This window comes from Cheilinus undulatus, linkage group 14 (assembly GCF_018320785.1).
Source record: "Cheilinus undulatus linkage group 14, ASM1832078v1, whole genome shotgun sequence".
In the NCBI taxonomy this organism is placed as follows: Eukaryota; Metazoa; Chordata; class Actinopteri; order Labriformes; family Labridae; genus Cheilinus; species Cheilinus undulatus.
Window position 1 is genome coordinate 25,398,424 of NC_054878.1, and position 67,417 is coordinate 25,465,840.

Sequence of the window (67,417 nt, forward strand, 5' to 3'; positions counted from 1 at the left end):
TTTGTTTATTCATGTGAAACCCTCAGGTTAATTTCGATGTCTTCCCACAGTGCATGAAAATCTTACTGATGGATTTTTGTTCAATAAAAACGGAAATATTTCTCACTGCATGTACGAGACATCAAAAGCATAGATTTTTTTTACCATCAGGTAAAGGTGGGCAAAGGCCTGTGGCCTCAAGATATCCTTATTATAGATGTGCATAAAGTATCACTATGGGTCTTGTATTATTTTTGATAATTAAGACCTGACTTTCAATATAAATAATGGTCCATGAGTGAATAAATTATCAAAATAGATTTGGATCATACAAAAAAAAAATCCTGGCTATGACTCCTGGCCCCAACAGCAAGGTCCATGTCCTTTAAGAAGCCGTAAATATCTTAATAACAAGGAAATTATATATAGGTAAAACCATATAAACATGTTTAGTCACTGCACTGGTGGATAACAGTGGTAAAATAGCAGGGATGGAAAGTACCTTATTATATTCACTCAAATTACTGTAACTGAGTAGCTTTTGTGTATACTTGTACCTTTTTGAGTAATTTGGGGGTAAGTATTGTACTTCACAAAATTGTAAAAAGCAACAAATACTGAGTATAATCAACAGATATTAAAAGCATTAAACAGTAGACAGGCCATTTCCTTTTTAATCCATAACAAGTTCCTTTTTCGAGGTTAGGTTCATGTTAATCTTTGATCTACCTATAAAAGCAGGCCAGTGTCCAATCAGAAAGTCAATTACCCTTAGTTTGAGAACAGAAAAATCCAAAATGACACAAAAACAGTTTCAAAGCAATAAAAAGGATGATGATTCACAACTAATGACAAAAGTTCTGAAATTTACCTATGAAACCTTTGACAGCCCTGATGAAAATACTGTTTCTGTTTTTTGGCAGAAGAACTGATTTTGCACCCATACTGAGTGTTAGTTTTGTTCTCTTTAGTTACACCTGACCTGGAGATGAGACATGTTTAAATATAAAGATTAGTTGAGTTTGAGTTATGATGCTCTTTGAGAGCTCATGAGCTAAACTGTTGGGCATTATGGTATTATATAAAGGTGTGGGTATTAGTGGTGGGCGATACTGCAAAATTTAATATCTATCCGATACCAAGTAAATACAGGACCAGTATCAGCGATACCGATACTTTTTACTTATAAAAGCAGCAGTATAGATAATTATTTAATTGACATGAATAAGGCCAATAAAAACTCAAACCTTTATATAATACCATAACAGTGCAGCAGAGGACCTTTGGCACAACAAACAGACGAGAGCGACTGCAAACAAACAGATGGGGTGCATGGTTAGACGATACCCAAAAGTAGTGGGCGTATCGATCCTAAAGTATCGATATATCGATATTTACAGAGTACTCATTTGGTATCGAGTACTTTTTAAAAGTATCGATGTTAAATGGGTGCTTTAAAAAAAAACGTCTAACCATGCACCCCATCTGTTTGTTTGCAGTCGCTCTTCTCTGTTTGTTTTGCCAAAGGTCCTCTGCTGCACTGTTTCCCGTGTCACGTGACTTTGGCGACCAATCAGATAGAGCAAACGCGCACACGCGGCTATTCAGAGGCCTCATGTCTGTATCAAACTGGAGAGAATGGCAGAAATAAACTGCTGTAGCTTTGTGAAATAACTTTCCAAAAAAATGCAAAGGTGAGTTACTGGTGAGTTAAAACTGATGCATGAAGAGTATATTGGATTCATGACAAATCTGCACCGCTCACTCTCCGACCAAAGACATTGATGGTGTTTTTCATTGAGCCTAAGCCACAGCTAGCGCCGTTAGTCATAAAAACCAGGAAAGAAAGTTCTGTAGCTGACTCTGATGCACTTGCGATTCATTTTAATTGAATTTGAGAGTGTACTTCTAAATGTGTTCCTCTTTATTAGTTTATTAGTTTTTCTCCTATAGTTTGACTGCGTTTTCCAAAATTTAGAACGTTTTTGCAGCATTTTCTCAAACCACACATTGAATAGTCCACGGATTAATTAATTTAAACAGTCTAACCATTAGGTACAGTGGGAAAACAAAAAAGATAAAATCAAGTCCCATATTACAAAAAATATATAAGTTAAAATCCTGCTTTGAAATATGTTTTACCCCAAATACTTAGTTGATAGTTAAAGATAACTCGGAAAAGAATTAGTTCTATATATCAAGACTGATAAATAAATGATAGATTATGTTTTTTGAGTTTTTATTGGCCTTATTCAGGTCAATTTAATAATTATGTATACTTCTGCTTTTATAAGTAAAAAGTATCATATTGAGTATTGGTATCAGTGATACTGGTCCTGTATTTACTTGGTATCGGATCGATATTAAATTTTGCAGTATCGCCCACCACTAGTATCCCATGTCTTGCATTTCTTAGGCTCTGTTACCTAAAAATAGATATATCAAAATATTGAATTTGCTGACTGGGGTTTTAATTAAATGGGTAAGGGCCTGATCCTGGTCTTTGCCTGGAGCCTTTAAAGTACTAAAACTGTCCCTGTTCATTGGCTTGACATTTCTGAGAGCTCACTGTTGTATGAAATGATTTATCTAACTCCTGTTAATCAGTTAAAGTAAGAGTGTCTCATGTGAAGAAGCTCTCTATTTGCTAATGATAGTGTACTGACTGAATTCGTATTTTGTCTTTTTTTTGTGATAAATGCAATAGTATCAAACAGCTGTTTTGTGGCTGCTATATTAAAAAAAAAATTTTTTTTTGCTTCCAGCAAATAAAACCAAGAGTAAAACCTAAAGAACACTTTTGGGGAATATCTTTTTTGACTTCATAGTTTCATGTTATTGTGTCAAACAGATCATTCTTTAAAAACAGAATAAGAAAAAAGTAGAACTAATTTAATAGATATGAATCCCACTTAGAGAAGGAAATCATAATAGGATTTGTCTCCTAGTTTAGTAGACTAGTTGTGATTGGTGTTGAAGTGACGTCACATCACTCAAGACTCTGAGAAGCAGTGTAGAATCAGCCTTCATCTCCGCAGCTGCAGTTTGTTCTCCTCCCGCTAGATGCCGCAAAAGTATTCGCCTTCTGCAGTGACGTAATTCCAGTTCAACTCAAAAGTCCTATGAGCGCTTCAGTCTGTCGCCGGGTGCGGTGGCGCGCGCCTGTAATCCAAGCTACCGGGAGGCTTAGGCAGGCGGATCGTTTGAGCTCAGGAGCTCTGAGCTGCAGCGGACTATGTCGATCGGGTGTCCGCACTAAGTTCGGTATCGATATGGTGCTCCTGGGGGAGCCTGGGACCACCAGGTCGTCTAAGGAGGGGTGCACCGGCCCAGGTCGGAAACGGAGCAGGTCAAAGCCCCCGTGCCGCTCAGTAGTGGGATCGCGCCTGTGAATAGACGCTGTAGTGCAGCCTGAGTAATACAGCGAGACCCAGTCTTTTTACACACAATACTAACAACTCACTCACTACACACAAGAAACACATCACACACTAACATCAAACTCCAGCTTTACTTCTTTTTTTTCATCTTCACCTCAACATCAACTACTCCAGAACACCCTCGACTCTGCTGTCCTACACCGCCTCCACCTGGACCAAACATCACACTACAACAACCACATCACGACCTGAAAATGGAGGTAAACTTAAACCGCAAACATAAAACAGCACTCTGCATTCTTCCATTTTTTCATTGTTTATTTGTTTTTTAATCTTTTTCTCCACTTAAAGTGCAGCACATTCATTATGATAACAGTCTCTACCTACAATTTAGTAATGTAAAAACACACATCACATGCTCCTTTTGTAATTAATATACACCCTCTGGAGTGCTGCTTTTCTCTGCAGATCTGAAATGTTGGGGAATGCCATTTCTATCTCCTCTCCTTATGCCAAAACATCTGATTGCTGTCAGTTTGTGAGGGTAACTTCAGATCATTTGCTGTAATTGAATGCTGTGTGCCATTAAACTGCACTGTTGCATTGTAACAAGCTCAATAACTATTCCTCCATGCCTTAAAGATACAATTACACCTTAGTATATCTTTTGTTTGTTTGTTTGTAGGTGATTCCATAGGTCATACGTTAACATGAACAGTGCTACAGCTGCCTGGGAGCAAAGCCAAGTGATTACAGCTACCATGTGGATTGGATGCAGTAGGTGAGTAGCTTAATTTTGATTAGTTATTAGTTAAAAAAAAAAGGATGTGATGCAATGACTGGAGGTTCTATTGTCAAATGCGGCTTTTTGCAGCAATTTTAAATAAATTGAGATAGTTGAAGAGAAAATGCCATAAAACATATGATCTAATTAAGTCTGTCAAATTAAAATATTCAATTATCCAATTAAATAAAATTAATGTGTCAAAATTTTAATGCCAATCACTGAGGACTGAAGAGGACCAGCTTGAACAAATAAGAAAATATAGTGAATTCACGCGCAAAACATGGAAACAGAGTAAACTGCAATGGAAGTTACATATAAACAACACCATGCATTACATAGTCCTTCTCATTTAAGCAATAGATCATGATTAATTGTTTAAAAAGCCTTTTATGAGTTATTTAGAGTTTCTTAATCAATTGACAACACTAAAATAATATCACAGGACGGCCACATAACAATTTGCAGTTTCCATAATTGCAAACCTGTGCTTTAAAGTGCAGAATGTCAGCCAGTTGTGGGGATATTTTGGCTTCAATCCTGCACAACAGATGGAGATGGAAAACTGCTGTCCATTACATTATACACTCTCTGAGGCAACTCGGTTATACTGGAAAACAGACCACTAGCAAATCATGGCTTTTACATGAGTCACACCACCTGGCACAGAAATCAGTCAAGCATATTCTATTCTTTTATCATACTCCATTTAGTGCTATACAACTTTGCTGATATAAATTTGCAGGCATGTCCCCTTCAGTAATGGTAACTTGTGCACCTTACAGTGGGCAAAAGTTTTTACAAATACAAACAAAGACCACCCACGAAGAGGGGGAGATCTGATTTATAATTTTACTTTCATTTGAAAATATCCTCTCATTGCAGGGGTGTCCAAACTTTTTTCTGCTGAGGGCCACATACAGAAAATGTTAAGGATGGTGGGGCCACTTTCATATACCTTCTGTTTATGATACCAACATTAGTTAATCCAGTCCGATTAAAGGAAAGATATACTAAGTGATCCCATATGCTTTAAAGTTTTAGTCACAAAGAAGGTACATCAATGAATTGTTGTCAAAATGTTTGTTTACAGAATGATCACAGTAGCATTGCCTAGTGCTAAAACTAAAACACACGCTAACCCAAATAGATTCATTCTGTCTTCACAAACTATTATTGTTTCTGTTTTATAGTTTTGTTCCTCCTGGATAAGCCCTCAAGGTCACACAAAACTATGCTCATCTGTCAGAAAACACTGCGCTACAGTAAAGCACGAGTTTCATCAAAAACATCTCCTACAATAAACTGTCTGAATAAAAGAAACCCAAGTAGAGTATGAGTTTCATGTTCTAATGTGGGCCATTTTCTATTTCTGTTTTAGAATTTGCTGCAGGCCAATTAAAAATGGGCCAAGGGCCGCATTTGGCCCCCAGGCCATATTTTGGACACCCCTGTCTCATTGAATGACACTGCCTTGGCCCTCTGACATTTTGGGCCCAACTATCACAGAGCTGGAAGTAAAGCAATATCCTGCCCAGCAACAACAGTATAAGAATTCGAATAGGATGACAATTCAAATATTATTTCTTTTAAAACACTTAGGCCCTCCTAGAGGTCCTGGAGGGCCCCTTAGGTTCCCCACTGAGACAAACTCATTCTTCATCAGGATAACTGAATTCTATTTTGACTCCCAGAAGCCTTTGCAGTCATAGAGTGAATCTACTGTTTATTGATTCAGCCTATTAAATGTGTCAATGGGAAATACTGGTCTGTAGATCTATTTGCAGCAAACAAAAAGACAATATTCACACAACTTTGGTGACTTGCATGGAGCTGAATGTACAACATAAGGGTGGGAATTTACCACCAAGTTGTTTCCTGGATCAACAGATTGCCTTTCTTCTGTTTTGACATTTTGTGTTAGACGGTTGGCCTCTGTGGATTACCACAAACCATGCCAGAGGCAGCTACAGAGCTATTATTTCAGTTATAGGAAAGTCAAGTTCTGGTAGCATAATCAAACACTGACAAGGGGTCAAAGTTACTGAACATAATAGACAGAGGAGCGTACACTTTACTACAGTGACTCATATTTGGCCTTTTTTTTGAGGAGAATATCTATTGTGTTCAGTAAAAATTGCTTCTTGATTTATTCGTGGTCATACGTGGTCTATGTGAGTCTCATTAGAATCCTCCCACGGTCATTTCCAGAGAAAGAGGCCACAAATGAGGGCATCTCAGCTTTCTATCTACAAAAATGGCCATGCAGGGGTTTTTCCAAGTGTGAGTGAGATGTCAAGCAGAGGAGGGAGAAGTTGACAGCCCTCATCATATTTTAGAGAAAAGATTAAGGAGAAACTATAAGGAGTAGTTTATAGAATTCACACTCTGAAATATCTACATTGATATTCATTTTCAGTTGAGTTCTGATATTACCTCAGACAATATCTAACAGTTTTCAAAGCCAGAGAAATTCTTAACTTTCATAATTATCACTTACCGTGTCTCGTCACGCCTGCAGTGACATTAATGCTGTTCACAGTTGCCTTGGAAATGTTGAATGTTATGTGAAAGACTGCTACATAAGGAAGCATGGGACTGCTGTTCTGTTGCTGTGTCACATTTATGTTTTGTGCTGATAACTGTTTATAGACCATAAATATTCTCTACCATTGACTGTGAGTTCTGTCCAGCATCTTCCTTCCTACCTCCCACCACTTTTTTCACATAGTGGCCCCAGTAGACATAGAGACCAGGTGTGCTGCCCTACTCCATCCACTTACATCACCTACTTCTCGTTTTGAATTAAAGACTTTGTTTGAAAAAAAAAAAAAAAAAGCAGTGCTCCATCAGGTGTATTTACTCAACACTTACCCACCATATTTATCAGAAAAAGCTCAACACTTGAAAGATCATGTGAGTTTTGACTGATCTCAAATTTGCATTACACACAGCATAACTTTGCTGGATTAAAAGGCACAGTGCTGCTGGTCCCTGACTTTTCCTATAGTTTTTTTTACTGTACTTTGATTTCAATTGTTATTTTGACTACTGTGTATAATACTTCACTAAAGGCAAAGAAAATGTTACCACTTCACCTAAAACTACTACTATTACTATTAGAAAATATTAGTATATATCATTCTATATCTTTCATTATGTATATCATAAAGAATAATAAAAAATCTAAATACAATTTTATATATATTTGAATAAAGTATTCTGTTATTATTGTTGTTGATGTTATTATTATCATCATCATTATTATTAATGATAACATTTGATTTAAATTAATTTTTTTTCTATTTCTATTGTTTCTATCATCAACACATTACCACATGGTATGGTTCATCAAATTTACCTCATAATTGAAAAATTAAAGTTCATTATTTTAGTACAGAACATTTCAAAATACATCAAACTGGTTTAATACAAAAATATGTGTACACCAGAGATAATTATAACAATGATAAATAAAAACACACTTTGATATATCAAGTCTCTTTTGCTATGTTGCTGTAGTTTAGCCTGGCTAGCTTAGGTGTAGCTTTGGTATGGAAAAGCTTTATTTTTTCTAGTCTTATAGTAAAAAAAAACAAAAACATCTTATTCACAGAAAATAGAGCCTATAGCTCCATGCAGTTGAGGTGAAAATATTAGTACAGTTGATGTGAGTAGGTGGTAAGTGCGCGGCTGTATTTATCAGAAAAGTCCCCCCAAACTCTTCAGTGATCAGCACAATTTCAGCTCAGGTTACTTTGTTTGTACCCGTAGGTAGATTCGATTTACAGTCAATGAGAGTGTAAAATCCATTATGACACCTAGGTCACAGGACAGCAGTAATATAAAACAAATGACAGGAACGTACTAAAACATAAACCCCCACCCCTAAAAGTGATGCAACATGCTAAAAACAATAAAAACTAGAAAAGCACTCGGAGAGCGCAGACCTCCGCCATTAGCCCTATCTCCCAATAGTACAGAATCCATAACAAATTCCTGAAACCAGACGGTGATCTGGACCACTCCCAAAATCTAATCAGTTCTTACTTATGCCATTTCTGACATTTCCTAAAAATTTCAAAATCTGTCCATAACTTTTTGAGATATGTTGCTGACAAACTAACAAACCCTCCCGATCACATAACCTCCTTTGCGGAGGTAATGAATCAAAGATGAAAGTGCTCAAGGTTCCAGCAGTCAGGGCAAAGTACCAACCAATAAAACTGATACAAATTCACAAATAAGTCGATCTCAATTAAGCCAGAGTAAAACAAGTTTAAGACTCAGATATTTATAAATTTATTTCCAATTCCACTCCAAAGATACATCATCTATAAATAGTCTGTTTATGAAATAATTTCCAGGGGATTAAAGTTAATGTTCAATATGAAATCAGTTACAAACATCTGTCTCTTCTTGTTCTAAGTTATGTTAGATGAATTGTCTTCTGAAAGTAGCGCTGTCAAAATTTTCAATTAATTAATTGAAGGTGGAAATGCAATTGAAAATGTGCACTGATTAATCGCACTCTGATGCTGTCTCACAACTTTCCAAAGTAGCTACGCGACTTATATTGCAACACATGGAAAGATTGTCTGTGCTTTTAATTTTAATAATTTCATGTATAAATATTTCAGATTAGCATCATCCTAGATTGAAAAACACAAAAAACTGGAGATGTCAGAGTTTCTAGCAGTCAAAAATGGTTTGGAATTCTGACCTTATATCTGATATTCAACGTTGAAACAAAAACAGCTGTCTTCTGTTTAGTAAATACACCTTAAGGTGTGTTTTTTTAATAAATAGAGTCATCAATTTAAAATGATAAGTATGCATATAGGTGGGCTCTGCTGACATCTTTTGTTTTTGTTTGATTGGGGATGGATTTTATTTACTTTTTGTTTACATTTTTATGCGGTAAAAAGCCATACACGTTTTCACAATCTCTCAGTTTAATCATAAAGCACTGACTTAAAATGACAAACATATAGAAACATATGCATCTTTACATGTTTTTAAATGACCACATTACATTTGACTTAACTGAGGCTAGTAAGATGCCAAAATGCAGATCCTGTGGAGCGTGAGATTTAGTCTTTTAAAGGTTTAATCAAAATGTACACATTTAAGTGTATTAAATCCAAGCCATAGACTTGTTTTGTTTTCTATATTTGTACTGTATTATGTTTTTTGACTAATCAGCTTTCCTCTCTGTTCTCTCTTTTTCTTTTTACAGTCTCAACACTCTTGGATGGCGTTAAATGCCAAGCTTTAGAGATGTCTGCCCTTGCCCAAGCTCTTCAAAATTCCTGTGATGGTGGAACATGTTTTTGTGTGGGAGGGCTGTTCTGCCAAGCAAAGCTGTTTTGGTCCTGAATCTTTTTTTTTTTTCTTCTTCTTCTTCTTCTTCTCACAAGAAAAAAAAATCTTGTTCTTGCATCACCAAATGCTACCTCGTGATGGGGGCAAACACAAAACGATACACGAGTTGATGCATATGTAGCTTTGCAAAGTCAACCCTGACTTTAGTGTTGATTTTGTTAGGCGTAAAAGCTATGGTATGAGTCAAATGCTAAAATATTTCTCCTAAAAGTCACAAGGTGTAAACACAAACATTTTACATAGAAACTTCCCAGCATACATCTTCCCCAAAGCGCTCACTTCAGTTAATCCAGCCTCCACAAACTGTGCATTTTCTTGAAGATTCCCTCATGCTTCAGCAACTCAAGCAAGTCATTTATTGTTAAAAGCAATCAGGAAATTCTTGGAGGGGTTATGGGGAGCCCCTTGGGCTTTTTCTTGATGCCAAGCCCCTCCACAGTGCTTCACCTTGAAGCAGCTGGTGTGTGAGAGTACTAGGAAACATGGAAATCACCATGAAGCATGAGATAGTATTGTCATCTCAGCCATCCATGTGGACTCTAGGATGTCCCTTGAGGATTTGGTCGAAACATGTCATTATGTATGGCGGCTGAAGAAAGAGGAAGAGGGAATACCCATAATTCAGATTTACACCTACACAAACTCCCATACACAAAAATTTTAACAAATAGTGAGAAATTAGTTTGTAGAGAGGTGAATATTTTGTCTTTTAGGGGAAATTTTGCTTTAATTTTTATAAATTAGCCACCTTCAAACATTATTTTCAATAAAAATATGTATTTTTACATGGAGTTTTGTTGGTAAGTATGTGAAACTTTTTTTCTGATGCTGACACCTCTGTCTGTTTTTGATAAAGCTGCTATTTAACCCTTTCCTATGTTATTTTTCTGGACTTTACAAGATTACCTTATAGGCTTAACTTTCCACCACACATGTGACTTCCAGTCTAATGCAACTTACCCAGATTCTTACCAGAAACCACATCAGATGCAGCTAATGAGGCAGACAGCTAGTCTCGCATGGTGTGTGCGTGTGTCAGAGAGTGAGAGCAAGAGAAAGAGAGAGAGAGCGAACAAGAAGGAGGAGTAACAGAGAGGGAAAGAAAAGAGGGAAGAAAGAGACTCATTAAGACAAGTTGTTCTCGGCGCTTGTTCTGCCACACAGACTCTCTCTTTCTCTCATACATAAATACACACATACACCCAACACACACACTCCACTACACAAAGCAGAAGTGGACAAAGACGCACAGTTTCAGGCGCGGCAGTCGGCTATGGCTCAGGGCTCTGACAGCAATGACACAAGCTACAAGTCCCCATCACCTGGAAGCAGGCCGGTAAGTGTGCTCTAATGTGTACTTTTACAATAAAATAACCACTTTATTAGTACGTTTTGTCATGAGGATCTTCATGCTTACAAAATGACATTTTAAATTAAAAAACATACACATTAAATGCCACACAATTCTGCTAAAACTTTCTATTTTGTGCAACTATAGTGGGCAGAGACTCACCCATGCCAGCAAAGACTGTTGACTCTTTCACAGTTTCTCAGTGTTTCAGTTGCACACATGGGCTGCAGGCATGACTCGCCTCCAAGTGTAGGCTTTTGTGAATTACAAAATGTATCACCAAGTGGTGGGAATCCTTTGTTTTTGCACATTCTTAAACTGTGAATGATTTGAGAGCTGTCAGGGACACACAGTTTGGTAAAGACGGTTTGTTTCTGTGCATGTGACTGGTTTCACGTGTGGCTGTCTACACCACATTTTTACTACCTGCCTTCTTAGCAGCACTGCAAACACCCAATGCTTTTACAAGAGTCAAGCCAGAGTCATTAATTAATATGGACAAGCTCATTTCAGAAGCATCAGTTGTTTAAGGTTTTTCAGTGACAGTTGAGAACGTTGACGTTTTTAATATCTTTGATGAGCAACTGACTCAGCATTTTTGACATGAGATTAGTTATTATGATACCAAGAAAACTGAGTGTTCAGGACATGAAACAAGGCGTGTGTTTTACCTAACTGATGACTCAGCCACACCCCAGCCTCGCCCTTAACACTGAGTGCGAATTATACCAATCATCTGCTAATCAAACAGACATTTACACTTGAAACCACCACCAACCATCACTCTGAATTTGATCGACTAAAGTATTTCAAGTACAGGACAGTGTCCTCTCACCTTGACACTTACTGCCACTCTAACTGGGATTCCTGTGCTTCTTTAGAGCTCTTCAGATGACGTAAAAAAGGTGATGCGGAGGGAGAAGAACAGGATCGCTGCTCAGAAGAGCAGGATGAGACAGACCCAGAAAGCTGACAGTCTACACTTGGTAAGTACCCTTCTCCATGCAACATCCACCGAAGTTATGCAACCAAAAAAAAAAAACAATTAAACTCAGATCATTTTTTTAAAAAGGCAAGCAAAATGAGAGAAGGTAAAGCAAGGCATTAAAGGTGAAGGCCGGAACCTTCTTAAAGCTCCTGTGTGGATTTTTAAGTGGTTATTAAACAGGCTGAAAATGATACAGATGTCTCTCTGTGGCCTACAAAATCAAACAAGACCATCAGTGTTGTATAAATAATTTCCACAATGTTATTAGAAATGCCTGAAACCAATCTGACGGGGGGTAGGTGGCAGACAATGGGGTGATGCTTTTTTTCACATTTTCCTTTGCACAGATTGAGACATTTCACAGTTAAAAGAAAGCAGAATTAGTTATTTGTTGTTGGAGGTGCCACTTTGTACACAGGGGGCGCCAAAATCCACACAAATGAAAAGTTCCCTACAGCAGCTTTAAAGAACGGCACGGTTGTTTGTAGGACAGCCAAAGATGGAAAATTAAAGAGTTATATCTGCATGCAAACCAAAGAAAAATACCTAAAACACTGTGGTTTACAGAACGCACCGCCATGCTCAGTGCTGCTTATAAACAGAAGGTTCAAGCGCATAAATATGTTTAAAGCATTCATGAGGGCATCCTTGCAAATACCGCATAGAAATGTATCCAAGTTGTAACAGGCTGTGTTGCTTTATCCGTGCCAATGCAGCGTCTTCAAGCCTCCAAGATACAGTTTGTACTATATTTACGAAATGCTACCTGACCATGTGGCGATGTGTCATGGCTTCTGTTGGGTTGCACACTTGGACGGCGCTTTGTGTGTGTTTGCAGAAGCTTCAGGAATAAATTAGCACGTGTGGGCAATCACTCCCTTTGCAGCAGAATCCAGAGCCAGAGACTGCAGCGCTGAATTTCATAACACAAGTGTGCGAGCTTGTTTATTATTCCACAATTATTCTTTTTGTGCTGCTCAAAGGATCACCGAATAATTTCTGCTTTTATGATTTGGCAGGAGATTGTGCTTTTATTTTTATATGACAAACAGCTAAAACGCTACTTCTGTTTTACCTGAAAGCACCTTGATTTGCATGCTCAGAAATATGTTGGAGGAAGGCAGTGCATGAACTTTTTCTTCTCCAACCTGTCTGTGAGCAGGAAGTTTTATGTAATGATTTCAGGAATCCTGCATTGTCTACGTGCTGCCACCTCTTACTTTGTCACCATGCCTTTCTCAGAGCTTCTGATTCTGTGAACTTTATCTGATGAACAGATGAGATTCTGACCTACACAAAAGCCACAGTGTGGGCAGTAGTAGATCCATAGATTTGAACGCTTCCAGTGAAGTGTGTGTTGTGTATCATTAATCTCTTTAAAAATTGTGTCACACTCACAGAGAACACCAGGGGACCACAGAGCAGTGTGGTTTTGCTTTCATCGTCTCACTAGATAAACAGGAAGGTGAATTTTTCCTCTGTGTGACGCTGCGTCTTATTTCCTGTTTCTTCAGTAGTATTTTTTCTTCTGTGTAAATGTGCTTGAAATTGTACGTCGTGGGCAGCAGGGGAGAAAAAGGCAGTCACTTCTTGTAAAGTGTCGATAGCAGTGGGCCGTATTTGGCTAAGTGACGCATGTGCAGGGGTTTGCCCAAAGGTTCTGTGACAGTAAGACCCACAGATCAGTGTTATTATGATCTTTAGGCCATGATGAGATGACCTTTTCATTACCTAAGTGGAAGATTTCTCGCCTGCTTTTCCCACAATGAATTAAAAAAAGGTGCAGTTTGCTTCTTTCACCTCAAGAAAGATGTGCAAAGCTGTTTTGGAAATGTCAAACTGCCACCTTTCTATATTGTAGTGCATCTGAGCTGCAGGCTCAAGTGTGAAACCTAATGAAACCTAATCTTATGAATCTGAGTTTGGCTTTTAACGGTCTTTATATTGTGCTCCTAATCCTATTTTATTTTGAATTATAAGACCAAACATGTTGAAACTGATTACGTCAAAGTTTTTAAGTAGCAGATATATTTTTTTAGTAGACTCAAGTTAAATATATAATTTATATTGTAATCCCTAATCAGTTTATAAAACTCAAAATGTTAGAGGCAACTGATTACATACAAATTTTAAGTAATGCTCACAAAAAAATAAGTACTAGCTAAGCAGCAGATCCTTAGCCATTTTAAGTTATATCAAATCAGTTTTACTCATATATTCATGTTGGGTTAACTTAACTTTGGTAGGTTAAACTACGCAGTGGAAACATCCCTACACTTAAAATTCTGTATAAATCTGACTCAAAACTTCATGTTTAAGTACTTTTCTTCAAGCCTCGTGTTCCTAAACCACTGCATTTCTCCCTAACTCTTTCTCATACTTTTATCTTGAACCTTCAACTGCTCAAGGTTTAAGTGACAATAACCGAAAGATGCACACTGAGCCAGGAAGTCCTTTTCCATCGTGTCAGGTATGCCATCCATTGTGTATTATGGTTGCTTGCCACATACTGGATTTGTCTAAATGAGTCAGTTACTTCACTCAGAGTCAGTAACTGTGCCCATTCCTCTTCTTTACCATCATATTTTACACAGTAAACCCTAATAAGTTGACAGAACTAAAAACAATTGTAGACAACTGTCTACCTAAAATATTTAAGTGATAGTCACTGAAAAAAATAGTATTTCTTAAGCACAAGGTACTTAGCCATTTTAATTTATATTTACTCAATTTTACTTGTACCTTTGTGTCATAACTTCATGTTCTTTATTGCAACTTAAAGCTATATGATTCTAGAATTTTCCCTTATGTTTTTCTTTCATTTTCATTTTAAACTGTCATTTATCTAAATCAGATGGTAGTCTCCCATGGAGTTCAATAAACCATCTGAATTATGTAAAGGTTGTTCCCCGCCAACGGGAGTTCCCTAACTGAGAGAGTAACTTCACTCTTGGTGCAAAAGTGTCTAATGCCCAAAGGGACAACTATGCAGATTCAGAGATGATTGTCAAGTAATTTGAGTAAAATGACAGGAAATACTCAAAGTGACTGAGTACTGTGTACTCAAAACTAAAACTGTGTTCTATTAACACAGATAGAGCTGAAAATGCTATTTTGGGTTTTTAAGTTAACACAGCTGATTTTTTTAACAAACAACTCATAGTGTTTCTCATCTCATCATGAAAAATTCCTACATAGATATGACACAAATGCCAAAGTTTATCAAAAGGCAGCTTTTCTTTTAATTGCATCTGCTCAGTAATAATAAAATGCCTAACCTGAAGGTATTTTTAAAAAAGTAGTACAAGGAAGCTCATAATAAGAGGATAGCACAATCAGTGTCATAAAGGATGCATCCTTGAACAAGTTTCCAACATTTGTAATAGTTTTTGCATAAAATAATTCTGTGATGTTGTCCCTAAGAACAAGGCAGAGCTGGGTTCAGATGAAAAGGATTTCTTTAATAAATAGATCCAATGCAGCCTGTCTTTTTTCCTAAACTGTTGCCAGATCTTATAAGTAGGGGTTATAATCAGGTTTGTAGTTACAGTAATAAAGATATTCAAGGAGCTAAGGTATGGTACAGACTCTAATTTCAACTCTTTTAGGTGATATTGCTTAATGTGTTTCCAAATGGGTGGTTGAGTTAACTCTGCTCGCCACATTCAGATAGTGTGAGAATTTCAGTCTATCTTTTTAAGGAAAATCTAATAAAATATCATCTGCATACAGAGATAGGGTATGGATACTGTCTTCTGTTTGTACAGCGTGAAGGGTTTGTTTGTGTTATTGTCAATAGTTCCATAGCTTCAGTAAACAAAAGCAGAGACAGCAGCCTGGTCTTGTACTTCACATTGAAAAAAAATTTGTCCAAAATGTCATTATTAGTTTGTATTTGTGCTGTAGGGATTGCAACACATGGATTGTGTTTTGAGAAATTTGTCTGACAAAGTTAAAGGATTTGTTTGAAATGTTGGACGAACTTGCTGAAAATTTTCAGTACTTTTTATTGGACATTTTGGTAATTGTGAGTGGATACTTTGGGGGAATTTGCTGGGAAATTTTCAAGTATATTCATTAAAAGTTGGGGTGAAGATTTGTATTTTCAGATCAGATTTCTTTTGCCATTTTTATTAGAATATTGTAAATTTTTTTGGATGTTTGGGGGAATTTCCAAGCATTTCCAGGTAAACTGAGGACATGTATTGTAATTTAAGAGATGTTTACCTAAACATTCTTAGCTAATTTGCCTTTTTTTCCCCTTTGGTATTTACATTGCATTTTTGCATATTTGCAAATTCTGGGGAATTGAATTGAACTGGGGATGGGGATGTCCTCTTAGATTTTCAAGAATTTTCATGTAAATTCCAGAGATTTTGGATTTTCAGGGGAATTTTTGTCATTATCGTGAAATTTTCTAATGGATGTAAATTTTGGTGGATTTTTGGTGAAGAAAATTTTTGAAAAGTTTGCTTGAAAACTTTCAAACACTTGCATATAATTTCCAGGGAATTTCTTATTGAAATGTTCAGGCTTTATTAAACAGTTTCACTGAAACATTTGAGAATAATCTGAAGAAATTACTTTTTATGATGTACTTTTAAAAAATATGGTTAAGCGTCTTCACAGAAATTTCAGGTGATTTCTTTGAAAATTTAGTGAATTTGGGTGGATTTTGGAAATGGGATGTCCAAGACATTTAGAACTTTTATAGGAAATTTGGTTAATGCTTGGGTTTAACATGTCCTTGTGGTCCATCTGCAGACTTTTGTGGACATAATTTTTGGTCACAACTTCCTGTTCATAGACAAGACTGAGCTTTTAGACTTATCAGGTCCTTCTAATCCCAAATAAGTGGGAAAAACTAAAAAAGCATCCCAAACTAAAGCTCTGGTGTTTGGAGTTTATTCTTCTTTTCCAGAAGTTGTATTTTGTTTTGTACCCACCATGTTTCCCTCATTTATAAGCTACAGTTTGACCCCTGATAGCTGCCTTCATTACATCCCATATTGTCATAACATTTTCCTGTAAATCATGTTAATGTATTCTGAATCATTGAGTAATGGGGAGCACGTCTCCATCTTTTACGTTTGTGACTTATGTAGAAGCAGATGCTGTGGCTAACAAGGCAGCATGGTCTGATAAGGTCCTCGCTGAATATTAGAGAGCTGTAACAACAAGAGCTCTATCTATACTAGTAGAACTATCATGAACAGAAGTATAAAATGAATATCCTCTGAAATGTTTTATGTGTGACCATTTCATGCATCTGCTCCTTAAAAAGTACAGTAACATGACTTTTCTTTGTGCAGACTTGTCAATAATTGGGTTAAAGTCAAAGTTAAATCCTCTACAATATAGCCTTCAGAGTTAGATCAGCTAGGCCAAAAAACAGCGTCTCAGAAAACTGGGGGTTATCTGGGTCCATAGGTAATGATTGTTGTAGGTTCTGAATCTAATAACCCTGTGTTTCTTGCAACAATGTTATGGCATTTTAACTTAGAGGACACACCCCCTTTTCATCTGATTATTACATTCCAAACCAGAAATCCATATCCCATAGGCCAACTATAAATCTTTAAAAGATCTGCAACAAATATGGCATACTTAATGATCAACAAATTGACTTTCACGTTTACTTTAAATTACTCAGGCGCAGGCATTTGCTGTTTCCACTAAAAAACAATAAATCTCTGTCGGACTCTGAATCCTGATCTCTTTGTGCCCGAGTTGTCACCCCGAGTGAACTGAAATCTGTACTGTTGTGATGGTGCTTTTTAACACAGGAAGTGTTAATACAGCTGCTCTCAGCAATATTAAGCTTATCTTAATTTGAAGTCTATGTTTACCGGCTATTAACTTGTTGAAGTAAAGGTTGAACCTTCCGATTGTTGGTTGTTTGGCTTGGCAAATGGATGAGAATCAGAGGATTAACAGTTCATCTGGTTTATTTTAAGTTGTTAGATGTGAGTGTGTTGTGGTTACAGGAAGGAAAAAAATAAATATAAACATAAGTGACATAAATGTACATCACAAAATACAATATTAAGTATAATGCCCTTGTTAGTACTCGTTACACATCTGTCAAACTGATCTTAATGAATTAGCTGTAGTTTGAAACACCACCACATTCTACATATGCACTATACAACAATAAACAGAAGAACATGTAAAATAACACTTTTCTTCATAAATGTACAATGTGGTTTAAAACTGCTCCAATCCACTCCTGTGGTTGTCCAAAGGCCCTTTTCATAGCTGTGCTGCTTTTGTGCTCTGCAGCACAGACTCTGGATCCTTCTATGCTAACAAGCTCAGTGGTGTACTAAAGTTTCTCTGAGCAGGCTCTTTTACACTTGTATTTCATTTTAACATTATTTATCTATCTGACTGCAGCTTCATGACCATTATATGGCAATATTATCAGAAACCAGGCCCCCTGTCTCAAATTTGGAAGTTAAGAAGTCTGTCCAGATGGGACGTGTGGATCGTATAATTCTTAGATGGTTCTAAAGTGCACCAGGAGTACGCTGCATTTTCTCACTTTTCTCTATGTACATGCAGATTGCACACTTATGCACTTCTAATCTGAAATAGTAACAAAATTATGTGATTTTAAATACACGGTCTATTTGCAGACCGTAGATCTCCAACTGTCCCTCTCCCAGACCGCTAAGCTGAGACACCGCACACATGCTAAAACTTTAAAAATAAAATAAAATTCAGCTTTTGTATTAAGCTAGTGTTAGGGTTAAGGATGAGGGTTAGGATATCAAAAGTTTAAAAAACTGATTACAAAAGGATTAATAAAGCTGAAGAAGCAGTCTGCTTACAGGAAAAAACTGTTCCTCCATTCTAACCCAGCAAAAGTAGCTTACGTAGCTCTGTGAGCTGTGTAACGTAGATACATAGATAAAACAGCTATGTAGCTAACATAGCTAAAACTAAAGCTCTCAAAGCTCATGGATGTCTATACTAATGAAGCTATGTTATCTACATAGCTTACACAGCTACATTAGCTTTAGCTACATTTGCTAAAGTACAACATTATCGTAGTAATGTTACTATGCAACTAGCAGCTACTTATTAGCTTTAGCTAATGTTAACACAGCTAAAGGGAGCCACCATTAGCGTAACTAATGGGTCTACACATAATTTACCCCCTGATTAGACCTGATCTTTTTTCTGTTAGTTATGAAATGTTGCTTTGTCTGTATTTTTTTGCAATGTAGTTTAATTAACATAACTGCCAGACTTTGCTATGGATAAAGTTTGATTAAAAGAAAAGAATCTAAAACTGGAAATATGTTGTACCTGAGAATTACGGCACTTCAGTCCAGACAGAGACAGCACCTTACACTAATGGTCTGCGAAAGGGGCCATCAGAGATCTGAAGCCTGCAGCCAGACCCCTCTCAAGTGCTGACATGCGAACAACAGCAGTGGTAACATGCTAACCCTAATTTAGTTTACAAAGTCAGATTGGGGTTTTGATAATAAGCTTTCAACACAAAATACAGCTAAAGCTGATGGGTAAGCCAGTAGTTTCTGCTGGGATTGGATCATTCAGAAATAAAATTAGAGCTGCTTTAAGGACCTCTCAGTGTGACTTGATTTTGGAAAACCCATGTGAACAAAGCATTGCTTATTTTTTTTCTATATGCCTTTTTTATTCAAACCATCTATCCCTACTTTCTATTAAAAATAAAAAATGTCACTGTTCGAAAAACCTTGCCATGGTTAAAGTAAAAATAAACATCTGTTTTTGCAGCGTCATTGGCTTCATCTGACACCTACCCCACAGAATTCTTTCAAGGCATCGAATAGTCTTATTAAAAAGGTGAATACTTTGATGGTCTTGTTTGTTTTGTCATAAAAAACATAATTGGGTTTTTTTCAGTTTCATAACCAGCAAGAAGGAAAAACTGTTACCCAGTTTAATTGTGTAAAAAAGAATGTGAGATCCAAATTTCCTGTTAAACGACCTTATAGATGCAGCACTGAAACCACAAATGTCAGCCTTAGAGTGTGCTAGATTAAAAGACGGGGATTACCAAAGGAAGATCCAGGCGTGATGATTATGTACAGATAGACCGTTTATTTTAATAGAATTCATACAGGAATGCATTTTTTTGGATGATTCAATGGAAAACAGATAATGCTTACTATAAAGCAATTGATATGAATGGAAAGATTATGCTTTGGGCTAGAATAAACTTTATCTTTTGGTTAAAGCCCTCAAGAATATGCCTAAATACCAGTATGACAACCGGATGACATACCAAAGACGTGATCACCATTTAGAAATAGGGGAATGAATCATCTGTTTGTAAGACCCTTAAAGCTCCTGTGAGGAATATTAAGTTGCTTTGATTCTGGCACCCCCTGTGGACAAAATTATAGTCTACTATGTATCTTAACTGATTTTATCCTGTACATATTTAAGAGGGTTTTAAAAACAAAATCTCATCCTAATTTATTTTTGAAAAATACGTAAGGCTGTTTATGCTGTGCTGATAATCTCCTCATCAGACACCTACCCCCTAGCAGAGGTTTAAGGTGTTAAAAATAGCCACATAATAACTTTGATTTGGTTGGATGATCTACTTTGCTTCTTATGGGTACATAAAGGCATTCATATTAATTTCAGACTGTTTTATAAATACCTTAGAATCTCTAACATGAGCTTTAAACTGCATATCTTTAATCCTCTCCCTCCTTTTTTCGTTTCAAGGAGAGTGAGAACCTTGAGAAGGAGAACGCTGCCCTGAGGAAAGAGGTGAAACAGCTGACAGAGGAGGCCAAGTATCTTTCCTCTGTCCTGAGCAGTCACGAGCCTCTGTGCACGGGCCTGGCTCCTCAGACACCCGACCTCCTGTATCCACCACACCACAGCAACTACCACCCTCAGCACATCACCGTACCACACTACCAGCACTGATCTGACCCAAGACCTGCTGCGAACAGACGACTGACCTCAATGGAGAGAGACTTAGTGGAGATGTGTCTATAAATGTATCATTCAATAGCCCGTGTCTGCCATTCAGTGAGAGTATGGAGCCCAAGCAGTCTTCAGAACTATTTATTTTGCTTCTGCTCATCCCTTTACTTTTAACTGATTAATATGTGAACTTAGTAGAGTTATCTACCAGTCTATGTTTACATTCAAAGACACAAAAACCTATGGTATGTTCAGGGGATTGATGATATTTTTGTAAATTGCTTGTTTTCCGCTTCACTGAGAGCACTGTTTTCTGTCATGTGTGAATTTCATGTGTTTTCAGTGTATTTCAGTGTGTAAATGTAGATGGTTAATGCTCAGGAGCTTTTGACAGATCTGATTGTGGACAAAGAGAATGTATTGCCCTTTTTAAAAAAGGCTTAAATGTACCAAAATGGAGGAGCAATGGGCATTGAAGGGGTCTTGATTTGTGTATTAGAGATTAAGCTGGCATTTGAGAAGAACCAGCAGATATATTTATTAAATGTGATACCTTTTATGTGGTTTGTCTCATGTACTCGCATATGTAAAAAGTGTTTTCTTGTGCTGAAGAGAAGGGGCCGCCAGGTGGCGCTTTACACCAGTACAACAGATGAGGTTACAGTAAACTTTTAGAAAAAAAATGGCATTCACGCATTCCATCTGCGTAAAAAATAATTTTCTCCTTAAAGAAAGGCGAAGCTTTTGTTTCGTTTGTCTTTGTGAATTACCCGTTAGGCTACTTTACAAAATAAAAGCCCTTTTCATTTGAGATATAAGATTTCAGGAAGTAAAGTTATTAAAAGCAGGCATAATTAAACGTAGATAAATCAACCACCAGACACAGTATGTCTGAGACAAAACCGCAGACTTTCAGATCGTTAAAAACTAAAAATTGTCGATATCTTTGCGTTACAGGCCGTACAGATAATACAAAGAACAGTCAATGAAACTCCGCCCTTGAGCCTCAGTTGACCGACTTGTTTCAAGATCTCAAAGCGGTTTTTTAGGTCCGGGTGGAGGGTCACAGCAGGCGCTACTACACGTGTTAACAGTCGGAATCCTACTAAAGGGGAAATGAAACTATCTGCTGCTTCTATTTGTTTGACTAGTACATAGTTTAGGCGCAAGTTCGACTCTGAAGTTCCTTCAACTCCTCGGGGAGGAAATCAATCAACGGACCCTGGTTTGACTGATTTGGATTAAAAAGACATGAGCTGTAAACATGCTATAGTCGAACCTCTGTAGCTGGACACATGAAGCCGCAGGAAGATCTGTCGCTTTAACTTTCTACAATAAGCTACTGTTAGCGCATGAAACAGAGCGACTTTCAACTCCTTAAAGGGTGCTTTATAGAACCCATGCGTTTACTGAGGACACTTTAAATATGAATGAGAAACAATCGCTAGAGGACACTAAAATAAACGGAGAAAATACTAAAGCGGAATCTGACAACCATGCGAAGCTGGAGGCGGGTGACGCCGAGAAGCAATCCGGCGATCAGTGCGAGGTGGACGGACACGGAGCACCGCTGCCGACCCGCCTTTACAAGCGACGCTGGATGATAGTTCTCCTGTTCAGCTCCTATTCACTGTGTAACTCCTTCCAATGGATCCAGTACGGCATCATCAACAACATCTTCATGAAGTTCTACGACGTGGACGCCTTCACCATAGACTGGATGTCCATGATCTACATGCTCACATACATTCCCTTCATCTTCCCGGTGACCTGGCTACTCGACAAAAAGGGACTCCGGGTCATCGCGCTCGTGGCCACCGCGCTGAACTGCGCGGGGACGTGGATCAAGGTGGCCAGCGTCAGACCAAATCTGTTCGCTGTCACCTTCCTGGGACAGTTTTCCTGCTCGTTCGCACAGGTCTTCATCCTCGGGATGCCGTCCAGGATCGCGTCTGTGTGGTTTGGTTCGGAGGAAGTGTCCACCGCCTGCTCCATAGGAGTCTTTGGGAATCAGGTAAGTTGTGAGCACAGACTGTCTTCACTCAGTAATGAGGTCAAGTAAGGTCGTCACCTACTCGATCAACCATTTAAACTATGAGTTACAGCTGTCCACTGATCATTTGGACATACCCTCTTACATTTGGCACGTTCGCGTAATTACGCACGTCCAGGCGACCACCGCACACATGTGCGTTTTCAGAGAATGATTGACAGCGTTTGCAGATGTTATTCCAATTAATCTGACAGGACAGAGACTGTAGCATGTAGCTCGTAATCAACACTCAGATGTAAGCTAAACCCATCAAAGTAACCTTTTCACTTCCTTTATCATAAACTTTTTGGAGGCAGAATGACCTCAGGTAAGATATGAGAACCATTAATGAAAGATAAGCAGCAAAGAGAGAAAAGGGAAGTGTATGGCTTTAATCAGAAGTTAAGTAATGGCCTGTTGTCATAGATTAATATGTCAGCATGACATTTAAATATGTTAGAAGCTGTAAGCAGACTCTGATCCTCCGTAAATTACAGGGATTTATGTCCTATACCACTGTTCACTGAAATAATAGATGGAAAATATGATGCAGAAGTGGCATGAATGATTTAAAACAAGCATTGATGTTATCACAGAGCTGATTTTCTACAGGGATAAAACCATTCATGAACTGTAGCTCTGTCAAAGAACACAAACTTGATCAAACAAAGAAGACAAAGATGCAGTGATTGTGCAATAAGTCCTGATACTGATGTTTGAAAAAACAGTTTTGCCCATTCTGATACCTTTGTTTTCCTCACTGCTTTTTTAAGTGCAAGTCTCTCACCGTGCCAACATTTGCACTTGTGCTTTACCTTGAAAACAAACCAAAGTTTGTCAAACAGATGACTTCTGCTGCCTAAGACAAAAAACCTCCTCATTGATTCAGCAGTTAGGTGAACTAGATGTAATTATTACATTGATTGGACAAAACAGATAAACATTGGCTACTGATATTTAATTTTTTTCAGACATCCAATGTGACAATCAGAGGTGGAAAGTAATTATGTTTACTCAGATTACTGTGATGGACTACGTTTTTTTTTGGTACTTGTACTGTTTTAAGTACATTTTGAAATCAATACTTGTAGTAAGTACTAGCAGTAAAGTAAGTTTTAACCAGAGTAACTGTACTTTTACTTGAGTATAATATTCTTGTACTATTTCCATCTGTGTTGACTACACATTGGCACATGGTGAGGGGATGATTCCACATCTTAAAACAGCTGCTGCACAGCAAAACTGGAGTGTTGCTATCTCAGGGTTTAACATTTAAATGTTGATTTTAACTGTCAAACTGTAATTTTAACTGTCAAACTGTAATTTTAACTGTCAAACTGTAATTTTAACGTCATTCTTCAGTGTTGGAGTTATTTGACAGTAGTGACCAGTGTTAGTTAAACTCTGTCAAGAGTCAAATGATCCACAGCCATGGCAAATCTGGAGGAGTGTGTGGCTGGAATTTCCCATCATGCCCTTGGTCAGACTGTTTAGATGTAGTATATGTGTTCAGTTGTGTTTGGATGTTGCCTGTTGTACAGTGATCAATGTTGGGGTTATTTAGCTATTTTCTCTGGTGGATTGTTGTTTTTGATTTGAGACACATGACCATCATGAGTGAAGTTATCCTCTTAGTTAGAGTTTCCATCAGTGACTTTAGGTGCTCCTGTTAGACGCACAGTGCATATTCTTCAGTATGCATTGCCCTGCAATGAGGTTGACTCTGCTCTGTTTGTGCCAGAGGAGACCCACCATGCCACAGATTGTCAAGGGTTACTGCAGCTCTTTAGTTGAACTATATGTAGTGTGGACCAGCAAAACACTTTTAAAGTGTTGAATTGAACTTTATATGAGTTTAATTAACACTTTGAATGTTACTGTTTATTTGACTGTATTATGGAGATAGATACTCAGTACTTAAAGTTAACTTTAAATAAAATACGTTTTACTTGTACTTGAGAAAAGTTATGGACAAGTACTTTTACTTTTACTTCAGGACATTTCTAGCAGAGTAACCCTACTTTTACTTAAGACAATAGTTATGTGTATCAATGCCGATATAAATTTTATACAAGGTGAAGGTCAAAAGGCTAAAACTCCACAAACCTAAAGTTCACCTTATAAGGTGAAGTCAGGGATGGCCAATGTTTTTATCTAATATTCCAATATTATGTGGAAGATTTCAAATATTATCTTGTTTTTTATCCTGGTTTTATGTGGTAGACCACCAGACAGAGGCTGTAGCACATCTGAAAGCGGTTTGCTAACCGCCATTAAATTACTTAAAAAGAAAGCATAAATGTAAAATGACACAACTGAGGTGCTAATAAACAAACTTAAGAAATGGTTGATTTTACTGATCATATTTATGTAAAAGAAAAATTAAGCTATCTATTTATCTAAGTTGTATCAAATAAAATAGAAAACAAAACATCCAGGGTGCAGATGGCCTAGCAGGTAGTCTGCGCCCCATGAATGCAGGCAGCCCAGGTTCAAGTCTGGCTTGTGGCTCCTTTCCTGCATGTCTCTCCCCCACTCTCTCATCCGTGACTCTGTCCACTGTCCTCCTCTCTGAATAAAGGCATAAAAATTCTGAAAAATAAGTCTCTTGAAAATTAAAAAAACTAGAATTTGAACAAAGCAATGTTTAATCTGTCAGCTTGTTAGTAGCAACTTTAATTATGTGTTAGCATCAAGCTAACAAGGGAAAATGTACACTCCAGTTCACCTCTTTGGGCCTTAAAATTTGCTTTTAAGTGACTATAAAATAGTTTTTTTACTGCTGATATGTTCAGCAAAGATATCAACAGTAAATATCCGCAGAAATGTTCATATCTGCTGACAAGGCTAATTTACTTTATAAGCTATATCCTGCCCATACCTAACTACTGATATCTTTTTATGATATTGATACTGGCCAATTATAATATTAAACTGATGCATTCAGTATCCAAAAGATCTGTTTCTTAAACCAGTTTATGTACAGTTAAAATCCATTAAAGAAGCAAGTCTTTACAAACCACTGTAAGTTAACATTTCCTCTTCTGCAAGTGAAGCATAAAAAACATTAAACACCTAAATAAAGTTAGGGAGCTCAGCCAAGATCTCACACACTCAGTCATATTATGGCTGCAATCAAGGAAGAATTTATGGTCTTTTTTTTGTAAATCAATATGTCAGCACCCCAATAAAACATGTGCCTTGCAGCTGTAAGCAGATAAAAATTTTCATTCACGACTGGTATTAATTTAAATGACAGAAAGATGTGATCTACAGCTCTCACGATTAAGCATGTCTAGGATATTAAGAAGTTATTGCTACCTAACTGAAGCTGTAAATCCATACAGAACAGCTTAATTATAAAAGGGATTGGCCTTGTATTACATGTTAATCACAGATGGCGGGGAACAATAAGAGTTTTACGATATTTGAGTTTAAAAGTCCAATCCAAGGCCAACAAACAGACAGGATTTCAAAAGATCAGCATCGTGCCATTGTTACAGTAACAAAGCCATCAGATTAAACACTTGTAAACAACACTTGAGTCAACTTACAGTTCAGTAAATGTCACCAAAAAGTCATCACTTGGTGCTGGAAAATTTGCAGCTGTGTCTTACTGAAGTTTGTACTTAGGAAAAACTTTTGTTCTATTAAAATTAAACTTCCAGCACCTCTTTCTACAGTTTCAGCAGACATCTGCACAAACCAGAGGATCTTCAGGCTTTATCCTGTCACATGTGCATTACAAACAGCTTTCACATTACAAGAACACTTGATTATGATTCATCGCATGATAGCCTAAAAAAGGGGATGTGAGTCATATCAGTGTCTTTCAAGAGGACTTTTGTTCTTTCATGGTCACTAAAAAGTTATAATTTCAGAATAAAGTTGCATCATTTCAAAGAGAAAGTTCACAAAATGAGTGGGAGAAGGGAATATTCCAGATCTTTATTAAAATGTGGGGTCTTTGAGTGATCAATAGCAAAGACTTAAAAATTAACCTGTTAGAGCAGTCCAGAGGTTAAAAAGAGTTAGCTTTCACAAGGGACTAAATTAAAGTTCAACAGAGAAGTATGATTAGTTTCTGGGTGTCTTCAGTGCTACACTGACAGTTAAATTACATGGATCCTGAGTTTGTAGGAGTGGTTTAGGTGGAATCTGAAGATTTTCTGTATTAACATCACATGACAGGACTGAAGTTATGTGCAGCGAGTTGTGAATGGTCTCCAGTAACTCCAGCTGTGCTCACTCTCTGCTGTCTCTGTATAAAGCATCTTTTCACAACAGGCATTTTGCACACAGGACAGCGAGCCATTCGGACACAAGCTCTGAAAGTTCAAGACCCCGCATCTCTCACGTTGCAGGGGCCCGCTTTAGGAAGGTTAAAATGCCTCGAAACAATACTTTGAAAGACAACCATGCAAATTCTGACCTCGGTGGAGAAGAATGGCCCCGGTTCAAGTCTGCAAAGAATCTTGCTCCGGGCCTCGCGTCGCTGCAGTGGAGTCCAGGACAATTGGGCAGAGCCATCTCCATTGGTTCACGGTTAGGTGCTGAGACTTTAAACTCTGACCAAACAGAGCTGGTTCCAAAGAGTGAGACCAAACTTTACCATCGTCGCTGGGTCATGCTGTTTCTTTTCAGCTCTGTCTCAGCCAGCAATGCCTTCATGTGGCTGCAGTACGGCATTATAAGCAACATATTCATGCGCTTTTACAACATTGACTCTCTTGCCATTGACTGGTTGTCCATGATTTACCTGCTTACTTACATCCCTCTCATCCTGCCCGTCCTCTGGCTTCTTGACAACAGGGGGATCCGAGATGTGGTCCTTGTAGGGGCAGCATTTAACTGCATTGGTGCTTGGATTAAAATTGGTAGTGCAAGTCCAGATCTGTTCCCAGTCACCTTCTTTGGTCAGTTTATTTGCTCAGTAGCCACCGTGTTTGTCCTTGGTATTCCTTCTTATCTCGCCTCTGTGTGGTTCGGAGAGAAGGAGGTTTCCACAGCTTGTTCCATCGGAGTTCTGGGGAACCAGGTTTGTCTGAATATCCACACAATAACCATTTTATTTTCCACTTTTTTTTCTTTTTGCAGCAAAGTCCCCTAAGCCGTCCTGTCTGAGAGCCGTCTGTAGATTATGCAGGGCTGCGCTGGATGCCAAAGTCCCATAAGACTTCTAGTGTCTTAGTGTGAGAGGCCAAAGGCATTATTAACTGTTTGCTGATACCATCTTTCTACACCTTGTGCAGTTATAGCTGTTTAAATTATGAAATCATGAAGTTGTGAGTTAAAAAAGTCAGATGACCTTGAAGCTGCTGAAACATGTTATTGTAGAATGAATGGATATTATTATAGAGAAATATGGCTCTCTGTACAGTTCATTAACTCTTACCTGAAGAATCAGATAGGTGATGTAGGGCAGGGCTCGTTTGTTCAAATAGTGGCTGAAATTAATTTTAAATCAAGTATTTGGATTAGGGCTTTAGTGATCGATTCTTCTGGTGGTAATCGAGTACTCTAATAAGAAATATTGCATTTTTTTATCAAACACTTTTGCTTTTTCTAAAGAAAATATATTTTACAAAGTGCAATGAAGTTTTGATAGCAATTTACATTTATTAAAGTTAAAAGGAAAGGAAGTATATAATGACATTAGATCATGCCATATTTGGGTTTAGAGATCCTCTCCCAGGACATTTGTGGTGCTGACACTTTTTTTCTTCCATAATAGTTTATTTGTATTTTTCAATCTGTCATTAAAGTAAAGGGACACTTAATAATTTTAAAATCCTCTAGTTTATGCATAAATCGAATATTTCACATTATAGAAAGACTAACCCTCCATCATTCACACAGTAGTCTGATGATGTCTGAAAGGTGAACCTTTAGATTACAGGATTATGGCCTATTTTTCAAAGGCTGTTCACTTTTAATTTTAGCAATTTTTGTTTGTGAGTTTATCCACCATAATAATCTGACCTTTTAAGACCAGCCACTGACATGGAGAGCACATTTTAAGGGATAAAGCTTCTTCTATGATCTGTTGAATCCTGACCATATGATGATAAACTTTGGCCTATTTAGTCTCTGCCTCAGTCACTGTATGTGGCAATAGTGTGTTTCTATTTAGTTGGTGTCAATTCATTACCAATATAAGTCTTATCAAATTATCCGGGATGCTGAAACTTTTTGAAAAATACGCTGTAATCAAGACGTCAGTGCGCTGAAATTAAATAATTTAAAGAGAGAGCGAGAGAGAGAGGGAAAGCACCAAAACAGGACTTGAATTGTGAAGCCTGACGATGCTCTGTGAAACGGTCGGGTCAATCAGAGAAGTTTCTGGTATCCTCTGGAGTCTGCAGACACAAACTGAGCGCTGTCTCACACCAGTGAGTCATGCAGGCAGCGCATAAACTCGTAGATCTGCGTAGGTTCACCGTTCCAAGCGTAGTGCCATATTTGCCATGAAGCCATGGCCAGTGGATGCTTAAAAATGCAGGATGCATGCCCGTCGAGATCAATGCATCAACTTCTCTTCCCTCATGATTTTCACGCCTCAAATCATGCATGTTACGTTATAGAAACAGCAAAACAAGTGCATTGTGCCACACAATTTTTTTTACTACATTCTAGCTTATATGAATTTTTGGTGGCTTTACGTGATATGATAACACAAGCACAGTTTAATTTTAGCTAGTTAATTTTAGCTGGCCAGCTACAGTCTTAGGTAGGACTTGCTCAAAAGCTAACTTTAGCTATTTTTGACTCTTGATAAGGACTTATCAAATGCTTGTATGGTTTTCTTTGCTCATCATAAAAACAGGGCAAATAGCTGCAGAGTGAATTAATTATTTAGTTTGTTTCTTTATGTTTAAGTTTCTTGAGTTAGGACAGTACACATTAAGCAGCATATCTGCAATACAGAAGAGAGAGTCTCTTGCGCTTCAGCCCCTCAACGGGTTGAGGTTGGTGCTCTCAGAGAGGACCAGCAACATACAAAGGTGTCTCAATGGATCTCACAGGTAAATCCAAGAAAGAAACTGGAGCACACAAATCACTTAATGCCGTTTAATCAGGTGCAGACGACTAACGTTTCGACACACACTGCGTCTTCATCAGAGTCAAATGTTTCACTCCGAGGATAAAGCCTTTCTATAGACCTACCTGCTGTGATATTATCAGAGAAACAATCCTATTTTGTTCTTTGTGTTCCCTATCTTGTAGCTGGGTATTGCCATTGGGTTCCTGGTGCCTCCTATCCTGGTGCCTAATGTGGATGACATGGATGAGCTGGCTCATCATATCAGAGTCATGTTCTACATCACGGCAGGAGTGGCCACCTTACTCTTCATTCTCGTCGTCTTTGGTAAGTTTGTGTTGTGTTACATTGTGAGTCCATGCTTTGTTTTCAGGAGTTTTCCCTGTGTTATTTTTTAGTTATCTACTAAACAGATAGTTTGGGCTGTACAGAACAAGGTCCATTTCCTGCTATGCACATACTATAAAAAATGAATGCAAATTGGTTTGCATGCCTCTTAAGGTACATGGACTGGAATATTAAATCTTTCTTGTGTACACCACAAAATAGCCTATGTTCTCAAGAAATTTTACCATTTGCACTAGAAACTATACTACCATGTATTCAGAAAGTATTCAGACCCCCTTCAACTATTTCCTTGTTAATCTACTCTCAGTGCCACATTATGACAAAGTTAAAAACCGAATTTTAGGAAAAAGTGAAGGGGTCTGAATACTTCCTGAATACTCTGTATCTTGCGAAGACAAGAAGGTGCTCATGAGAAGCTATCACTTGTGTATCAGAAAGCATTCCCTTGAGCACAGATTAGATTTTGGTGTGCACAAGAAAGTTATTTCTTGTTTGTTCACTCCTGACCTTTTAGGTTGCAAGTACATTTTTGCAATTGTGGATGTTCTCTTACTGTGGAAAATAGTTCCAATTAAAAGCCATCTCTGAGTCACGGGATGTTTTTAAGAGAAATGTTTCTGGAAAAAATTGGTCATTTTTTCAAATACAACTACAGGTCTCGTTGGGGAGTTCAAGGGAAACGTCCTTTGTCTTTATCATGTTTGAGCAATAGTTGAAATGGCAGGAATGAAGGATGCAGTCTCTGTTGTTTTACTGAACTGTGTTCATTGAAATAACAGAGCGACTCTGCAGTCTGGCTGCCGAGAAGCACCCCCACAGAATGATGTTGCCATCACATGTCTGATGGCCAAAAAGCACAATTTGGTCCCATCAGACCAAAACTCAGCCATTCTGCAATCGGCAGGTTGTGGGTTCATTGTCCAGCTCCTGCAGTTACAAGTTGATGTACCCTTTGGCAAAACACTTAACCCCTCGGTGGTGTGTAAATGTGAATAGATGCGTATGAATGGTTTTGGCTAATACTGATGGCCAGTCGAGTAGTCAGATGACTAGAAGAGTGCTATACAAGCTCAAGTCCATTAATCATGTTATCAAAAAGCACAAAGCTGTTTTTTTATTGTCCTAAAGGTGATATTAGAAGTGATCTCACTGTACCATATCATGTAGCCAATGACATTTGTTGGATGCAGAGGAGGTTAAGTGCTCAGTGACGCAGTCAGAGAACCAAATGAATGAAAGGTTCATCTTGTCACTCAGTAAGCTTTTCTGCTCTTCCACAAATTTGCATTTTTTCCTCAGAAACTTTGAATTGTCTGGGTCACTTTAGCTCAAGCAGATGCAATTTTCTCATTTAATGGATCTACCTGATGACACTCTGACAAGAGGTAGCTTTCAGCAGACAAGAGAAGTGCTGACCTGCACGTTCTTAACAAACACAAAAGCCTCTCTGAAGGGGGAGGTCGACAGAAAGGAAACTGTTGTGGAACCAGTAAGGTCAGGAGGGAAATCATGGGAATGGGCACCAAATAAAGAGCATGTTAGCATATTGAAAAAAGCTGAATTACTTAACAAAGTGCTTGTTTCTTGTTGGATGACATTGATCCCATTTTCTAGTGGAGGAAGTAGCATAACTTAAGTTGTCAAACAGGATATGAGTTGGCATGTAAAATGCTCATTTATTGTCAGTGTAATTTCTGTTACGTATTCATGCTGTTCTACGGATGTCTTTGAAGGGTTTTTATTTTTACTCATATAATGTGTCTTTTATATGGGAGGTAGTTGAATGACCAGAGGCTGTTAGTTAGAATATATTAGCATACTATGCTGTAAGTGTGTATTGTTCTATAAAAAACATAGGGCAGGGAAGTGGTCAAAGAGGAGGAACAAGTTTCCTGAAGAAGCTGTTGTGCTGTCAGGCCACTGCGAGGGCGGGGGAGCTCCGAAGTGTGCTTCATTCAGAAATACAAAAGGATGCTTGTGGAGGCATTCTGTAGTAACACCACGTACAACATTCAGGCTGACTTAACTGTCTGCATTGTTCATACAACACCTTGAAAAGCAGACTTTAGCTCATTTTATGTTAATTTTACTAGCTATGTAGATTAATGTTGATATTTTTGAACCAGAAGTGTATACTTTTGTATTTTTAAGAGTTTTTGTGACCCTTTGAAGGAATAGGAAACATTTCTGGAAACTCTAAGGTTGTCAAAGTGTTGATACTTTAATACGTTTTGGTACCGTGTGTTTTAAAATACTACAGTCTCTGATATCTTACTGATCACTTGTATCAGGTAATACTGAAGCTTTTAAGAAAATTCACATCTTCAGTCATAATTTCACCAAAGGCTGCAGTGAGATAGAGAAAGAGAGCTCTGTCAAGTGCACAAAACACTGACAACATTGTTTTTTCTGCAGTTTACAGAAGGATTTGCTAAAGATTACTTAATAATCAGTTGTCCAGTATTTTTGTTGCTTTAGTATAATGACAGGTATGGAAATCAGTTGACTTTTATTGGACTAGCATTAACGTCTGACATCTGGACAACCTAAATACACATAAAGAATAGATACCCCATTCATGGCATGCAGTAAATACAAAGCCAGGAGATGCTTGAAATAGCTAGCCTAGCTTTGTCTCAAGATTTAAATTCACCATGAGAAAAAAATGAAATCATGGCTTCATTAAAGAGCTTTAGAGCTGCATCCATCCACCCAACTTCTGCTGATTCAAGGCCAGGTTATGGTTGCAGCAAGTTCACCCAGACATCCTCTCCCTAGCTCTAGAGTTTTAGGGTCTGCCCTGAGGTCTGCCCTGAGGTCTCTGTCCAGTTGGACATGCCTGAAAGGCATCCAGGAGCAGGAGGGATCCTGATAAGATGCCCAAACCACCTCAACTAGACTCTTTCGGCTCTACAATGTCCATGCGCTTCCCCTTATCTCTAAAGCTGAGCGAGCCATCCTCATGAGGAATCTTAATTGCTTGTATCTGCTATCTCATTCTTTGGTTTATGAGCATAGATGAGGGTTTGAACCAATGTTAACTGGTAAATTGAAAGCTTTGCCTTCTGCCTCAGCTTCTAGCAAAAAACTAAAACCCCCAGACGGAGAGGTGTTGATGCTAATCCTAGCTATTTCATATTCATTTGCAAACAGCCAGCATGCTTTCAGAGCAGCATCTATGCAGATATTCTCAGGGCTCTATATAAACTTTGTTAGGCGTTCCACCTGAGTATAGACTTAATTCTAACATGAGCTAAAAGTGCCAAACATTCAAAAGCAGTATATACAGTTTCTACATTTAACCTGCAGATATACGGGAGTTGGTATCGGTCTTATTTACTGTAAGAAAGAAACCAAACAGATTCTCAAAATGCCAAGCTCTTCCCTCCACTCAAAGTTGAGTTAATTCAGGGTGCATGGAGAGATAGCACCTTTTGGGATTAAGTTCTCATGTTTGGAACAACTGGTTGCTGTTTTTGCATCTTACCCACTTGAAATGTAGAATTGTTGAAAGTGAGGCTTTATGATTCTGAATTTACCCACATCATAGACCTGTAGCTTAAAATTGTCATAAGACTGACCATGGCGCTGATCCAGACTTTCCAAACTCACACAAGTTGACCACAGTTGTTTCAAGATACATCACACTCATAGCACACTCTAACACATACATGCAAGATGCCATGTTTGAGGTTGGTCCTGCTGGCAGGACCATCTGCAGCTCTGCAACAGGCCTGTGAGTCAGCAGGCCAGACAGTCCCAATGTTCAGTGATGAACATAAAGAGAGTAGAGAGAGGTTTAGCTGTTGTTTTCCTCTAAAGAAACTGACAATCAATGTTAACCGAAAGAAATCTGCATTAGTGAGATTAAAAATTGAAGTTCTCAGGGTTATTGTTAAGATTAGCATGTGCAATCATAAAACTCAAATCTGATGACAATGTCTAGGAGTGATCTTCAACATTTTTAGGCCGCTGACATAGCCAGCAGATAGTGAAAAAGAACCTCCGGCCAAGCCTTCTTTTTACAGGTGCTGCCTTGTTTGACAGTCTGTCATGTGTGACATGTGACATCAGAATCAAGAATAAGTCTGTTGAAAAATTCCATCTGAAAGTCTGCAGGCTAAATCTCTATTAGATGGTATACTATCTTATGAGTCCCAGTATTGCAGCAGATCACCTTTATGCACTCCACAGGGACTGGTTTCCTTCATTATGCCCATAGAGAGTGTAAACATGATCATAGGCTTCATGATGTCACACACTGGCAGCTGGAGTGAAGTTTTGAAGCCAGCCAATGGCACGCACCTTTAATCACTTACTGTAGGCTAACTTTAGGTTAGCCTACAGTAACAAAGACATCAAGCTAAGCTGGGCCTTCAGCATCTTGACAAACAGCTACAGTTGACCTGCCTGTCTGTAGATAAGCTTTGTGAACATAAAAAACACGAGTTATATTTTATGGACTAGGCTGTAAATATTTATTTCTGCTATGAAAGTGGGCATTTTGATGTCAGTGCTGAGGCTGAGTCGGTCTCAAGTGGACACTCGAGGAACTGCTTTTATTTGCACTCATTCATTGGCTTTATTTTCATCAACAGACTTTGCCACGTGACCAAGCTAACACCTCTGAAACAACTACATTTTTATACAGATCTGCCAAAAGTAAATTAACAGCGCAAGATATTTAAAAATATATAGCTTTAATTACACACATTGCCTGTGAGTAACATGTCTTGATGTGCAGGAAAATCCAGCTGTGACTATTTATAACCTAACATCTCCATGTGTTGTTTGAGCAGGCATCTTAAAGAACAGGTTAGTTTAGTGTGAACTGGTTCCTCTGCACAAACCCTCAGGTCAGGCTGGCTGTACGGAGAAACTGCTGGCTCAGCTCCAGGAACTACAAAGACAGACATCTGCATTTCCCCATGAGGCCTGAGGCTGTGAGCTTTCACCCAGGAAAAAAGAACTGACTGAAACAGGTCAGAACAAAGAAATCAGCCCAAGAGGATGACTGTCCACTGAGTTGGAGACTGGCTAACTGAGACATGTGTAATGTGTGTGTGAGATGCTGTCATGCACGGATTTGGACATGTCCACCTGAGTCTAAAGCTTTTACCATGAAATTTGAGCAGCTTTTTACGAGGAGAAACAAAAAATACCAGTGTATTCCAGATAAATCCTAATATACTCAATATGTTACCTTAACTGCCAATTTAGAAAGGGGTGCCAAAGTAAGTTCTGGTCCATAAATCTACTTAAATCAAAGTTTGAAGTATTAAATTTAAAGTTACATAGTAAGTAATGAGTAGCTACTGAGGAGTTGTATAGTAAAATGTGATATTCCTTATTGGCAAGAACAACAATAATATAGATCTCCAACAAGGTAAAGTAAAATACACAGCAAAATTAAAAGTGCTAATTCAACCCATATAGAGTTAAATTCAACATTTTAAAAGTGCCTTTTTTATTGGGCCACACTACATATAGTTAAACTACACTTTTGAAAGAAATATTTTACAATCAAACAGAGCTGCAGCAACTCTTCAAAATCTGTGTTAAGGTGGGTCTCCTCTGGCAAGAACAAAGCAGACAGTCAACCTCATAGCAAGGCAATGCATTCTGATGAAGAATAGTCACTATGCATCCCATAGGGCAGTGGTTCTCAACCTGGGGTCCAGGACCCCCTAGGGGGGTCCCCAGACATCTTAGGGGAGGCACGAGGCTTTGTTTGCTTTGAGGTTGTCAAGATTACATTTGCAAATATTAAGTACAGTCATGTTAAAGCACTCAATAAAAAGTTTATACAAAGGGCTTTTGGTAAGGAAAAACCTGTGAAGAGCCACTTCCTTAGGACTTTATCCATGAAACAATAAAAGGATGTTTTTTTGGGGGGGGGGGGCCTTGGGGGAGCTCCAAGGAAAAAATGGTTGGGAACTTTAACTCAGTGAATACCTTCAATCATAATGCAAATGTGCCTCATATAAAAACAACGATCCACCAGAAACATGAAAAAATCCCAGCAGTCATGAGCTGTTTTGGGATGTGACGTGGATTCATTCTCTCATTGCGCGCTACTTTGTGTAGTCAACAGAGGTGGAAAAAGTACAAAAGTATTATGTAAGTAATAGTACAGTTACCTCGGTTAAAACTTAAGTATAATCAGAAGTTCTAATTTTAAAATGTACACAAAAAAATTAAAAGTAGCAAAAATGTCTCTATTACAGTAATTTGAGTTGATATGATTCAAATACTTCCCACCCCTGTCAGTCAGGTAGTTTTAATGATTACTGTCCTTGCCCTAGTAAACATGCAGTAGAATGGTTTAGCATGCTGCTAACTAGCTATATGTTGAATGGTGAATAAATGGACAAACTTAAAAGCTTTGTATACTTTTTGAACACTTTACTTTTGGCATAAATGTAATGCATGTTATCCCTGTAGCTTGTGGTGATATCTGAAGGCAGACGACAACATCTGCTATGTTAACAATCATGCTTATCAGCTTCCAGGCCAAAGCCTGATGTGGAACCTGTGGCGCCTGCTGATTGTGGAGTATATATGAAAGAGAAAAGAGTAAACATAAGTAAACATTATCAAGGAGTTTTATCAGAGTTCAAAGGTTTTTTTCTCTGTAAGATTAATTTTTAGGGATATTTGGAGGCAACAGACTGATGGATAGTGTAGGAAACAGGGAGAGAGAGAGTGAGGAATGACATGCAGGAAAGAAGGCACAGCTCAGATTCAAACCTGTGCCAACCACGTGGAAGACTAGGTTCCATAAATGGGGTACGACCTAATTACCAGTCCATCTGTGCCCTCAGTTCAAGAGATTTGATTTTGAGCAATTTCAGTCAGCCTGACATGTTCACCCACTTTTTAAAGTCCAGATGTGTTGTTTTATTTGGACTAACTTTATTTTTTTCTTTCAGTCTTCCAGGAGCGTCCTAAACTACCTCCTACTCAGGCCCAGGCCACAGCTCGTCTCATCCCACCGGAGCAGTACTCCTATACCGCCTCTATCCTCAGGCTACTCCGTAACAAGCCCTTCATCCTCCTCATCATCACTTATGGTCAGTGATCCTCTAGGTATCAGAGACAGTGCATACATTTTTAAGATAGGTTAGTGTTATTCTTGGATGTATGGTTAGGTTTTCTGTCATTGCAGTAAGTCTCACACTTTGTTGTAAATTGAAGTCCAGCTCAAATGTCATGCAACACACCCCCACACTTGCTCTTCTCCACATCAGTCAGTAATTAAATACAGTTTACAGAGTTTATGTATCAATAAATGTCATTAAGATCCACACAAGTTCAATATCCAACTAAAAACTTTGATAGACACAGTGTGTTTCCTGCAGCAGTTCAAAGTCTGTTTAAAGTCTGACTGTTTTACAAATTCCTTGGGTTAGTGCCAGGAAAAGCTCCAACATTTATTGAACTGAAAGCACTCGGTGACATGAAGTCAGCTATCATGTAACAACAGATCTGTGAGTCTGACAGCTGAGGGTGGTTTAAGGAAACTCTTCCTTCTCTTTGCCTGACCTCCCTGTGTGTGTCATGTGAAAATCTCATGTGCTATAATTAGTGTGCTTCTCTGCCCTTGTTCTTGTGTAAGATTGTCAGGTTGTCAGCTGACTGTTTATAGCTCCCTTTGTCTTAGGTGTACCTGCGACTGTGACTCTGTCATCCCAGCTCCACCTGTCTATGCCTGTTTGACTAACCTGTCTGTAGGCCTGAATGTCCTGTTAGAAATAAGTGACAAGCTCATTTACACTGTTCAGTGTGAATTATGTAAATCCCACCACCAGGGGGCTCTCGATCAAAACATTAACAAAGGATTACAAGTTCAGGTGCTGCTCAACCCTGCTCTACTTTGTTTTTTTTCCTAACAAATCAAAGACTTTATTTATTAAAAACTGCACACCATGCAAAGCAGGAAGGCCACTTTTAACATATTTTCCCCCTTATTATGCAAAATTCATCCATGAAACAAATACAGTGTTCAGGTTCTTCGTAAATACGTATTCTGGAATGGAGTTTTTGTTGAAATAGTCCTCAGTTCAGAAACAACAAAATAATCGGTGGAGGTGACCTGGGTTAAGCACTGTGCTCCTTTCTTTCTTGAAAATGTCTAGTGCAGCCACAAGGTTAGGGAGGTCATGGGAATCGGGACGGAATGCATGGGCAACAGAACGTGCAGCTGCTGGTAGAGAATAATCATGGTCCATCACAAGTAAGCAGCACAAGCCATGAATGAGTTACAGCAAGAGAAAGGCAGCCTCCAATAACAGTTTCCACTCTCTTATGGATTAGTCTTTAATTCAACATCTGATGTCTCCACTGCAACGATTTCCCCTGAAATATTTGATTCCTTTTATGCAGGTTTGTTCTGAGTCAAGGACTGTATCTCAAACCCTTGAAAGAATAACTCAGTTCAGGTCTGTCCTTTTATAGAAATCTTTGATTCAGTACAGGTCTGTTTTGGAAACTATCCTGATAAGGTTCACTTGTCACAACTGGAAACCAAAACTCTTCATCTTATCATGCTATTATACAACCTCAATCCCTAAAAAAAGTTGGTATGCTGTGTAAAATATAAATATAAACAGAATTAGATGACTCTTAGAACACTGAAATCACATGTTAGACTGAAAATAGCACAAATACGACATAATTAACACCTTAAAAAAAAAAAGAAGTGGTATTCAGAGTGGTATAAACATGACCCTTTCCTCAACCTGTTGCTTACTTGAAATAAAGATGGGGATAACATTTTCTAAAAAGACAAAAGAAATGTCTCATTTTTTTAACATATGTTGTCTTCATACTATTTTCAGCTACAGTGCCTATGAAAAGTATTCAACCACTTGGATGTTTTAACCTTTAACCTTCTAACCTGATTTTATAAATCAATATCATTTTTTACCAAAAAATCCCCAAAACATTTCTAGTGCATCTCTAATACAGATTTCTACAAAGTAATATCAACTAAATAAAAAATATGTAATATAAAAGAAGTGATAGTATGAATATTCACCCCTTTTAAAGTGACTGACCCAATTCAAAGCCAGTCACAGACTCAGAGCTGTGATTGCAATCAAAGGTGCATTTACTTAATACTGACCTTAAGGGGTTGGATACTTATGCAATTACTTTTTGAGTTTTGTATTTGTTTGGTAAAAAAAAAAAAAAAAAAATTATATTGACTCTGATTGATTTATAAAATTAATAAAAGGGTAAAACATCCAAGGGGATGAATTCTTTCAATAGGCACGGTATGTGGTATTAATATTTGTCTATCTGTTTAATTTACATTTTACACAGCATCCCAAGTTTTTTGTAAATGGGTTTGCATTTCTTACTTTGCATAGAGGAGATATGCTGTGAGAGTTTTCTAAAAGTTATTTTAGTCCTGTGGTTTTTTGCCTGCAGACTTTGTTTAACCATATTTCCCATAATCGCAGGTTTGAACGTGGGCTGTTTCTATGCTGTGGGCACCCTGCTGAACCGTATGATCATTGAACATTACCCCGTAAGTTCTGCCTGCTGTGCCTGTGTGTGAAGAAACAAAGAGTGAACTTAGAGTAGATAATGAGTGCACAACAGTGCCATGCATCAGGGTTTCCTCTGTTTAATCCATAAGTCTAATGACCATAACTTAAATGACTCATTTTCCAAACTGTAAGGCTTGAAAAGTTTGATTCACTGTTAAATTTGTACCTCAGTCTCACATTTGCATTTTGGCAGCATTATTAATAATATTTTATTCATGGAAATCATCTCACATATTATCAATAAGCTGAGCTGTGGTGCTAAATTTAGTCTGCTAGTCCAGTTTTCCATGAACATAGCAATTATTAATTACTAGTCAGAAGGATTTTTAATCTGCCCAATGAGAACCATGGCATGTTCATACGAGACAATTCCATACAGGAAACTTTAACATCAGTTATGCAACAGTTGAATGTCTTTATCTCCTGTATAGCTACAGAATGGTTATTAAAGTGTTAATTTTTATGTACTTCTGCTTCATATAGTGCTTTATTTTATTCAGTGCTCAGTCAAAATGAGATGTCGGTGAAAACTGTTCAGTTCAGCTCTCTTCTTGGGAATCTTTATACATCCCGTCTGCTTTTCCTGAGTCTGCCGTTCCTCTTAGTGGTATGTGAGGTCACCAGGTCACACACTTTGAGTCTATCTTCCTTTACCCCTCAGGGAGAAGAAGTGAATGCTGGTCGGATCGGACTCACCATAGTCATTGCAGGGATGGTCGGCTCTCTGATCTGTGGGATCTGGTTGGATAAAACTAAAACTTATAAGTAAGTGATAGGAATCATAAAGATTCACAAAAGCAGAGCTAAAGTTATTTTTTAATTTCTTTGAAGCTGTTTAATGTTTATTGTGATTTCTTGCTCCATCTCTGCTGGTGTTGTTTTAGTGTTTGTGTTGCTGTTGGGGCTCTGTGTGTTTATCCAGGTGCTGCATGCTGCTCTTACAATGATCTCTGTGATCTTTGGTTCCAAGTCTCCAGCCAGTTTCATTTAACCACCCTTCTTAGTTATTTACATTAGTATTGTTATACAAATGAAGGAATGTGGGTGTATTTGTTGCAAACATGAAGGAAAGCATTCAGCCCAGCATAGCATAGTTGTACTTCAGTTACCAGCATAATTATGTCTGTTTCATTGTGATGACACTTTGTAGGTGTGTTTGCACTGCTTTGTTGTCCTTTGCCAATAACACTCTTAAAATGTACTATACAAGCAAAAGTATTTGGCTTTTTTAATTTTTGTATTTTTGATTATTGAATTCCAGTGTTTCAATCAGACCTGTTTCCACAGGTGTATAAAATCGAGCACCTAGCCAGCAGTCTCCATAATCAAACATTTGTGACACAGAATGGGTCGTTCTGAAGATCTCAGTGACTTCATGCCGCCTTTGCAATAAGATGGTTTATGAAACATATTGGATTTTCCACAGTCAACAACTATAAGTGATACAATTAGAAAGTGGAAGCGTTTAGGAACAACAGCAACTCAGCCACAAAGCGGAAGACCTCATAAAATCAGAGTGGGGTCAACGAGTGCTAAAGTGCTAAAACGCTTGGCTGATTTCATAGCTGAGGAGTTCTGAACTTCCACTGGCATTAATGAATGCAAGCCTCACATCACCAAGACCAGCACCAAAAGTCAGACAGAGTAGTGTCACGCATACAAACACTGGAGTGGAGCAGTGGAAGTGTGTTCTGTGGAGCAATGAATCACTCTTCTCTGTTTGGCAGCCACATGGACGAGTCTGGGTTTGGCAGATGCCAGGATAACGTTGCCTGCCTGACTGCATTAGGCCAACTGTGAAGTTTGGTGGAGGAGGGATACTGGTATGGGCTAGGGCCCTTATCTCTAGTGAAGGCCAGTCTTATTGCTTCAGCAGACCAACGCATTTTGAACAATGCTATGCTTCTAACTTTGTGGCAACAGTTTGAGGAAGGCCTTTTTCTATATCAGCATGACTGTACCCAGTTTGATAGTTTTTCTTGTGAAAGACTTTCCTGGTACATTTCTACATTTTTTGGTATTTTACTGTCACCTGTAAAAAGTGTGAGAGCATTAGCAAGAAATAGAATTGAATCCTCTTTATAAAATGACATCATATAAAGGAACAGCTGATAAAAACACTGCTTCACTGCTTGTTATTAAGTGTCACAAATTCACTTCAAAGCTGTCTGTAATGTTAAATGAACTGCTTTTTATCATGTCTTGTATTCAGAAATACCCAAAGAAACTAATGTAGAGAGCAACATAACATTTACAATTAGAAGCTGGATTTACCATTTTAAAGTCATGAGCACTGTTGTATTTTGTTTTCTTCAGACAGACGACCCTTGCAGTCTACTTCATGTCTCTGGTGGGGATGATCGTTTATGCTGCTACACTCGATCTTGGACACCTATGGGTGGTCTTCATCACTGCAGGAGCTCTTGGGTATTCTTTAATTTTTTCTCTTTTATTTTTATTCTGGCCTTGTTTTTAAGTAGATAAAGAGATTGTGCTTTCATGTAAAGTTTACAAGGTATGTGTTATTATATAGACATTTGCATGTGATTTGACAGAGTCCGTCTCGCCCCCAGCTTGATGGCAAAAAGGAACATGTTACTTACTGGATGCCAGTGCTAATAAATACTCTCGTCCACAAATTCCCCACAGTAATCCTTGTAGTGCACATAAAGCTTAAATGACAACATCTGTAAATCATTTTATGATGTATGAAACAGCATATTCCATAGCATCTCATTAGAAGAAACGCTAAATAGGCCAGTGCTAACACTAACGAACGCTGGTGTAATGCTGTACACTGTGACCCTGTTTACTGATCTCCTTCAACCAAATGAGATGTTGAAAACAGAAAGATTGCTCAAGAATGGCTCTTTTTGTAGATTTCTTTTAAACATGTCTGAGGAGAATATTTACAGATTCTAATTAAAAACTCAACAAAGAGGTATTCATGAGGACAGCTACAAAGGTTTCAAGGCTTTTGCATGGTTAAAGTTCACTCCCTGCGTTTAGACAAAAGCCTCCTTCACCCTGGTATTCACTAGCTTCCGTGTTTGTTAGTGCCCTAGAGGTTACTCTTTGTCAGAGTCACTGACATTTGTGTTAAGTAGGTTCCCTTTAATGGCTCCCAAATACACCTCCAATATAGTTATCCAAAACATGGTAGCCTGATATCAGTGTTGGTACTTCCACCAAATGTTGTCAGTGATGTTGATATTAGCCATGTATCTGTATGTCAATAAAATACAAATACATTTTATTCAAAATCAGTGCCAAATAACTCTTATTTACGATGACAAACATCCTTCGTAACTGACCCTGAGATACCTCAGTAATGTATCATTTAAGCCCTCACTAGGAGCACATTCCTTACAGACTCGCCTAGTTTCATCTAGACAGAAATTTGTGCAACCCTTTCTTCATTGAAATTCACTGATCTTTGTTTTGCCCATTTCTTTAAGGAGGCTTTTCTGTTGCTTCCTCAAACAATAATTTACAGCTGTGTTTATCCAGTGTTCCAGTTCAGTATGTTAAACATTTAAACATACAACCCGAGACCTAACATAAAAATTAGCCCCCATGCATACTGGCACAGTACTCTCAGTAAATGTAGGACAAAGGTCATACAGCGTCCTGTGTGCAGGAAAAAGAACGTGTGTTCAGGAATCATTCAAAATATGCCGACTTAAATTATCTCACTAAATATGAGGATAAGGATGAAATCACAGTAAGGCATTTTTACACAGCTTTTCTAAACATTCTAGTTTTATTTTGGATGCTAACATTATTTTTACTTTGCACACAAACAAAATGATTTCACAAAAACCAAAAACTACCAGGGTTTACATTATTAGCCTCTTTCAGAACGGACCTTTTTGTTAAGCCAGAGCACAAACCACTGTTCTACAAAGTTATGTTTTAATTTTGTAATGCTCAAAGCTCATAAAATCAAGTTAAACTGAGGGTTATCTTCTATTTGACACGGCATCATGGCAGTTTAGACTTGAGAAAAATAACTGTTGATGCTCACAAAGCAGGAGAAGGATATACAAAGTTATCACAGTTTCCAAGGGTCAAGACCGGGAGTGAGAACTATCATGGAGAAATTCAATGAGAGCCACACAGATCAGAGCCTGGCAGAGGTATAAAGAGAAAGATTTCAAAGACTTTGGAAAGAAAACTAGTGAGGGATGTGTCTAAAGATCCCAGAACAACTGCCAAGACTTTAGTGAAGGACTTAGCTGAGTCAGGAATTGTAGTCTCAAAGAAGACAATTACTAGAGCTCTACACAGGAATGGACCAAGAAAAACTGAGCTTCTTCAAAAGAGACAGAAGTATGATAAGTACAACCTGGAGAAAGATTATATGTACTAGAAGCATATCCTTTGGTCAGATGAGACTAAACTAGAGCTGTTTGGCTGTATAGATGTGGCTTATGGTTGGAGTAAGAAGAAGAGGCGTATAATCCAAAGAACACCGCCCTGCATTGAAACATGTATTATGCTGTGGGGATGCTTCTGTGCATCTGATACTGGGAATTCTGTAGGAGTGGAAGGAATCATGAAGAAAGGATGTGTGAAGTTTTTGAAAGAAAACCTCAAGCAGTCAGGAGCAAAACCGGGTCTGGGTCAGTGCTTTGTCTTCCAACACAACAACCCATATCATACATGTCTTCAAGCCCCACTATCAGATTGAAGTTAGTGAAGATGGCTTTAACATCCTGGACACTGAGATAATCCCAAAGTCTGACACAAAGGAGGAGGATACTCACATCCTTAATGTGGAATGCTTTTTGTTTTACACCTATGAACCTCTGATCGACGTTCTGAATAAATATTTCTTTATTTCCATCCCGTACAAAGAATGCAAAAAGAGGTAGTGCTCTCAGTGCCAGATCCACCTGGCCTGTTTGATGGCCCATGTATTTGAAACACAAGGACATGGCCCTTTTCTATATATGTTTACTCACCTCTGATGTGTATCAAAAGTGAAATAAAACTAACCTACAACTAACAGAAACTAAACTAAAACAAAGCTTTTTCTGCAAAATGAACACTGAACTGCCAAATGAGCAGTAAAAACTAACCTGATATTGAAAACAGAAAGTAGAAAAAGAAATAAAAATCAAAACTAATGAAAACTCCAAAACTATTATAACCTAAATAAAGACAGAACCCGGCAAATGGCACCCCTTTTTTTCTTTCCTCTGTGCGATAGCTAATCTCTATATTACTTGAGCAAATGCCTGTCATTGCTCTTCCAGCAGGAGGAGCGTACAGAAATGTGTTGTAGTACAGTGATACTGACTCATATTTTTGTGTTTTGCTGCTGTTGCCACTTTGTCATTGAGTTTTACTTGTTGACACTTCAATGGAATGAAATCAAGTTGCTACTGACTGAGAAAACAGTGTTTTCAAACCTGTTGTTCCTGTGTAACATTATTAAGTCTCACAGAAAGGCATTAGTCTAAAGATCCTGGGAGGTACAAAGTATTCAAGTGCTTTTAGGTCAGTCTACCTAATCTCAAACATATAAAATCCTGGATTAATTATGGAAATTCACAATCAAATAAATCCCAGATAGCTGATATAAAATAAACCTGAATTCTATGTGTTAAACGATATTTATAAAGTGTTTTGTATGTGTCCAGGTTTTTCATGACAGGCTACCTGCCGCTGGGCTTTGAGTTTGCAGTGGAGCTGACGTACCCGGAGTCAGAGGGAACCTCATCTGGACTCCTCAACTGTTCAGCACAGGTACTGCTCAACCACATCAAAATCCTACATCTGAAGTGTGAAAAAAAATTACAGAAGAGAGCTGTCAACTGTTAGAGGAGTGTGACTGCAGTGTAATCAACATTTCAGTGTGAGTAATTAAAATACTACTGTGCTAGGTGGGGCTGACTGAAAAGGTTACTTTTGACTTATTGGTTTGGAAAAGCAACACCGATCAGTGGAGAGATAGCTTGAGAGGAAAATGTTTATGTCATAAGCAATGCAGATAAATAGAGGGCCATTCTTTTATTCTGCTGATGATATTGTGCACCCCTACAAATAAATTAACATTTACAAAACAGCTGAAATACACTTTTTAGTACAGGATATGTTGTAAATTAGTTCATCATATGGCACAAGAAAAGTATGCAGCTCTTATTAGTCAATGCAAAAAATATGTGTATTTTTTTCTATTTTTACTTTGCTTAAGATCAATTTTCAGAGCACTGTTCTATAATTTCTGTGGAAGAAAAACTTTTCTTTTTGATGACAAAGATTATTATTTGTTGCAGTGGCAAGGAGGAAAGAGAGATTGGCTGGAAGTGGAGAGGCGTGCCATGCTGTCTATTTGAGTTATATCATTAGAAACAACCTAATTGCCCTCTTAAGACAACTGAAAGACTATCAGATCAGATCACTGTGGATGAGATCTATTGTGTTAATAAAAGCTGAAGACGCCTCTCTCCTCCACATGTAGCTCTCTCTCTCTGTCCCTCATGGATCCACCTGCTGCCGTGCTGTGTGTTTTCACTGTTCGGTCATGACTTCACAGTAGATGCATTTACTTTTTTGAAGAGGAAAACTGTATTTTAGGTGTTAAATAGCATTGAAATATCAAATATCAATTAATAAAAGTATAAATGAGGAATGGCTATAAGCTCCCTCAGTTTTACACCTGGGTGGAATGAGGCATTGGCTGAATGAGGGTTAAACATCCAAGGGGGTGAATACTTTTTATAGGATCAGCAAAAAACTGATCCCAAGAAGTAAAGCTGATTTCAGAGAGTGGCATTTTTACTTTTCGTGTTGTCCTTAAATGCAGCATTGTTAACCTCAGGGAACTTGTTATGAGGCTCAGCTGCTGACTGATCAAAGTGAGGATAAACTCATATGTACTGCATCTGTTTTCTATTGTGGCTGACAGTGTGGTTGTGTTGTGTGTGCTTCTTTCCTAATTGTGTCATGTTCTGCACACACAGGTGTTTGGCATTATTTTCACCATCTGCCAGGGAAAAATCATCGACGGCTTCGGCACACTGGCAGGAAACATCTTTCTCTGTGTGTTCCTCCTAATTGGCACCATAATGACCGGTACGACACCTCTGATAGTGAAACACATGTTGTGTAGTCATAACAAACTATAGATTTATGTCACTCATAACCAAAGAGAGGAATTATCTTTGTCTGTTACTGCTTCTGTTCTGAGTCTGTGTGGGAAAGTGTTGAACAAACACTCCACAAATGGAGATAAAGGTTTATTATGATACAGGTGAAACATTTCAAGAAGAGGAAAAGATCACTTTTTTTGTTTTGTGTTCTTAACAAAGAATATGGCCCACTTTTTTACGGGAAAGCTGTTTAATTCTGGGGTAACTGAGGTTTTTGAAATCCTTTCTAAAAGGCTTAATTGTTACTTTGCTCTTTTGGATAGGAGTTTAGGAAACCACAGGAATTATCTTTTTTTGTCGGCTTGCTAAACATGTTTTTCATTAAAGCAAAGCCAAAGCAGACTTTTCTAGAGGGAAAAAAATCAGTGGATTTAGCTGTAAACATTTTGATGTCCATTGTTTCAGTTGCCCCACTTTGAAGGTTTTAAACATGTCAGAAAAAGCTGCATATTTGCTGCCACACAGTTTGTTTTCAGGTGTTAAATCTGAGAAGTCTAGCCGGGGTCAATTCTAAGCCGCTTAAGTCATTTTTCATGGTCCATTGCGGGGTTTATGAGCTAAGTATAACTCATTAAAAATGCTTTAGCCACTGAGGCGCTTAACTTTCTGCACAGTAGAAAAAAATCATGGTGAGAATATTCAAAGAGGCACGTCTGCTCACAAAGGTCATGACGCTGACTAAGTGTGTTTTTGTTACTTACTTAGCATTTAGATAAATGAGTGTGCTCTGTTTCTGTGCTCATCAGGACAGTTTTCAAAGAAAAAGAACAGCAGGAAGTCACACCTGACATCCCATTCTGTGATCTCTGCTAAAGTATAGATGCAAAATGCACAAACAATCTGGCATTATTGTAAATTTTCCATTTCAAAGGTGGAAATTTCAAAGGTGGAAATTTGTTGTGAAACATTTCTTCTAAGGTAGAAACGGAGCTTAATGATTAAGTTGGGGCAAATCTGTTTTCATAATTTCCAAGTGCAAAGTTTGAAGGTTGGTTAGCTGCTGGCTTGAGTTAGACATGGTATGTTTTCACAGTCTTGGGAAATACTAAGTAAACACAGTTTATTATACTTCAACAGAGCCACTGTTATTAGTGTCTGAACACAGGAGCCATCTATTGGAGAATCACCTTCATTACATCAAGCTGAACAAATCTACTTTTATGTCTTAAAGCAGCCATCTGCTTGGGTCTTGTACATGCTTTTTCAAATGTATAATGAAATAAAATTATTTTGCACTGTGAGAAAGTATGTTTTTCATGTATGTTCCTTTTTGTCCCTGCAGGATTTATAAAGTCAGACCTGCGGAGACAGAATGCAAACACGTTGGCCAAAGCAGCTGTAAGTAAATCTCTAAATTATGAAAGCCTTTTTGCTTATCAGGAATAGATTTTAATGGAATAATTGTGGTTGTAGTTCCGTGTAGATTACGTCTTTTAAGCGTGCCACAGCAGGAAAAGTACATCTCTAAATAAAGAGAATTTTTCAAGGACAAATGTACTTCTCCTGCAATGGCGTGTCTATATGTCCTCTGGGAAAATGTTCATGTATTTTTTAGCTTGTCACAAGTTAGTTTGGTAGGCATACAGTCACATGTGCGTCCTCTACTATACAGGAAATAACTATCCATGTGCTCCCAGTTGTCTTATTTTGCTGTCATCTTAAATCAGCTGCATGTCCTCACCAGTTTTCATAAAAGGAGATATGGATTTCAACTGTTGCACTGTCTCTGCTGCATGTTGAGCTCTTTTCATCTTTCTCAGGTGTCTGCATGTTGTGAAACAGAGCATGTATCTGCTTACACATGCACAACTGTGATGTATCACAAAAATTTTATTGAATTTTTTATAACTAAATTATGTTTTTTAATACTTTGGTGAATCTCCAAGCTCTGTGGCAAAGCTACTGCTGAGTGTTCAATTTACTCACTCCTAAAAGTTTTTTACAGTGGCATTGTACACATTAAAGTTCAACATTCTTTCTTCTACTCAGGAGTTTGACAAGGATATTGGCACCACTCTCATGTCCATCCATTATTATTTATATATCTAAAATAGCCAGCGTGTAAAATGTACCTGTTATTAGAGTGCATTTATTTTCATAAATAGCACTGATCAAGAGCAGTGACAGAACCAGAGACTAGACCAAGTCATTAACAACAAAAGGAGAACTAAATCAGTGTCAGATATTGATCCATTATATCCAATTAAACACCTTAGAGCAGGGGTGTCAAACTCATATTGAGTCCGGGTCCAGATTTGCTCCAATGAGAGGTCCTGAGGGCTGGACTATTTAGGCCAAGAGTGTGAAAGTCAATCCCAGATTCTGAATTCAGGCCTAACCTAAGAGCCTGACAAGGTCTATATTTAAACAACCATCAACCTCACTTTCACCATTAGTGAAATATATTAAAATATAAATAACACTGTTAACAAATCATTCTGTGATGAAAAAAAATAAAAATGATAAGTTTTTAAGTCTCGAAGTCTGAGATAAAAAGTCAAACTTAATAGTTCAAAGGTTAAAATACAGAATTTAAAGGCAAAATAATGTTTTTAAAAAGCAAATACATGAGAGAGAAAGTCAAAATCACAAGTTTAAAAGGTAAAAATATGACTTAGAATTTTAAATTTTGAATCTTGAAGGTCAAAACATGAAAAAAGTCAAAATCATAAGTTTAAGTCAGAATTGCGAGATGCAAAATTGAAAATATGAAATAAGAACATTAATTTATTTTCCCACCTTCCTGACTTTTTATTTAACTACTTTTACTCTTTACTTTGTCAGATTTTTATAATTTAACAAGGATACTTTAAATGATCAAGGTTCAGTCTACTGGAGGAATTCTGCAGACCTCATACTGCTGGGCCAGTTATAATAGAAAGATTGTATGATCTTGTGGGCCGGATAAAACTGTACCATGGGCCGGATTTGGCCCCTGGGCCTTGAGTTTGACACTCTGCCTTAGAGGAAACAATGGGCACAATGTTCTTGTCTAACTCTCCAACTGAAATAAGATGGAACTATTAACAGAAGACATAATTGTTAATATGAAAAACATTCCCTTTAACTATTATATACATGCTGGATTTGGTTTAAACTTCAACAGAATATAAGTGACTTTAATCACAGTTGATATGCATTTTTCATTCAGTCAGTTTTGCCACAGACTGGAAACTTACCACTTTATAAATGGTGAATTAAAAGTGATCAGTAGCTGTTGTTTTAGGCGGAGGGGCAGATGTCGGGACAGGACTATGGAGCCACTGCACTAATCTCCACGCCGCAGACTCCTCCTTCTCAAGCCTGATCACTAAACCTTTCTGCTTCCACATAAAAAAAAATCTGCTCAAATCTTAGCTCAACACACAGATGGACAAAGGTAGGAGCACTGAGCAATCAGCACACACTGCTGGTAATCACCTGCTGCACAGTTTCACTTTTAGCCTGCTTTTACAGAGTCTTTGTCAAATTTTTGATGATTCCAATGAAAAATATCACATCATACATGTAGACATTAATCAGTTTTTCAGCTTGTGATTTTATACATTAATTTAAATTTCAACTGAATTGAAGTTAAAGTGGCACAATCTCAGGACTAAATTGATCCAATCACAGGCTATGCAGATGATTTCTCTTTAAAGATAACCATGATGATAAACATATTTTAGTGTTACATTGATATGGGAGTGTATCTGGATTACTATCTCCATAGATTAGTTTATGGTGTTGATAGGTGACTGATTCAAACTGTAAATGTTAGTGCTGTGTTAGATTTTTGATCTTTGTTGCTTTGCAGACACATTTGAGAACTGGTTGTTCCAAACTGCACCCTTGAATACTCATCCATTTATCAGTTCTGTTTTTATAGCCAGGGTTAATTTAATGAGGATATTTTGACATGTATTCAAAACAGTAAATGATAGACTGAATGATGGCTTATTTCCATTTCCTGCTTCAGTGTCAGAATCCTAATATTGAGACTTTTAACACCGTGTTTCCTCATAGTTAGCATAGTTGTTGGCATTGTTAATCATCGTTAGTAACACCTGTACTCGAACATTAGTGACAAATCAAAATATCAGCTATGAAAAAGGTCCTTAAAGAGATTTTAGTTTTCTTTCCTCCTTTAACTTCTCCCAACAAGTTTTTGATGTCATTAGAATTACAATACACAATATCGTGCAATAAAAATCCTAATACAGTCATGAAGAAACCAAGTATTTTTAATGAAAGAAATCAATGGAAAAAAAAATTATATATATTTTTCATATCATCCCTAAAGGTTACCCATTTTCCTATTACCTATAGCACCTCAAAACTGAAAAATAATAAGAAAAATAAGGTAAAGGTGTATTTGACTTTTGTAGTGTCAGTAATTGGAAATGAAATGTAACATTAACATACCGATTTTTAAATTCAATTAATGTCTCTACAAAAATGCAAAAAAAAAAAATGGGATAAAACAATCTTGGTGCCTTATAACAGGATATGTATCCAGTGGTGTATGCAGAGTAAACCCAGGTACAGTGCCTATAAAAAGTATTCTCCTCCATGAAAGTTTTACCCCTTTAGTGATTTTATAAATCAATCATGGGTCATTTCATTTTTTTTTTTTTTCTTTTTTTAAAAAAACATCTTTAATGACAAAGTGAAACTGCTCATGGTTGCACAGGGATCAGGTGTGATCAGGTCTCTATTGGTTTGAGGTCTGAGTCTGGACTTGCTCCAGAACATTCACCTTGTTGTCTTTAAACCATTTCTGTGTAGCTTTCGCTGTATGCATCGGGCCAGTGTCTTGCTGGAAAATAAATCTTCTCCCAAGCTGTATTTCTCTCGCAGACTGAATAAAATTGTCCTTCAGGTTGTTTCTTATATTTTACCTCATTCATTTTACCTTCTGCCATTACAAGTCTTCCAGGACCAGTTGCAGAGAAGCATCCCCACAGCATGATGCTGCCACCATAGTGCTACACTGTGGCGATTATGTGTTTGTGGTGATTTGCAGTGTTTGGTGTCCACTTAACATAGCGTTTTGTTTGATGGTCAAAAAGCACCATTGTTTCAACAGATCAAAGAACTTTCCTGGACCATGGAGTCTCCCACATGCCTTTTGGTGAACTCTAGTCAAGATTTAATGAGTTTCATTAACAATAGCTTTCTCTTTGCCCCTCTGCCATAAAGCTTTGAGTGGTGAAGAACCTGGGTAACAGTTGTATGCAGAGTCTCTCCCATCTCAGCTGCTGAAACTTATAACTCCTCAGAGTAGTCAGGGGTAAGCTGGTAGCCTCTCTCACTAGTCTTCTTGGACGGCCTGATCTAGGACGATTAACACATGTACCATATTCCTTCCATTTCTTGATGATTGGTTTAACTCCAAACTTGGGGATGTTCAGTGCCTTGGTATTTTGTATCCATCCCCTGACTTATACATTTCAATAACCTTTTCTGTGAGTTTCCTGGAGTGTTCTTTTGTCTTCATGGTGTAATGGTAGCAAGGAATACTGATTAACCAGTGACTGGACCTTCTAGACACAGGTGTCTTTGTACTATAATCATTTGAGACACATTTACTGCACTCAGATAATCCCATTTCACCAACTGTGAAGCTACAAGCACCAATGGGCTGGACCTCTGTTGAACTAGGCCATTCACTTTTAAGGGGATGAATATTTATGCAGTACTTAATAGAAATCTATTTTCACTTTGATATCAAAGAGGATTTTTTGTATTTCTGGGGGGGAAAATGCCAAATTATATTGACCACGATTGATTTATGAAATCAATGACAGTGTAAAACATCCAAGAGGGTGAATACTTTTTATAGGCACTGTATATGGAGCACACTCACTTCTAAATCCTCTCCAATGCTCATCATTAAGTAGTACACTGCAATCTCTTTTCTTAGCATGACTTGCTTTATTCTGCCTCTGCTTAACTATTTTTTGCCTTCATTGGTTGTTTTAGTAAAAAATATTAGTTATAGCAGCAAAAATTGTTGTTTTCTATCAGCTTGCCTCCCTGGTCACAAATTTCATCTAAGTCTTTATTACCAGAGGTCAAGCAGCTGACCTTAGAGTCACATACAAAAAAACTATTTTAGGTGTAATATGCAAGAGCAGACAATAACAGAGGTTGTTTATCATTTCCTGTGCGAATTGATAAAAATATGCTGGGCATGAATTAGGATCAATCCACTCATGCAGGCAGAGTTACACCACTATACATAACGAATTCTGAGTCTGGGGCATAGTTACCGTCCTAGTTAAGAAAGAAAATCTAATCAAGTCAATAAATGGATCAAAGAATTAACTTATACTGTCATATTGCTACTAAAGCTAAAGGATAAGCAATAGCATTTAAATTATCATATTTGAGGAATTTTTGCTGATTTTCAAACTTTTGCTTCAAAAATTTTTTCAGGGTTTTTTTTTTTTTTATTTCCAAATAAAGATCAAAGTACAGGAAAGATAATGCAGTAAAATCAATGGAAATATTTACTTGTCCAACCCTCAGCCGAAGGTTATCTTGAATGTTATCTGTATGTAAATCTGGAGCACACTGACAGAAAAAAGTGAGCCGTGACATTGAACTGAGCACATGTTTTTATGACAAAATACTGATTGTGTTGAATAAACAAGCATGTTTTGAACCATAGGGACCCTCGGACTGCCCCAGTGGGAGCCTGGTGGAACCTCCTGTTATCAGACAAGCCAAGTTTTAGACCACACAGACACGCTCCAACTTTAAAGCCTTGAACATGTCCATGACCTCATTCTTGTTACATAGTAACTCAGAACAACACAATCAGGAAGTTGTCCAATTTAATTCCCTCCTGAGAAGAGTTCAGTGTAAATTGTTGTAATAAATATTTATAAGAAAGAAAAAAAATCTGAAACACATAATGAATCAGATGTTTGATGCACAATTTTGAAGGTTGAAGTTAAATGTTTAGAAATATTTTTCTATGATACTGTGAATGAGTAAATACTCACACTGAACTTGTGAGACTAATTTGTAAAATTTTCTGTTTATTCCTTGTCAATTTTACCCATCAGTATTTTTAAAGCCTGATTATATATATATATGTATTTACCATCAACGCTATAGTTGTCATGACAAAGTTAACCATGTAAGTACAGTGTCAGCATTTGTAGAATTGACTTTAGTTGAAGAATCATTTATGCAGCATTGCATTAAAGGATTTCTAATCCATGGCAGAACACAGAAAGGGATAAAATATTAATGAAACACAGTTGTGAATTTTATTTGTAACACTGTTCATGTTTACCTATTTAACATGAAATAAAACTGTTTTTTAAAGTTTCATATGTGATTTGTTTTAATGCTGACATAACTGCATATCACTGGGTAAACTACCTGACAGGAAGCCACAACTAAAACTCTGTAAACCCAGAGGAACCACACCTACAGCAAGTCAGGGGTCACTTATCGCACTCAGTGTGACTTTTATCTCTTGTCACAGCATCGATGTCACTGATTACAATCTCAGACACATAAAGATAACACATTTTTCCTTTTCAGCAGTTTTTCATTCTCTGAAGACACGGTCATCTGTCAGGAAGGTGTGGATAAAGTGTCATAGCACTTTTTAACTGAGCTACAAAACTGCATAAAGACACAGTGTAGAGGAGGAAAACACCAGAAATGTTAAGGACAGCTAGAATAAAGTCAAGGTGCATCTGTCTGAGAACAAATACAATATTACAAATACAATCCCAATTCCAAAAAAGATGGGGCGCTGTGTAAAATGTGAATAAAAACAGAATGCAGTAGTTTTCTAATCTCATAAACCCAGATTTTATTCACAATAAAGCATAAACAACATATCAGATGTTGAAGTTGAAACATTTTACCATCTCATGAAAAATATTAGCTCATTTTGAATTTGATGGCAGCAACGCAAACCAAAAAAGGAGGCACAGAGAAACAAAAGGCTGTTAAAGTGAGTGGTAATAATAACAGCTGCAGGAACGTTTTGCAACCAATTCAGTTAATTGACAACATGTCAGTAACATGACTGGGTCTAAAAGGAGCATTTTAGAGAGGCAGAGTCATAAATCTGCATAAAATTGGGTCTAAAAATTGTGGAACAATTTCAGAAAAATTTTCCTTCAATTAAAATTGTGAATCACGATCAGTCAAATCGTTTTCACCAACAAATAATGACCAAAGCAGCAATGCTGGGTCCCTCACAAAGAGCGGGGCCGTGCAGCACAATTTGTAGTTTTGAAGGTACCTTGCTCAGTGCATAGTGTTTCTCTAAATAGCTGGGCCTGGATTAGCTCATTGTAAAAATAGCAGTCTGAGGACAACATGAAGAAGTTAAACCCCTAATCTTCTACAAATGGAAACACTTTGAATACAGCAGTCTCATGAAATCGAGTACTTTCCACTGAAAAATGTCAACCTCTTATCTGTTTAAAGCATGTAAGAGTGTCTTAATATCTTATAAACAATGACTAATTCATGACAATTCATCCTAGAGGGGTTTCTTTCTATTTGTTAGCCTATTATCAAACATACAGCTGTGTTACCTCTTTTGGCCACTGGGTGGTAGTATTGTTATATTTAAGCATTCCTAACTCTTAAAATGGACCAGGCAATCCAGAAGGATTCAAATGAGGAGCACACTGGAGTTAAACAGAAGACAATCTTTGTTTTTAGTGTCCAGTTCATTTTAACTCCTGACACTTCGACTGAATGAAGCCAAGATGTTAAGAGTAACTAAGAGTTAAATCTCTCACTGGCATTAACAGAGTGAAAAGAGATAAAGCTGCCTACGAGCGGCTCAGTTATGAGATCATCCTGACTTTGGTCCAGAGCTCAGTTCCCATTGGACTGATTCTCTGATGAGCTCATTGTTCTCTAGTTAGCTAATGACTGATCTCTGGCATTCATTGGATGTTTCTCTCCTGACTTTTTCCTGCTACAACAGGTTCATTAACACACGGATGTGTGGAAATACTGGACATTGATGCAAAATCCAGCTGTGATGGTGACATAAAGTCACCACTTTCTACACCCTTATCAAACTCACTTCATTTTAATGAACTGGTTCAACAGCCATTATTCTGAACCCTTTGGTTTCAGAGAAAAAAAAAGAGTAATTTATTTTTTCATCTGCAACGCCAAATATTTAGTCATTTGTTGTCCTAGCACTGTTTTTGGTGTATTTCACACAACAGTTTCCTTCTTTTTATGACCTTTATTAAAGATGGAACATATGAACTGTAGACAGGAAGGTCACAGAGTGACGAGGACGAGCCGGGTGTGACCTCAGACTCCTGCTCAAACACTCATGCGCATGGATGTTTGAATAAGACCACTTGTACATCTGACATTTGCAGCGTTGCACGGAAGAAGTTACTGTACATGCAAAAAGCAAGAGGTCAACAGGTTTGAATCAAAGACTCTCACTTGTTCCTCCTCACATTTGTCACATAGATTTTGTTGACAAGGTTGCATGGAAATGACTTGCAGAGGCAACAGGTCTTCATCATACTTGTTGAGCTGTTTTGACAGACCAAAACACACTGTCACCATGTCATGATCTCATATGACAGAGAGCACAGGGAAGCATGAAAATAAACTCTTATTTTAGGGTTCCTGCAGTTTTATTATAGTATGTTCATATACAGTATAAATAATGAATAGGGATGCAATGATGCCATGTAATACAATTGAAAATCTATATAAATGTGGTCACTATGAATAGATTTGATAAAATAAAAATACAACTTTTGCAGGACTCTTTTTTTAACTAGTGAATAGCGCCCTCTGTTGGTTAACAATGTACACTTGGAAGGGGATCTCTGACCCCAACTGCTGTAGCCTTCAGATCACGTTTGGGATTGAAGATAATTTTGAACAGGTGATAGTTTATGAACTTTTTTTTTTCACATTAAGTTGATCAAGTCTCCCTATGGGTTGTAATAATCACACCTACAGAAAAAAAATCCTTTCAGTTTCATCCATAATGAGTCTGAATATTGTCCTAGACCCAATGCAGCCTGTCCAAAACTCAAAAATGCTGAGCCTTTAAACACACAACTCTGATCAATGATCTATGCAGAAATGTATTAACAGTACTAATTTTGCTAGCAAACCATGTTTGACATTAATTTTCATTTCTAAGCAATCTGATGTAAAGTGTAAAGAAATATCAAGACGTGAGCACTTTTTAAGCAATTTTTAAATCAGGGATGCCCAAACTTTTTCCACTGAAGGCCACATAGAGAAATACATGAGGATGTTAAGGCCGCTTTCATATACCTCACCTTGAGGATTTCAAAACGCGTGAAACCAATCTTATGTGGGTTAAGATATGCTTAGTGAGTGGGTATGCCTAAAAGGTTAGTTATTGGCTTATTTTAAGGATTTTATGGAGGCCAGTCAGATTTCAGGGGGCCCTGATCTGCCCTGGCTACTACTGGCTCTTTTCTTGGGATGCCATTCCGGTCAGGTATAGGAGCATATGTCGCTTTACAGCATCAACCTTGATCCTGTACTGCTCTGGCCTCCTGATGGCCACTGTTCATGCCTGTGCCAGGCCCATGCCCCATCTCTCCAGATATCCTACCAGCTGCACCCTCCATGACGCACGCAGTCGTCCCAGTGTCTGGACCAGCCCAGCGGGTCCTGGGCACCAACATTGCAGTAAGCTGGATCAGGTCCAGGAGAGCGCACCAGGCCCCCATCAAGGCGCAGCTCTCATTCCCATATCAAGCAGCTGACTCCTCCTATCCTGAGCGTTTCAGCATCAGACACACAGTCTTGTCAATCATACCCAAAAATGTGCCAAAGAGAAGTTGTCACAAAGTAGACCTGGCAGTGCCTCAAGCCCAGGCCTCACAAAAAGCAGTACCAATGGAATGCCATTATTACTGCTGTAATCCATCAAGGCTGTATAATCAAGACACTATAATTTTTTTGGTTGCCGTTATGTTACAGTACTGTTTTAGTCACACAAAAACAATAAATTTCTTCCTGTCAAAATGTTTATTTACAGAATCGGCATGGTAGCCCCTTTTTATTCTGAAACTAACAAGTACAATACAGTTAAGCACAAGCTTTATGTTCAATGTGGGCCATGTTTTATTTTACTTGGAAAATTTGCTGCAATCCAATCATAAATGGTCTGCAGGCTGCATTTTGCTGCAGGGCCATAGTTTGGCCTGGTCTAAATAAATGCACTACACACTGAAATTTTTTCATTTATTGTAAATTCACACCTGCAAGCCCACTTTTAATTTACTCAATGCCCACACTGTGGGAATCACAGTTTGTCAAATTGTGAATCAGTGACCTTTTGATTTTAAGTTAACAACTTTTTTTTTTTCCTTCCAGTTTTTCCAGTTGTGCCTTCTTTGTTATACCTGAGACCTGGAGAAAACTTTATTACAAACTCTTCATTAGATATACAGCTAAAGATGATCAGCTGAGCTTCAGATGACTAATATTTAATACATACTTAAAGTAGGTGTATTATGTGATAAACAGCAAGGCTCTATGCTAAGCCAAGCTAATCAACTCTATACTCAGTATATTAGCCCAGTGGTTCTCAACCTTGAGTTGGAACCCCCTTGGGGGTTGCGAGACACTGAGAGGGAGCCACCAGATGCCTTAAAAAAAAACAAAACAAAAAAAAAACTAAGAATAATTTTTAAATTACGCTGTTGCCACGTTATACCAATTTGACCAAATGTTAATCTTTTTTTAATCACTTTTAACACCAATTTAGCCAATTTTAGCAAGTTTTTGCCACTTAAAACCTATTTGTCCATTTTAAACCCTTTCTATCACTTTTTTCTGCCTGTTTTTGCCACTTCTAAACCAATTCTTGCCACTTTCTGCCTATTGTTGCCTCTATCAACCATTCTTTACACTCATGTTTGCCCATTTTAACCACAATTAATCCATTTTTGCCAGTTTATATCAATTTTTCATCCCAGTCCATGTAATTTCCACCAATTTTTTTTGCACTTAAAAGTCATTTCAGCTACTTTTTAATCGCCTTTTACCACTTTTTGTGCCCGTTTATGCCATTTTAACCCATTTTGGTTATTTATTCCACTTCTAATTTTTGCCACTTTTAACTCATTAATTTTAAAAAATCCAGTTTTATCACCCTTTCCACCATTTTTTCCATTGTTAACCAATTTAAGCAATTTCTAACTCATTTTAATTATGTTTTTAGCATGGGTTATTTTCATTCAAAGAAGGCTAGTTACTACACAAATGAATAAATAATAAGATATTTGTTTCTTTGATAAGAGTGGTTATTATTCAGGTCAAATATAAAATATGGTTTTCACAGCTTAACTTCACCATGGACCATGGTTTTGCTGACCTCCATGGACCCCCAGTTTGGCTGGGTCCCAGAAACCTCTCCCCCTTAGGGACGGCCTTGTCTGCACACAACTATTCTTGATTGTGCATGTCTGTGTTCAACCACCTTCAGATACAGTGGGGGTGTCTCCCGCACCTTTGTCTTGGGAGTTGCGGGCCGAAAAGGTTGAGAACCACTGTACTAGCCATACCAATATCATTCATCATGTCCTGGTGAGACACAGACTAGCAGTGAAACCAACAATCTCTTTGCAGCGGGGAATCCCAAAGTTTGGTCTGTGGCCCTCTGGTGGACATTTCAGGTACTAATTAATAAAATAGTTGAATTGTCTATTTACAATTATTTTTTTTTTCATTTATTATGGTTTAATTATCTGGCATTTCTGTGAGCCTGCTCTCATATACTGACATTTACCAACTAATGTTACACTGGAGAAATCCAAAGTTTGGCTTTAAAGCTTCTGTGAGGAAGATTATCTGGTTATGAAAGAGACCAAAATTGTCTCAAGTGAAACCTGTTGTCAAAACTTTCTTTTCACAGCTAACTAACACTTGTAAAATCAACAGCCAAAAACCAGTCAAAGTTTCTCGTTGATGGATAAAAGGGTTGTGTAAACATGGCCTAAGGCTGAGGCAAACCAGAGTTTAGAAATGGCTTCTTTAGAGGACACCAGAGTGCATAAATAAAGTACGTGGTACACAGCTTTATCATTAATTCACCCTTTTATTGACATGGATGTAAATGGACTTGCAGCAAATGTGAAATATTTTATTTTACCAGTATTATTATGACCACATGATGGTAATGGCGCACCTCACTTGTAAGCTCAAAGGGTGACTCACCTCTGTAAAACCAATGGCATGCTTATGCAAAAGAGTTGCCTGTTGGTCAAATACGTCATGGCCCTGATGGTTGCTGATCCTATCTGCCAGCTGGCGCTTCACAGATATTATCAACTCTCCACACCATGATCTATTCTGCAGCCACAAACCCCAAACCCTAAAATACACAGCTGGAATCTCAAACACTATATTTAGTTGTCTACTAAGGTGGGATGAAAAACAGCATGCTGATTATGTCAAATGAGGTAAAGAGACTAGATTGCAGGCCAAGTTAGAAATGAGGAATAAACCTTCAATTTGCTGATGGCACGGCTTGGTGCAGAAGTGAAGATAGGCTCATGAAGCATGAATTAGAAGGAGAAATGTGGAGGGCGGAGAACAGCATGACACACTGAGCCTGTTCAAACAGAAGCCGATTGATGGTGCTGACTATCTACAGCACATTCACTCACATACCCAGTAGAGCGGGGGGAGCTGTGAACACAAGCACACAGTAAAAGAAAATGCCTCGCACAGCATAGCTGCATTAAAAAAAAATTGAGACTTGTAAGTCCTTTAAAAAGCTGTTTTTGCACTGAATTCACAGGAGACTTCAATAGCTATATCTCCTAATGTCCCAAGTTGGAGGTTTTTGCATATCTTGCAATTCCCATCATAATTGTTGTTTGACTACGATAATCATTCCTTGTATTTTTCCATCTTGAGGTCAGATTTTCTTGAACTGGTTTTTCCCTGACTTCTTTTCCTGCACTCTTCCATTTAAGGTTTGTTCATGCATATGTCATGCCCTAAACTTTTATAAACATGCAACCCATAAAAGGATAATTAGAAAATAATCACACAACACTAGCTGAATAGTGCAGATTTAATAGTGATTCATGTGTGTCAGTAAAAATCCCATTTCAATTTTAAGACTTCCTACAAGTAAAAATTTGACTTTTAATTGCACGTTCTATTATTTTAGCTATCAATGCAATAACAAAAGATGACAAATGGAGTTGCAGCTCCGCCCACCTCCATGGCTTACTTCCTATTGTAAATTGATGACTTTATTGAACAAAAATCTTCACTCCATGAGGTGTATTTACTAAATAGTAAACCACCATTTTCCTTTCACTGAGTAATTTCACATAATGATTGAGAAAAGTGGTAAAAAGTGGCATTCCTTCCTGAGATGAGAAACAGGAACACTAGGGATGCACAGATATATCAGTTTAATATAGGTATTAGCCTATGTTGTCTGTTGAGTGTGCTCCAGTTAACGGGTACCACACTACCCAGCCTCCCAGTGAAAGTTTACTATAGGGTGATGAAAAGGCGACTCCAGTCTCTTGTCGAACCTCGGAAACAGGGGGAACAATGCACATCCTGTCCTGCCCATGGGACAGTTGACCAGCTTTTTACCATTGCATGACTTCTTGAGTTTGCTCCTCCAGTCAACTTGTGTTTTGTAGTCCTCGAGGAAGCTTACGATAGTGTCCCCCAGGGGGTTATGTGGGGGGTACTGTGGGAATATGGGGTTCTGGGGCTGCCATTAGGTCCCTGTATTACCAAAGTGAGAGTCGTATTTGCATCCTAAGCACAAAGCCAGACACATTCCTGGTGTGCGTTGGCCTCTAACAGGACTGCCCCTTTCTGATTCTGTTTGTGATTTTCATGGGCAGGCTTTTGAGGTGTAGTTGGGGGAGGATGATTTCCTGTTCTGGACCTCAGATTTTAATCTCTGCTTTTTGCAGATGATGTGGTTCTGTTGGCTTCTTCAGCCAGGGACCTCCAGCAGGCATTGGAGCAGTTTGTCACTGAGGGTGAAGTAGTTGGGATTAGGATCAGCACCTCCAAGTCCATGGTTCTCTGCTAGGAAAAGGTGGATTGCTCCCTCTGGGTGGAGACTGGGTCCTTGTCTCAAGTGAAGGAGTTGAGGGTCTTGTTCATGAGTGAGGGTAGAAAGGAGCGTGAGATTGACAGGTGGATTAGTGCAGCATCGGCAGTGCTGCAGACATTGTACCACACAGTTGTGGTAGAGAGGGAGCTGAGCCGGAAGGCAAAGCTCTCAATTTACCAGTCGAGCTTCATTCCAACCCTTACTTATGGTCATGACCTGGGTAAAGACTGAACGAATGAGATTGCAAGTTCAAACGGTTAAAATGATATTTCTCATGAGGGTGGCTGGGCTCAGCCTGAGAGATAAGGTGAGGAAGTTTGACATTCACAAGAGACTTCATGGAGCTTGATGTAGAGCCACTGCTACTTTGCGTGGAAAAGGAGCCAGTTGAGGTGGTTCGGGCATCTGATTAGGATGCCTCCCTGTGGAGGTCTTCTGGGCAGGTCCAACTGGGAGGAGACCCTGGGGTAGACCCAGGACTTGATGGGACAGCTCATTTGGCCCTGGGAATGCCTAAGTATCCTCCAGGAAGAGCTGGAATACATTGGTGGGGAGAGGGATTTTTGGTTTGATTTGCTTACACTGCTGCCACTGTGACCAAGCCCTGGATGGATGGATGGATGGATGGATGGATGGATGGATGGATGCTTTATTGATCCCAAAGGAAATTCAATAAAATTGATGAAAATGGATGGATGGAGTCAGTTGATAAACATCAGCTATCAGCAAATAATGTGGTATCAACAGCTATCAGTAGCAGATTTTCATTTGTTGTGTTGTATCAATTTAAAGCCAACATTTAGCACACCTAATGGCTGATCTGGAGAACAGTTTTATTGTTGGGCAGAAGACGTGACTTGTTGGGGCAAATATTAATCTGTTTTTGTGGTCAAGCATGAGAGAAAAGGATGTCATTGTGGGAGTGTAACACCAAAAGAGAAACATCAGTATCAGTATCAGCTAACTTGTTATTATAAACATCATATGGGCATTAGATCTGATTGTATTGCTATTATTTATAAATGGGGCTTCCATGAGCATACGTTCCTGCCGTTCCTGTCCTTCCTTGCATACAAGGCAAGCCTGGCTTGCAGAGGAGGTGGCAAAGAGTAGGCAGGCCAGAGCAGCTTAAACAAGGTGTTTAGCCAGTTGGGAGCTTAGCTCAAATCCGCTGGTTATCAGCTGATGAGGGAATGCATAAAGCTGATGTTACTGGTCTGGAAATGCTTGACTCAATTTTAATATAAAAATGTCTAGTGGGGCCACAATTTTACGCAGTTACAGGGGGCAACAGAACACACAGCCGTGGAATAAACATGGTCCATTGCAAGTAAGCAGCACAAAAGATGAATGAGATACAGCAACAGAACGGCAGTTCACACTTTCTTTTGTAGCAGTCTTTGATGTAACATCCAGTTTTTCAATAGTAATGATAAAAAAGTTCTGTCATGGATGGTGTGACAAGATATGTCCTGCTTAAACTGTAATAATGAAGAATTTCTCTTGCTTTGAAAGCTGTTGGAAATATTTTAGGTAATGTAAATACTTATATATCTAACATAATGTATTTCTTAAATCAATGTTGATATTTCAGTGAAAAATTCCAATGGAACGTATAAGACTCTTAAAAACCCAGAGTTTGCAAAGTTTTAAATACTTTGAAAAGGGATCTATGGGAAACCTGCTACTACTGAGATGAGAAAAGCAGAAACAGAAGTATTTAAATACAAGATTTTATTGTCAAAGAAAAGATATTTAAAAAGAAGAAATATCTTTAGGGAGAAGTATGTGGACTGTCAGTGAAATACAAGAAAGTGTGGTAAAGACGCAGATGGTCAGTCTAAGAGGCGAGCCCCTCATCCATGCACACTCTGCAGAAACATAACTCAGTCACAGATGGAGTGCAGAGACGGGAGGTGCTGCCATGAAGTCAAACTGTAAACTGATTCTTGATATTCAGCTCTGGCTCTGTGCCAGGAGAGCTGTGCTTGGTACCAGAGTTTTCTTCCCCTCACTCCACAGAGAAGATAAATACTTTGCTCTTTTTTTCTCAGTTCAGGATCTTTTCTTGTATGTGTGTCTGTGTGTGGCCTCTTCCATTGCTGTTAGATAATAAAAGCTTGAGAAAATTTATGTTTGGTTTTCTATTTGGAACATACAGAAAAACATGTCTGTTTGGTGCTCTTGGTATTTGTTAATGATTTGCAGTTTGCAAAAGGTTTTCAGGAGGGGGAGAAAATGAAACAACAATCCTCCAACAGGGAACAGAATGAAGCCATATCTCATTTGCTGTCAGATTATATCACAATCTCATAAAAATAATTTAGACTTCATGCACACCCCTCGTCAAATCGACTTAAACACTCATTAAATCTTTTTTTTTCTATAGCAGAACCAGCAACTTCCAAACAATCTCATAAAATATCCCTCCTCTTTAATTATCTAACACTCTCTATAACTTGATGTCATGGTGGTTTACCAAGATGACAGCACCCAAGCTGAGGCTGCCACATAAGCATTAGGCTCAAATTTTGTCACCCAAAAGGGTGTTGGGTTGTTTGTGTTGTGGTTGAGTTGAACAGCTTCTGCAGTTACGAACTAATTTCTTCCAGTGTTCCTGCAGGCTTAAGTGTTGTTTTCATTTTATTGTTCATGGGGAAAAATGGCTCAGACGGTACAATGTTAAAAATGGAAAAAGTCACTTAATTTTCTTCCAATACTGAGCTACCGTTTTGGCTTATAGAGCCTCCTCCTCCGCCTACACAGAGACTGCATCTTTATCAAGTGGCTTATGTTTAGATCCTAGAGTTCATGCAGTAATTTGCAGGAAGAAAATTTCTCTTCTACCTTTACAGTTTTTCCTCTTACCCCTGAAGAGGCCTGGGCCACAGCTTTTGGAGGAGGTTTCTCTGGCCGCCTCAGGTTTCAAAGCTGGCAGTCTGGTCAGAGCGGACAAGGTTTGTGAGCCTTGGCATTCACACACCTGGTACTGGGCTTTGAGGACTCAGATTAACCTGCATGGCAGTAAAATAAACACAAATCCATGCGTTAAGGCTGTTTCATCACAGCTGTCAACATTTCCGTGATCATTCTGGACTCACACCCTAATGCACTCAATGATGCAATTAAAAATAACATCATAAAACATATGTGGGATATAGCTACGAAGTACAGGTATGGTTTAAGTGTGTATAACACCTTCACTTGTTTGTTTTTGCAGCTTTTTCAGATCATTTCTTGCTTTGGTTTTTGTCCTCTGCACTGTGCACTTTAGTCCCAGTAAAATTACCTCAAGACCAAATTGGCTTGACCCCAGTAAGTGCACAATTCTGAAGCGGAGTGGGGGCCGACTTGCAGGCAACTGCAGCACGGGAGCTTAGTGGGGTGTGGGGTGAGCCCCCACGGCGAGGGATCGTGTTAAAACAGCAGACGCGAGTGGGGGTGCAAGGCTTGTGTTTGTACACAGGGAACCCCGGGCAGCTCAGTAAAAAGAGCTTTATTATTTAGGCCCCTGCCAAGCAGAGATCAGGGTGGAAAATACACAGGATCCCCGGCGCCAAGTCCCTTGCTCTCGGAAAATCCGCCCCAGCAGCGTCCAAGCGGAGGGCCTGGATTTAATCACCCACTGTGGCGTTTGTCCTCAGTCTGAAGAAAGAGAGCTATGATCAGTCTACATCAGTGTGACTCCAGCTGCAATCTTGTTAAAAAGACAAGTTATGTAGGGTGGAAGTCACACGCAAGCCTTTATTCTGAGCACAAACCAGGAATGAGTGATGTCTGTTAATAGTAAATGTCAAAACATTTCTTGTTCTGGCAAAAAGGAGTCTCTCTTTAACTTCATTTTCCATCAGAAATACCCATATTCATGCACATATTCATACAAAATATTTACTATACATGAAGACTGCATTTAGCAGAAAAGATAATATGTCATGTACAGTAACGTTTATACATTTTTAAAAATAATTCTTGATTAATCTGGCCTTTCAAGTTAAGAAAAAGGGAAATACAGCAGCAGAGTTTTTTTCAAACTGAGGTCTGAATGCAGTGAACCAGAAGGATGTGTCATGTTCAAAACAGCCTACATGGATGGAGCTTTTAGTCACAGTGGTTCTGCGACTGCTCCCATTTGCTTTTGGACAAATCCAATAGCAGAGCTTTCCCTCAGAGCCAAAGTACTCATTAGTGCATAGAGATCTTTGATATTTCAAACTACCAAGTTCAATATAACGGCACATAGATGTGCACATGGCATCAAGCCATATCTTTTGCATTTGTATGGTTAGGGGTTTGTTTCGTGACGGAAAATTCAACCCATTACACAGACATCGCCCAGTTTGACATCTGACAGACATTTTTCCAATTCATACCACTTTGCATGGAACCTCAGAAATCAAAACACATGATAAATCTTATCTGACATCCGTGAAAGCAATGTCAGAGCCCAGTATGCTTTTAATAATTCACTGCAACAAGTAGAGCTGATAAAGTTTAGGTAATTTATAAATGAGCGTTTGACTTATTTACATTTTGTGTCAGAAAACATGCTTATGGATGGGAGTTTTAACAGACAAGCATCTAAAATTGTGTTCTGTACAGCTGTTCCTGTTGTTTTCTTGCATCTTCTGTCACGCCCTGCCCACAGGCAGAGTTCTATCTGCTTCAGATCATTCACCTACTGCCTTGTGCCCAGAACTGACACGGCTGCCTGCTTCCCTGAAAGCAAGCCAGAGGCAATGAGCTCAGTTCATATGAGGAGAAGTGAGGTTCTGTCCTTAAGCATCTGTGTCACACACCCATTACTACTCCTGCTCTTACATCATGCCTGAATGACACTGAAATGGATCTGAACAACACCTGGGCGTTATAAATGCACACACTGAAGTTTGAACCATTACATGATTTCAATCTTATCTGAGCAGTGTTATTTCCTATTTTATTATTTTAAGGTGAGTACAGCAGATGATATGGACAGTGGCATAAAGAGCCAGAAAACAAAATGATCAGGTCTGCAATAAAACAGAAAAATCCAGCTTTGCTCATCAAATTAGCATCTAACTACATTTTAACAAACCATAACAATCAAAGCTTGTCTTGTTTTTATTCCTTGTGTATTCCATCCATTTTGTTCCAGACAACTGTTGGATACCCACACCCACCAACATGTGAAGCGGATCTCCTCTTTACTCTTGAGACCAATCACCTGCCAGAAAGAAGAAAAAAAAAGCCCTGTCGCCTCCACATCCGCTTTGACCCAACAGACAGGCCCTGAGATCACAACTAATCCAGAGTCTGCAACTGACAATCATTAGTGGATAGAGATGTTAGTAAGTTAAGGTAGAAAAAGTTGTCCAAAAACACACCCTGCTGTTGATTC

General features: G+C 38.2%; 2 protein-coding genes across 3 annotated transcripts; both read left to right on the forward strand.

Annotated features, from left to right (window-relative positions):
- Positions 1-10,233: 10,233 nt before the first annotated feature.
- batf (basic leucine zipper transcription factor, ATF-like) lies at positions 10,234-21,339 on the forward strand. The gene is made up of 3 exons (XM_041805942.1): positions 10,234-10,864; positions 11,761-11,865; positions 20,601-21,339. The coding sequence occupies exons 1-3, from the start codon at positions 10,802-10,804 to the stop codon at positions 20,805-20,807; spliced, it is 375 nt and encodes a 124-aa protein (XP_041661876.1). The 5' UTR covers positions 10,234-10,801; the 3' UTR covers positions 20,808-21,339.
- Positions 21,340-21,844: 505 nt separating this feature from the next.
- Positions 21,845-54,270, forward strand: flvcr2b (FLVCR heme transporter 2b). Of its 2 annotated transcripts, XR_005992856.1 has the most exons (11): positions 21,845-22,821; positions 30,067-30,208; positions 37,162-37,302; positions 39,697-39,764; positions 40,448-40,551; positions 42,103-42,213; positions 45,435-45,540; positions 46,758-46,869; positions 48,229-48,284; positions 50,173-50,325; positions 53,602-54,270. XR_005992856.1 is itself a non-coding variant. In XM_041805511.1 (10 exons), the coding sequence occupies exons 1-10, from the start codon at positions 22,234-22,236 to the stop codon at positions 53,665-53,667; spliced, it is 1,494 nt and encodes a 497-aa protein (XP_041661445.1). In that variant the 5' UTR covers positions 21,845-22,233; the 3' UTR covers positions 53,668-54,270. The 2 variants fall into 2 exon arrangements, 1 of the variants encoding a protein (XP_041661445.1); XM_041805511.1 differs by lacking the exon at positions 50,173-50,325.
- The last annotated feature ends 13,147 nt before the right edge of the window (positions 54,271-67,417 follow it).

Coding starts and splice junctions, on each gene's coding strand:
- batf (XM_041805942.1), top strand. CDS start 10,802: ATGGCTCAGGGCTCTGACAGCAATGACACAAGCTACAAGTCCCCATCA. Junction 10,865..11,760: donor CATCACCTGGAAGCAGGCCG/GTAAGTGTGCTC, acceptor GTGCTTCTTTAG/AGCTCTTCAGATGACGTAAA. Junction 11,866..20,600: donor AAGCTGACAGTCTACACTTG/GTAAGTACCCTT, acceptor TTTCGTTTCAAG/GAGAGTGAGAACCTTGAGAA.
- flvcr2b (XM_041805511.1), top strand. CDS start 22,234: ATGAATGAGAAACAATCGCTAGAGGACACTAAAATAAACGGAGAAAAT. Junction 37,303..39,696: donor CCTCCTCATCATCACTTATG/GTCAGTGATCCT, acceptor CCATAATCGCAG/GTTTGAACGTGGGCTGTTTC. Junction 39,765..40,447: donor TGATCATTGAACATTACCCC/GTAAGTTCTGCC, acceptor TTTACCCCTCAG/GGAGAAGAAGTGAATGCTGG.